Source organism: Castanea sativa, chromosome 8 (assembly GCF_040712315.1).
Source record: "Castanea sativa cultivar Marrone di Chiusa Pesio chromosome 8, ASM4071231v1".
NCBI classification, from domain to species: Eukaryota; Viridiplantae; Streptophyta; class Magnoliopsida; order Fagales; family Fagaceae; genus Castanea; species Castanea sativa.
The window spans coordinates 33,229,439-33,301,527 of record NC_134020.1 but is presented as its reverse complement, the minus strand read 5'-3'; the positions used below and the strand labels follow the sequence as shown (position 1 = coordinate 33,301,527).

General features: G+C 33.1%; 2 protein-coding genes across 2 annotated transcripts; both read left to right on the top strand.

Moving 5' to 3' along the window:
- The first annotated feature begins 42,675 nt into the window (after positions 1 to 42,675).
- On the top strand, positions 42,676 to 45,588 carry LOC142607452 (root phototropism protein 2). Its single transcript, XM_075778957.1, has 5 exons — positions 42,676 to 42,852; positions 42,949 to 43,018; positions 43,107 to 43,484; positions 43,580 to 44,305; positions 44,754 to 45,588. Exons 1-5 carry the CDS (start codon positions 42,791 to 42,793, stop codon positions 45,276 to 45,278), a joined length of 1,761 nt encoding a protein of 586 aa, XP_075635072.1. The 5' UTR covers positions 42,676 to 42,790; the 3' UTR covers positions 45,279 to 45,588.
- A 12,749-nt stretch (positions 45,589 to 58,337) lies between these two features.
- LOC142606601 (26S proteasome regulatory subunit 6B homolog) lies at positions 58,338 to 64,815 on the top strand. Its single transcript, XM_075777918.1, has 6 exons — positions 58,338 to 58,916; positions 60,543 to 60,773; positions 61,134 to 61,292; positions 61,770 to 61,922; positions 62,325 to 62,408; positions 64,398 to 64,815. The coding sequence occupies exons 1-6, from the start codon at positions 58,419 to 58,421 to the stop codon at positions 64,530 to 64,532; spliced, it is 1,260 nt and encodes a 419-aa protein (XP_075634033.1). The 5' UTR covers positions 58,338 to 58,418; the 3' UTR covers positions 64,533 to 64,815.
- Positions 64,816 to 72,089: the final 7,274 nt, after the last annotated feature.

Here is a 72,089-nt window from a genome sequence, read left to right as displayed (position 1 = left end):
TAGCTAGTATTTAGGGGAGTTGTACTTTTCTCCTACCTAACATCACTTATCTAATTTTTATCTCTTGATCTCATCCACCCACGTGGCCGAGGACTTGGCAATTTGAAATGAAAAGGCAGACAAGTGATTAAATTGAGTCAATAGTAATTACATGTATCTAGTGTCTAGTATTATCATTGGACTGATATGTTATGTTAAGGGTTAACGTATTGACTCGTTAAACAAAACAAAGTTGAGATATTGGGCTTATAATTTTAAAATTTTATATGAATTTTAAGAGATATATATATATATATATATATATATATATATATATATATATATATATATAACCTCAAAAATATATTATTAAATAGCAATCTAAACGTATCTTGTGAAATATATTATTAAGATAGATATATTAAGTACATCAAAAAAAAGTTTGATATATTAATTCACAACTTAAAAAAAAGATATATGAATTTTCATTTTTTAAAAGTTCTTAAATAAAAAAAATGTGGGGTTCTAATTTATAATTAAATAATATATATAGTAATAACCACGAAATGGCACACCAGATGACCGGTACTGAATTATATCATTTCTTTGACTAGACTAAAATGAATCCGATGCAAAATAGATACCCTTGCTTCGGCCTTCCCTAAGCTTAAATCCTAGTTTCATCCCTGGTCATAACAAGCCACATAAATTTTGAAACTTGTGCTTATTAATTGACAATTATCGTCATTAAAAATAATCTTGAGGAGTTGTGTGGTCGAGTTATTATACACACAGTCTACAAACTTCAAATTTGGATACAATTTAATTTAAATTACAATTCTTCTTCTTGCTTTTTGAAAAGTGGAATTACTAATAAATATTCAAATTTTGTTAACATTTTCTTTCAAATTGATAGTATGGTTAATCTACTTGAGCTTGGATGAAGTTTTTACTAATCCAGCGAAAGTTGATAAAGAATAGTTGTATCTGAAAAACAATAGATATTTTAAAATTTTTTAAATAATTAAATTAGTAATCCTTTTTTTTTAGAAATAAGTAAATTAGTAATCTTTTTTTTTTTTTTTGAGGAACCAAGTAAATTAGTAATCTAAATGTACAGATTGGTGACATATATCAATTTAATCTTTGGAAAACTTCTTTCTGCTAAAGAAGTTGTAACTGTCTAACCTATTGTTTCATTAAAATTATGAAAGTTTTACACGCATTTAGAAAATAATTTAATTTTTTTATATAATCTATTACATCAATGTGAGTATTTTATTCTACTTGTATTTATTCTTCTAAAACTTATATTTCTAAAAGTAAATTTAAACCATGAAATATCATAATAAAATAAATATTGTCTATAATATAAAATTATAATATGAACTGAACAAAATCAATTAAAAACTAATAATCATAAAACCTAATTTATAAAAGACACTATTGCAAATTCACTTTTTAAAAGACATAGACTATTTTCTTATAGGAAAAAATAATTGCGTGTATGAAATATATTTTATTTTAGGAAAAAGTTAATAGTTGATTTGATTTTTTTTACAACTTTTTATATTTTTCATGAAAATAGTTTCAAAATTTTCTTAAAGTGATTCATTAACAAATTTTATAAGGACATGCATTAGCCAAACCTTTTATTTTACGTTGCTATACAAGTTTAGTATGTATTAGAATATCAAAATTATGGTGCCTTCTAGGTTTAAATCATATTATTTTTTCTCTAAAAAAAATCATATAATTTCTATCATAGTTTGGTAATTCGAGTAACATACACCTATTGTTCACGTATGTAAAATCTTGCATTTGGCTATTGGTTTCCATTTATAAGAAAATAAACGTGTTTCTTTCAAATGAAAAATACAATTATCGTTATATTCAGATAACATAATAATTGCTTATGAATACACTGCATATAAAAAGCAAGAGTCTAAAGATTCTAATTTTTACTAAACAAAAAAAAACCTTAAGAAAGAAAATTCAATTATCATCTATCAATGTTACTATAAGGGGTAAGAACCAAATAACCCTCTCCGGTTAGGTCCTTTACTGAAACAACTAATTTGTAGATATGCACTTAAAAGCTGACAGTAACGCAGTGAAAACAAACTCAGTAAAAAGACTTAAAGGCTAAGAAAAATGATAGGTGGAAAATATTCTTCTATTTATAAACTCTCTTTAGGTTGGCCTAGGAAAGACTATTACACAATGATAGCCACAATTCAAATACTCAAAGGTTCACAATAATTACTCTCTCTCTAGGCATAATCTTTTTATGATCCCTTAACACAAGGGATATTTTCTTATTTATAGTTTAACTGCTCCCATCTCAACCGTCCACTTGTAGGGTGGATGATTCATTGGATAAGATATTTGTCCTATCTTTCCCTTCTTCTTATTTTGAGACTGAGCTATGTAGATAATACTTAATAGGCGGTCAAAACACTGTTCAAGGAATTCAGATCCTCTAGAGTTCCTAGGGTACTCTACCAAGTAGAGTTCATTAAATCATAACCACTCTTTAATTATTTAATGGTCTAGATTCTGCCATGTCAGCATTTCATTAACAATCATCTTAATTGTTTTGTTTACAACATTATTTTATTATTTTAAGAATATTATTAATGAAATGCTGACATGGCAGAATCTAAACCATTAAATCATTAAAGAGTGGTTAGGATTTAATGAACTCTACTTGGTAGAGTACCTAGGAACTCTAGAGGATCTGAATCCCTATTCAAGAGGGTTATTTAACCATAAATGATAAGTGTGATATGGCTGGTTGGTACAATGATTTAATATGGAGGAGATAGTGGCTTTATTATGAAGTTTTCTCCAACCTTCACTTGGGTAAATCACTGTTCTTTCTGCCAGATAGTGTCCTAGGCGTGACCTGATAATCTTCAATCATCTACATTTGCTTCTGAGCTTGCCCTTCTCCTTGGCCCTGGCTTTTGATCCAAACCTTCCTCGGGTCACTCGATTTGGGCCCATTTCTCTTCCATAGCATACCATTGGGCCCTTTTTGGGCTCAATCTAGGCCTACTACTCTTTGATTTAACCTTGGTCCCCACAGTTACCATCCTCCATCGGAGTCCACCTTGGCTTACTATACTTACAGAACTAATTGTTCTTGTGCCTCCCTCTTCCAACTTCCCAGGCAACTATATAAGCACTATCTATAATTTAATATCTTTAATTTCTTTTATTCTTTTATTTTTAATCTCTTCCACCTATATTTGCTATTTGCATTACTCCTCAAACCTGTATGGTTTTTTTCTTCTCCTGAATATACCCAGACATGATTTAATATTATATTCTATTGAATATATAATATATTTATTGTATAATATATATACGTGGACATGATTCTAAAAAGACTTCTGAATAGATTGAGAGGCCGTTTGATATGTGATTTTAAACAACAATTTTCAGTTTTTAAACAACATTATATATATTTTCACACACTTTTTCACCAATACATATTTTTAAAAATTACAAACAATATTACTAGAACAACATTATCAAACACCCCTGAATAGTAAAAAAATCCTTTTGAAAATAGGATTGATAGACTAATGACTAATAAGTGAAGATCATTTATTTTGAATTATTAGTTTTTGGATGAATGTTAGTTTTATTGTTGTTTTATTAATGACTATTAAAATAATTTTGTCGGTTTCAGTTAGCTCAACTGGTAAAATCTCTGATTACCGTAAAAGAAATCTAGGGTTCAATCTCCGCATACACCCAAAACTGATTGGTGTCTTGGTCTGATGATAAAGAGCTATCATCAGGAGCGGACATCATAGGTTAAAACTCTCTAAAAAAAAATCGTTATTAATTAAATTATTTCTTATTAAATTGGTGAGAATAGTCTATATGCCCTTAAGAAATATATTATTGTATTTATCTCAAAAAATATTCATATGACAAATATTTATGTATTTCTAAAAAGTAAATGTATTATACACATACTATGCACGTAATGTTTTTCCTCTGTTTCCATAGTTTTTGCCGATTTTTTGAAATGCAATTTTCTTGAATGATACCGAATTATAGATGTACATACATTTATCATATTATACACATACCACATAACTAACTATGATTTCTATATCATCTTTAAATTCAAAAAAAAAATATATATATATATATATATATATATCGTATCGTATCATATCATTTTTATAGAATAAATAAAGAAGCCTTTAGAAAAAATTAAAAAAGAACCTAATAAGCTAAAGGTTGGAAACTCTAATCCATATATATATATATATATATTATCGTATCATTTTTATAGAATAAATAAAGAAGCCTTTAAAAAAAATTTAAAAAAGAAGAACCTAATAAGCTAAAGGTTGGCAACTCTAATCCATATACTTTTATCCAAGCATGGATAGTTTTTTCTTACAAGTTACAACTAGATCTAGTATTAGTATACATCAATATCATTATCATCCATCAAAAAGTAGCTTTCTTATGAAATTTTTTTTTTTTTTTGTTGAATTATCATCCATCAAAAAGTAGCTTTTCTTATAAAAATTAAACTTTGACAAGAGGGATTGCTCGTTAATGCTCCAATGCTAAGGCCAATCAGTCAATTTTTGCCGGGGAAGATGGGACCTAATCACCTAATCCACCTAAGGACATTTTATATCTTTTTAATTTTTTTGCTAAATTATGCACATTTTATATCATCCACTACACTAAAGTGTGGTCCCCTCGTGTCCGTATTTAGAATTTATTGTAGACGTGTCTATAAAAAAAAAAAGGTTATTGTAGATGTGATATCAATTATCAAGATAGGAAAAAAAAAGAAGAAAAAAAAAAAGAAGCAAACTGTGAATGGGCCTAGTTTGTTTTGTCATACTCTACGAAATCTGTTGGTTAACCCAATCGGTCTTTTTTTTTATTGGGTAGAAATATATATTTTTTTTTTTAGAAACTTATTGGGTAGAAATATGGATATGCGTTGAAACTAAATAGTCATAAATTATGAATCTGTTGCAAGCTCTGCCTGGTCACCCACACTAAATATCTGTTTGCAAATTAAAGGGAAAAACAAAGGAAAAAGAACAAATTGAAGAGTGAATTTGCAAAAAAGTTACATGTAAATCGTTACATGATACGACTAAGACAAAATTCTACATATAGCAAATCTGAAAAAAAAAATGTGAATTATGTGTGCAAAAAGTCAGTAAAAAAGCAAAATATGATTCAATATTTACAAATAAGGACAAGTTACCAATGAAGGTGTAGAACTTAAAAGGTCACTTATGAATAAATATAACATTATGTTTGGACATATATTTCAACCACCTTCCTCTCTATTCTCCTCTTCTCCAATTCCAAACATACCTTGAACTTTAAAACTCTGTTAGGATAGTTATTACTAGCTATTAGGAATAGAAAACATTTAGTTTAGCTTGTTTTTTCAACATAATTTTTTAGATTACAATTAATCTATCTACTATTTCACTCAATTTATTCTTTTAATACACATAAAAAAAAATATCAAAACAGAAAGTTCGCTTGTACTTTTCAACTGTGGTTTTTGTGTGCAATCATTTTACTCAAGCAAAATTCCCAAAATTTGTCTTCTTCAATCGTAATTCTTTTTTCATTCTTTCAGTCCCAAAGTGGGTTCACCTCGTGCACTTTAAACTATATATATATATATATATGTGTGTGTGTGTGTGTGTGTGTGTGTGTGTGTGTGAGAGAGAGATAGAATCACTCTCCTAATGGCCAAGAATCACCCATTCATGGCCAAAATTAACCACCATCATGCCTAATCTCAATAACCCTCTCTCTTTTCTCTCTGAGAGAGAGAAAGAGAGCAACAAAGATGATGACTAAATCGGGCGAATCAAACCCTGTAGTGTGTGCTTGTGCGGGTGGGCACGAGATTAGATTTTTATTTTTCAAATAGAAATTGTTGATGAGATTGTTTTTAGGTTGGGTTTGGGCCAAAACGCAGAGCTTAAAGTTAAAATAGAAATAAACTTCAAGAGAAAAAAGACAAAATGTGAGATGAGTCCTAACATGAAAGCCGACCGGGCCAACCTCCCAAGTCCCACCAAGACAAGGAGACGCTATTAATACCTAACTGGCATTGGACCCTACAGTCTTCGAAATGGACGTGACCTCAATGGCAGAGTTTTGTTACATTTAATTCTAGTCCACAATTTGGTTATAGGAGAGCATGGACGAAGCAAGCGTAGACCAACCTTTCTTCTCATCCCTTAGCATTCCCATCGGCAATTGCAAGTGGGAAATGCAGGAGAAAAGTACAATCAAAACACAAAAAAGTATTAGCAATGGGACTTGTAAAATTTCAGAACTGCAAATTTTTCTGCAATTGTGCTACAGTATCATCCTAAATGTAGGATGGCACTGTAGCACAATTGTAAAAATTATAATATATTTTAATTGATAAAGTGGAAGAGAGATGGGGGAGAAGAGAGAGAGAGAGTTATATAGGAATATATTATATTATTTTAGTGGGTAATATATATTATTTTAATAAGTAGAATAGGAAAATAAAAATTGGGATATTGGGAGTGCTGTAAAATGGTATGATATAATTGATAAAGTAACTTTTTGAGATGGTAAAATAGGATAAGATACAATTTTCCATTGTGAATGCTCTAATGCCAATCGAACATGGCTACTACATGTGCCCAATATCTTTTCTTGTCTGACACCACCACCACCACAACTTGCAATTTGCATGCAATCCCCTCACACAATAGACTTGAAAGTTGAAACCAAACCATGTCCATCACCTCTTAACAATTTGCATTTGTCTCCAAATTCTCATCCTTATGCTGCAGCTTTCATTAAAATCCTGACTGGCCTGATCCTCGGAGTTATTTTCAGGTTTTGGGATAGAGGTACTCCATGTTTGAGAGGATTTTAATATATGACATCTGCTTTTGATGGTAGCTTTTTATTATCAAACTAAGACACCAATTGATTTTTAGTGTAGGCGAGAATTAAACCCAAAATATCTTATTTAATTTTCAGAGATTTTACCATTTGATTTAACTAAAACTATTAGGTAGAATTACGTGCTTATTCATCAAAACCAAAAAATAAAATGAAGAAAGAGATAGAATATTACATGCTTGCGGGCCTATATATTAAGCCTTAGTGACAACACATTAAATCACTCACTTTCATGTCATATCACTCCTTTTCTTTTCAAAGAAAACTGATTTTTTTTTTTTCAAATATGCAATAAATGGAAACTTGATTTGTTGCTGAAAACAATGTGACACCAATCCAACCAAAAATTCTAAATCCTTTTTGTCTTTTTCTCGTTTTCTTAATGAACGATCATGCATTTATTGAACAACCAACTTACAACATAATACAAATACAAGAAACAACTCGATTCAAAGATTGAATAACCTAAGAACAATCTAGCAAGATTCAAAAACTCATACAGGACTCTACCACATTCATCATATATACGAGAGATTCCAGTATTATTGCTCATGTGTTAGTAAAATGGGTCTTTAGTATTGTCATCATATTAAATATTATATAATCAAATTGTATATTATACATTGTGGTTGCAACCATGGTTTTAAAAACCGGATCGGGGTAAAATTAGATTTGCCTCCAATTCTTGATTTTTCTAGGTTTTTGACTAGTTTGGGAATTTTTACTGGACCGGATTGGTACCCAATTTTCGGTTGAACCGGTCGGTCCGATCAAGTTTTTAAAACCATGGTCGCAACAAGTACATGTCCTCTTTTTAATTATAATTTTTTTCAAGTTTTTCTCCTTATGACATGTAGCACACTATATGTAGATTAAAATAGTTAACATAGTTGGTCTAAGTGAAAACTATATTACTAGGTTTGAAAAATATTATTTTTATTACAATATTACTACAAAAAGTTTCTAAAAAATAAAGAAAAAAGGTTTCATTATTTATTTTATGCTATGTTAATAATCTTCCACAATATTTTGTTTTAATGATAAAAGCTGAGTCGCACATGTTGTGTGACTCATTACAAAGTTTAACAACATAATTTCGTCATATGACTTGTTAAAAGTACATTCAAATTATTAAAATAGTTTACTTTATGTGAAAATTAGTTAACATTTTTATAAATGAAAAAACTATTTCTATTAAATCCAATACAAAACTTTAAACGAATTTCATCATTTATATTAAACAATTGCACAATCTATTATAATCTTTGCATCTTTTATTATAAAAACTTGGTCGCAGTCAATGTACATTCGTCATGTAACTTAAAGTAATATTTGTTCTAGTATTTCTATTTTTTTTTTATTTAATTATTTTGTTGAAAAATTTTCTTTAAATTTTATATATAATTCTTCATATTAATCTTTACTTTCGATTATTAAAATTTCATAATTTAGTTCATTTAACTTGATTTTGAATAAGAACTGAGTTTGAGCTCATTACAAATATAGATTACACATTCAAGTTTGTATCATTTTCTTGTCGAATAAGCTTAAACTTCTTTTCAAACTATTTGATTAACTCATTCTTTCCCAATATGAACTACACACTTGAACTTAAGTTTCTCACCCCTCACATGTTAATACTATAATAATTATTAATTAAAAATTATATTTGAGATTATATTATTACAGTTAGCAAGACAAAATACTGCTTTAATTTATGTACTAATAAAAAAGTTAGATTCATTAACCTTATTTTACATATATAAAAACAAATCCTACACAAAATTTTACTTGTAAATCAACTCTTTATATTTGGAAATAAATAAATAATAATTTGATGTCTTATAGAATAATTTGCATATTTAGACAATTCGATATTAGATCTATATAAACAAGAGTTTGCAGTTCAATGGACACTTCATGTATTTTTAACAGAGATGTCTAAGATTGAAATCCATCATCTCTAACTATCGAATTATTATAAAAAATAAAAATATCAAATTTGTATAAATAAATTTTATATTTGTACATATATAAAAATGTAAAATTGTAAATAGTTTTTTGAAAAAAATTATAGGGTAAAATGCAAAACTAACTCTCTAAGTTTCTTTAGATTTCATTTCAGTCCTCTAACTTTGTTTTTGTTTATTTCAGTCCTCTAACTTTCAAGTTTATTGAATTACGGCTTTTTCATCAACTTTTTTTATATGTTGTGGTTAATTTTCAATTTTATAAATTTTTCTTCAAATTTTTTAAATTAAAAAAATTCAATTAATGATTGAAGAATATTATCTAGATTTTTTTTTTCAAAAAATTTTAACAAAAGTTAACGAAAAGGCCTTAATTGAAAAAATTTGAAACTTAGAGGACTGAAATGAGCGAAAGTAAAGTTAGAGGACTAAAATGAAATCTGAAGAAAGTTAGAGGATCAGTTTTTCATTTTAGCCAAAATTAATTTTATATATATATATATATATATATATATATATATATATATATATATATATATATATATATATATATATATCTCAAATCGCATACTTATAAATACATGAAAAATTATGATTAATAGAGTATAAAGTAGAATACCAAAACTTAAAAAGATGATTTATAATATGTTTGTGTGTTTGACATGATTATTAATTAAATAAATGTTAATTTGCAAATTACATTCCTAAAGTTTTGTGATATTTAGATTTTACACCTTTAAATTTCACAATTTGGATTTTACCCCTGAAGTTGTGGTCCATTTGCATCAGCAGCCAGCCCCTTTATTCATAGTTTTTTGTTAAATGCCACGTAAGCTTACCACACATGTTATTATTTCATCCATGTCATGTCATTTTTAATTTTTTAACTACTGGACAAATTAAACAAGCGTGACAAGTTTATGTAATATTTAACGAAAAAGATGAATGGAAAGATTGTTGATGCAAATATAATAGAACTTCAGAGAATAAAATTCTAATTCTAAAATTTCACGGTGTAAAATTCAAATACTTTCCAACTTTAGAGTTTTAGTTTTCAATTCATTCTTAAATAAATATAAACAAGCTATGTATATTTTGCCATACACATGGTGACATGATTTGCGTGTATGAAATATATTTTATTTTAGGAAAAAGTAAATGGAGGACCTGATTTTTTTTACAACTTTTTATATTTTTCATGAAAATGGTTTCAAAACTTTCTCAAAATGATTTATTAATAAATGCTATAAGAGTACCCATTTACCGGACCTTTTATTTTACGTTGCTATACAAGTTTAGTATGTATTAGAATATCAAAATTACAGTACCTTCTAGGTTTAAATCATATTATTTCTTCCTCTTAAAAAAATCATATAATTTCTATCATAGTTAGGTAATACATGTAACATGCGCGTATTGTTCACATATGTAAAATCTCACATTTGGCTATTGGTTTCCATTTATATGAAAATAAACGGCTACTTTCAAATGAAAAATTCAATTATCATTATATCCAGATAACATAATAATCGACTACAAATACATTGCATATAAAAAGCAAGAATCTAAGGGTATGTTTTGTAATTGTTTGGTAACTATTTTTTTCCCTTATTTTCTATTCCAAAAACAATTTTCTATTTTAGACTAAAAAACTTTTTTGGCAACCCAAAATGGATAGAAAAGAAAAACTGTTCTCAAAATTCAATTTGTGAAGAAAACTAAAAACATGCAAAATGTTGTTTTCAGTTTCTAATTTTCAAAATTCAATGAAAACACGTGTTTAATTTAAAGAATCTATCTCATTTAATGAGTTAGCATTAGAGTTCAAATCCTAGTAACAACATATTTTAGTATTTTCTATTTTTTCTTCAAAAAAACTATCTTTTTAATTTCAACTAACCAAATATGTTTTGATTTAAAAATTACAAGAAAATTGTTTTTTCTTTATATTCCCAAAACAAGTTTTTGAAAATAGAAAACAAAAACTGTTACCAAATATAACCTAAAGATTCTAATTTTTATTAAACAAAAAAAACCTTAAGAAATAAAATTCAATTATCATTTATCAATGTTATTGTAAAGGGTAAAAACCGAATAACCCTCTCAGGTTAGGCCCTTAACTGAAACAACTAATTTGTAGATATGGACTTAAAAGCTAACAGTAATGTAGTGAAAAAAAACTCAAAGTAAAAAGACTTCAAGGCTGAGAAAAATGATAAGTGGAAAATATTCTTCTATTTATAAACTCTCCTTGAGTTGGCTGAGGAAGTAGGAATGGCAACGGATCAGGTTTAGGGTTAGTTTCTTTATGCCCAAACCCGCCCCGCAGGCCTATCCCAAAAACCCGAACTTGCTTCGTTTAATAAACGGGTTTTTTTTTAAAGCCCCAAAACTGCCCCATTGGGCCCCTCGGACCCTGCCCAGATTTGCCACTTTAGGGCCCAATCCTAAGTCCCTAAAGGGCCTAAACCTGGGCCCAATAATTTAATCCTAAGTCCCCATCTGACAGTAAAATCACACAAATCTACAATAATTTAATGGCATAAATGCACTTTTAGTCCCTACATTTTGCATATTTTCCATTTTGGTCCCTACATTTTCATTTCGTCACTTTTAGTCCATAAATCAATTAACACGTTCCATTTTGGTCCTTACTGTTACTCACTTAACAGAAATTGCTAATGTGGCAAACGGAGTACATTGTTGGCACATTAAATGCTGATGTGACCAATAAAATAACATTAAAAATGCCACATCAGCATAAAATAATGATTAAAAAAGACACATAAGCATCTACATCAACTTTTGATTTTGAAAATTAATTTATCTATTTTAACAAAATCAAAAATGAAAAAAAAAATTAGAACCTAAAATACACATGAATTTAGATCTGGTCTCATCTTAAACATGAACAAGAAAGAACACAAAACCAAAATATTAAATCACATGAACACAAACCCTGAAAAAACTTCAACCCAAAACTTCCTTATAAAAAACCAGTTCCCCCAACCCTTCTAAAACATTCTCCAAGCTTCCTCTCTCTTCCAAAACTCAAAGCTTCCTCTCTCTCTTCCAAAAAATGGAGATCTCTCTCTTCCAAAACACGTTCATGGCCAAAAGCTTTGAGCTCTACCTCTTTTCTCATTGCCACTGCCACTGCCACTGCCACCACCACAACTAGTTGTGGTGCTTTTTTTTTCTTTCTCTGACTGACCCATTCTCTTTATCTCTTGATTTTGCTCAAACCCAAACCCAAATGCCTCAAGCTCCTCGCTCAGATTGGTGCTTTGCTCTCTCTCTCTCTCTCTCTCTCTCTCTCTGTAGCTTAGATCGATGTCTTTCTCTCTTTGTGGGTCTCTCTATCTCAGACTGGCGTCTCTCCCTCCTCGATTCCCCTTTCTTCTCGCCCCTCCTTGTTTCCTCCCCTCTCCACAACTTTCCATAGTTTTGATATGGGTTTAGAGAGTGGCTGAGATCGATGTGGTGGTAGTAGTTGTGAAAAAAAATCAACGGTGGTGGTCGATTATTGTGAAGCAGTGGTCGGTTGGGTCCGGTGGTGGATCGAAGGGTGGGTTTGTTGTTGGAGTGGGTCGTGGGGTGGGTTTGTTGATTGTTGATTGTTGATTGTTGATTGTTGATTGCTAGGTTTGAGATGTTTTGGCGTTCTTGTTGGAGATTAGTTTGTGTTTGTGTTTGGTTGACAAGAAAGATAAGAAAATCCTAGAAAATCTGAGTTTGTGTTCTTATGTTTAATCTGGGTTTGTGTTCTTATTTTAATTTTAATTTTGCTTTGTGTTGGTATGGTTGAGCTGGGTTTGTGTTGGTATATGTGGATTGATTTTGTTTTGGATAATTTGGTTTATGTATATATACATAAATTGATTGATTTTGTTTGTATAATATTCATTTATGATTTTTCTGGGTTTGATTTTCTTGTGTTCTTATGTTTGATTTTCTGGGTTTGTATGATTTTTTTTGGGTTTGTGCTCTTCTACCTTTTTGATGAAGACGATGGCAGATCTAAATTCATGTATTTTAGGTTCTAATTTTGTTTTTTTTTTTTCATTTTTTTGTTAAAATAGATAAATTAATTTTCAAAATCAAAAGTCGATGTGGATGCTTATGTGTCTTTTTTAATCATTATTTTATACTGGATGTGGCATTTTTAATATTATTTTATTGGTCACGTCAGCATTTAATGTGCCAACAATACACTCTGTTTGCCACATTAGCAATTTCTGTTAAGTGAGTAACAGTAAGGACCAAAATGGAACGCGTTAATTGATTTAGGGACTAAAAGTGGTGAAATGAAAATGTAAGGACCAAAATAGAAGAGATGCAAAATGTAAGGACTAAAAGTGCATTTACGCCTAATTTAATTTCAGATTTCTCATTTTCCCTTTCAAAATCACAAACCCAAATACAGAAATCCTAAATACATAACCTTCAAAACACATTTGACAATGAAATAACACATAAAATCACAAACCCAAATACAGAAATCCTAAATACATAATCTTCAAAGTAAATTTGACAATGAAATAATACATAAAAATTACAAACTGAAATACAGAAATCCTAAATACATAACCCAAATACATAAAAATTCTTCATTTTTTATTTTACACCAACACAAAACAACAATTGATCTGCCATTTACAACTCGAAAGCTATCACTGTTTCAGCCCCTCCAAAACTCCAAAAACAATACCACAACACGCCTAGAAAACCGAACAAAAATCCCTTCTTTTTCCAATCAAAGTGAGGTGAGGAAGGCAGGGAGGAAGGATCGGTGTCTATGGCGAGGTGGAGGAGTGGCAGTGCATTGAGGGAGGGAGCGGTGTGGTGCGGTGAGGTAGGCAACAAGGATGGATTGGTGAGGTGGAGGAGGGACCAGCGACGGCGAGGTGGAGGAGGACAATGGCAACAAGTAACAGTGAGAGTGGGGGAGAGGGAGGCGGTTGAGACTTGAGAGTTAGTGATGAGAATGAAAAATGCAAATTAGTATTAGGATAGTTAGGGTTTTTTAATATAATATATACACGGGTCGGGTATGCATAATACCTACACCCGCCACGAACCCGCTACAGGTTGGATTTCTAAAACCTAAACCTGCCCCATTTGCTTTGCGGTTCGGGTTTTACCCAACCCATTAGGGTCGGGTCGGGTTTTATGTTAGGAACCTAGTGGTTCCTAATGAAGATGGATAGGAATTATAGGGGAATTGATGAGAATTGTAAGGAAATTTACTTAATTCGAGGTAGTCGCCCTCTATAGAAAAAGAGAGAGATTAAGAGAGATAGAGATGCACTAATGCACTAAGAAGTTAGTTTATTCTTCCATTCATATCTAATGTTGAATTACAATAATATATTTATAGGAGACTAGCTCTAATGTTATTGGCCCACTTGGCTCAAGATAATTGACTAGTTAATTCAACATGTGTTCTATGAATCAAGTCATGTGTTAATTGAGTTACATGTGCTCAAATTGTAACTAACTCATCATAATCTTAATCTCAACCAACTAGCTAACTACCTAACTAAAGGGATTACAACAATTATTTCATATTCCTAACATTTCCCTCCCCTTAAAAACACCTTACCCACAAGGTGTTGTTGTGAATTGACACCTTCATTAAAGGAGATCTTTCAATAGACCAATACTTTAGTGACATTTTGATCACCATATTCATGCATTTCTCTTTGACAAGTGGTACCGTGCACATGAAGGTTTCTTATTTGTAGATCTTCAAACTTTTCTCAAATTCTTGAGCCTTTAATAGTTCTTCAATCTTCAAGGTCTCATTGGTTCTTTGAACCTTGGAATGTTCTTGTATCCTCAAGACCTCATTTGATTCTAGAACCATTAAAATTGTTGCCGCTTGCATCTTGGATCACTAACACTTGGATTGCCAATTCTTGAATCATAGACTCTTGAATGGAAGCCTCCATTGGTACATTAAGAGTTGGTTTTTGGAAGATCATCATCACCTTATTTGTTGGTTCTTTGGACTGAATTTCAAGGGCAGCGTCTTTATGTATATCATCATCCACTTTGACACAAAAATCAACATCCCGACTCGCAACAACAGTAGTAGATTCTTGGAACTTGATTTGTTCTTCGAGTTCCATTGAATTAAGAGATTGTAACTCCTCTTCCATCATGTTCTCAAGATCCTCTTGCAATCTTGAGAGCTCTTCTTTCATGGCCTTTTTAGATTCAGCCAAGGCCTTGACCATCTTTGAAATATCCTTGACATCCTTTAAGGCTTTGTTCAACATTTGCTATATTTCTTTCAAAAGTTTTCTTTGGTCACAATTACTCGTCTCAAGATCAACGGTTCTGATACCAATTATTAAGAACCTAGTGGTTCTTAATGGGGATGGATAGGAATTATAAGAGAATTTATGAAAATTGTAAGGAAATTGACTTAATTCGAGGTAGTTACTCTCCATAGAGAAAGAAGGAGATTAAGAGAGATAGAGATGCACTAATGCACTAAGAAGTTAGTTTATTTTTCCATTCATATCTAATGTTGAATTACAATCATGTATTTGTAAGAGACTAGCTCTAATATCATTGGCCCACATGGTTCAATATAATTGGCTAGTTAATTCAACATGTGCTCTATAAATTAAGTCATGTGTTAATTAAGTTACATGTGCTCAAATCCTAACTAACTCATCCTAATCCTAATCTAAATCAACTAGCTAACTACCTAACTAAAGGGATTACAATAATTATTTATATTCCTAACATCGAATACCCACAGGTCGGGCAATTTTTGACATCTCTATGAGGAAGACTATTACACAATGATAGCCACAGTACACATACTCAAAGGTTCACAATTATAATTACTCTCTCTCTAGGCATAATCTTTTTCCGATCCCTTGATACAAGGGATATTTTCTTATTTATAGTTTAGTTGCTTCCATCTCAACTATCCACTTGTAGGGTGGATGATTTACTCGATAAGATACTTGTCCTATCTTTCCATTTCCCTCCTTTTAAGACTGAGTTGTGTAGATAATAAGCTATCAAAGAGGGTTATTCAGCCATAAATGATAAATGTGACATGGCTAGTTAGTGCAATGCATTTAATATGGAGAAGATAATGGCTTTATCATGAAGCTTTCTCCAACCTTCACTTGGGTAAATCATTATTCTTTCTGACAGATAGTGTCCTAGGCGTGGCCTGATAATCTTCAATCATCTTCCTATGCTTCTGAGCTTGCCCTTCTCCTTGGCCCGGGATTTTGATCCACACCTTCCTCGGGTCACTTGGTTTGGGTCCATTCCTCTTCTACTAGCATACCATTGGGTCCTTTTTGGGCTCAATCTAGACCTACTTCTCTTTGATTTAACCTTGGTTCCCACCGTTACCATCCTCCATCGGAGCCTACCTTGCTATACTTACAGAACTAATTGTTCTTGTGCCTCCCTCTTCCAACTTCCCAGGCAACTATATAAGTGCTATCTATAATTTACTATCTTAATCTCCTTCGCATATATTTGTTGTTTGCATTACTCCTCCTCAAACCTGTATGGCTTTTTTCTTCTCCTGAATATACCCGGATATGATTTAATACTATATTCTATTGAATATATTATATATTTATTGTATAATATATATACTTGTAATTGTAAGCTGTTAGTAACTTTTGGACATGATTCTAAAAAGAAAAAACTAGAACAGATTGAATGGTAAAAAAAAATCTTTTTAAAAACCAGGATTGATACGTGACTAATGACTAATGAGTGAAGATAATTTATCTTGAATTATTAGTTTTTGGATGAATGTTAGTTTTATCGTTTTTTTATTAATGACTATTGAAATAATTTTCATTATTACTTAATTTGTTTCATATTAAATTGGTGAGAATAGTCTATATGCCCCATAAGAAATATATTATTGTATTTATCTCAAAAAATATTCATATGACAAATGTTTATCTATTTTTTAAAAGTAAATGTATTATACACATACTATGCACGTAATTTTTTTTCTCTGTTTACATAGTTTTTGCCGATTTGTTGAAATGCAATTTTCTTGAATGATATTGAATTATAGAAATACATACATTTATCATATTATACACATACCATATATTACTAGCTATGATTTCTATATCATCTTTAAATTCAATATATATATATATATATATATATCATATCATTTTTATCGAATAAATAAAGAAAGCCTTTAAAAAAATTAAAAAAAAAGAAGAAGAAGAGCCTAATAAGCTAAAGGTTGGAAAATCTAATCCATATACTTTTATCCAAGCATGGATAGTATTTTCTTACAAGTTACAACTAGACTGGATCTAGTATACATCACTATCATTATCATCGATCAAAAAGTAGCTTTCTTATGAAAATTAAACTTTGACAAGAGCGATTGCTCTGTGAATAGTAATCCAGAAATTATTTTTTTATTGTTTTTAGGAATAAATTTTTAATTTTCAGCAAAATAAGTGGTATCTAAACACACACTTTATATCATCAACTACATTAAAGCGTGGTCCCCTTGTATCCATATTTAGAATTTATTGTAGAGGTGTCTATCAAAAAAAAAAAAACAAAAAAAAGGTTGTTGTAGAATGCAGATGTGATATCATTTAACGAGTTAGGAAAAATAAAAGCAAACTATGAATGGGCCTAGTTTGTTTTGTCATACTCCACAAAGCCTGTTGGTTAACCCAATTAGTCTTTTTTTTGGGGTAGAAATATGGATATGCATTGAAACTAAATAGTTATGACTTCTGAATCTGTTGCAACCCCTGGCCTAGTCACCCACACTAAATATCTGTTGAAAATTAAACGGACAAACAATAGAAAAAGAATAAATTGAAGAGTGAATTTGCTAAAAAGTTACATGTAAATCGTTACATGATACAACTAAGACAAAATTCTACATAGAGCAAATCTATAAATAAATAAAAAAGAAAGAATTATGTGTACAAAAAGTCAGTATAAAACAAAATATGATCCGAAATTTACAAATAAGGACAAGTTACCAATAAAGGTGCACAACCCTAAAAGGTCACTTGTGAATAGATATAATTTTATGTTTGGACATGTATTCTAAGGGTGTGCAGCCAACCCGCCAACCCACCAAAACCAACCTAACCCAACCCAACCTAACCCGTTGGGTTGAGTCGGTTTTTAGGCCTTGATGGGTTGGGTTGGATTACAAAAAAAATTTTGATAGTGAGTCGGGTTGGGTTTGGGTAATAAAATTTCAAACCTGCCAAACCCAACCCAACCCACTCATATATTTAATATACATATATATATATATATATATATATATATATAATATATTATAAAATTAATAAATTTTTTAAAATAACTAGCTCTTCCTATCTTATATAAAAGCCAATTATATCACACAAACCCTAGTAAATTACTATTGTTATTTAGTCATTAGTGTTGTTTGCCTTTAAAGAGTTACAATGATACTAATCTTTAGATTTTTTTAATATATTTATATTTATATTTTTTCTACTCAATTTAATAATAATAAATAAAAAATTTGCCCAACCCATGGGTTCAACCCGACCCATGTGGGTTGGGTTGGGTTGGGTTGGACTTATGTGTTGAGTTGAATTTTTTTTGACCAATCATGGTGGGTTGGGTCAAAAAATCCCCACAACCTGACCCATGCACACTCCTAAATTGTATTCCAACCACCTTCTTCTCTATTCTCTTCACCTTTCCTCTTCTCTAGTTCCAAACATACCTTGAACTTTAAAACTCTGTTAGGATAGTTATTACTAGCTATTAGGAATAGAAAACATTTAGCGTCCATATGGGATGCGTGTTTTGCTTCTAAGCGGTGCATTTTTTTTTTAGTGGATCTCGTGCACAGTTCACGGGACCCATAAACTACTCTCTTTTTTTCAAAAAAAATAACTTTAAAACTGAGACCCATGGTACTATTTACACATTTAAAAATTATTTTACTATAAAGTTTTCAGTTTCCAATTTTCAGCAATAAGCAGTATCCAAACAGACCCTTAGTTTGGCTCGTTTTTTCAGCATAATTTTTTAGATTATAGTTAATCTATCTACTATTTCACTCAATCAATTCTTTTTAGTACATGTAAAAAATATCAAAGTGAAAAGTTCGCTTGTATCTTTCAATTGTGGTTTTTGTATGCGATCATTTTGTTTGAGCAAAATTCTCAAAATTTGTCAATCGTAATTCTTTCTTCATTCTTTCAGTCCCAAAGTGGGTTCACCTCGTACACTACAACCTCTATATATGATAGAATCACCCTCCTAATGGCCAAGATTCACCCATTCATGGCCAAGATTCACCCATTCATGGCCAAGATTGACCACCACCATGCCTAATCTCAACAACAGCCTCTCTTTCTCGCTGAGAGAGAGAGAGAGAGAGAGAGAGCAACGACAACGTTGATGAAATAGGCCAAATCGGCCACTTTGGTGTGTGCTTGAGCAGGTGTGCACGAGATTAGATTTTTATTCTTATTATTTAAAATTGAAATGGAAATTGTTTAACTACAGTCTACAGTGGATAGGCGTGGTGATGCGATTGTTTTGGGTTGGGTTTGGGCCAAAATGTTGAGCTTAAAGTCAAAATAGGAATAAACTTCAAGAGAAAAAAGACAAAATGTGATATGAATCGTAATATGAAAGCCCATCGGGCCAACCTCCCAAGTCCCACCAAGACAAGGAGACGCTATTAATACCTAACTGGCATTGGACCCTACAATCTTCCAAATGGTTGTGACCTCAATGGCAGAGTTTTGTTATGTTTAATTCCGGTCCACAATTTGGTTAGGGTTGTGTTAACGGGCACCGTAAGATGCCCGTTAACAACACATTTTTGGTAACTTTTTAGGTAACTTTTTTAACTTTTGGCAGTTTTTCAGTTTTTGGTAATTTTTTTTATCTCTTTTGGCAATTTTTTTAACAACTTTTTTTCCTTTTTATAAGTGAAACACATAAAAGGAAACCTTAACAAGCACCACCTGGTGCTTGTTAACATTTCCCTTTTGGTTATAGGAGAGCATGGAGGAAGTAGACATAGACCAACCTTTCTTCTCATCACTTACCAATCGAACATGGCTGCTACATGGGCCCAATATCTTTCTTGTTTGACACCACCACCACCACCACCACTACTTGCAATTTGCATGCAATCCCCACGCACAATAGGATTGAAACCATACCATCTCCATCACCTCTTAATAATTTGCATTTGTCTCCAAATTCTCATCCTTATGCTGCAGCTTTCATTGAAATCCTGACTGGCCTGATCCTCGGAGTTATTTTCAGGTTTTGGTGTAGAGGAATATTCCATGTTTAAGAGGGTTTTAATATATGACATCTGTTTTTTATGATAGTTTTTTATCATCAGATCAAGACACCAATCGGTTTTTAATGTAGGTGAGGATTGAAACTAAAATGTCTTATTCAATTTTCAGAGACTTAAGCAGTTGTGTTAACTGAAACTATTAGATAGAATTACATGCTTATTCATCAAAACCAAAAAAAAAAATGAAGAAAGAGATAGAATATTACATGCTTGCCGGTCTATATATTAAGCCTTAGTGACAACTCATTAAATCACTCACTTTCATGTCATATCACTCCTTTTCTTTTCAAAGAAAACTGATATTTTTTTTTCAAATATGCAATAAATGGAAACTTGACTTGTTGCTGAAAACAATGTGACACCAATCCAACCAAAAATTATAAATCCTTTTTTTCTTTTCCTCGTTTCCTTAATGAACGATCATGCATTTATTGAACAACCAACTTACAACATAACACAAATACAAGAAACAACTTGATTCAAAGATTGAATAACCTAAGAAGTAAGAACAATCTAGCCAGATTCAAAAACTCATACAGGACTCTACCACATTCATCATATATACGAGAGATTCCAGTGTTATTGCTCATGTGAAAGTAAAATGGGTCTTTTGTATTGTCAACATATTAAATATTATATAATCAAATTCTAAACTACACATTTTGGTTGCAACCATGATTTTAAAAACCGGACCGGGGTAAAATTATATTTGCCTTCAGTTCTTGGTTTTTCTAGGTTTTTGAATAATTTTGGGCAGTTTATAGGACCAGACTGGTACCCAATTTCCAGTTAAACCGGTCAGTCCGATCCAGTTTATAAAACCATGGTCACAACAAGTACATGTCCTCTTTCTAATTATAATTTTTTCAATTTTTTCTCCTTATGACATGTAGCACACTATATGTAGATTAAAATAGTTAACATAGTTGGTCTAAGTGAAAACTATATTACTAGGTTTGAAAAATATTATTTTTTATTACAATACTGTGGGGGGTAAAAAGATCCTGATGGGAATGTGGGCCTTTTGGGCCGTGCTAAGGAAGGCCAATCTGCTCCTGGGTTTAGAATTTGTTAGTACTATGGGTCGGCCCATACGCTGAGGATCCGAGGATCCAGCCGAGGGTGAATTTATCCTAGGACGGACACCAGAGAACCCGGGACTTCATGGTAAAGGTTAGGGAAGGACACGGTCAAGACCAATGGTTAAAAGGGGTGAACCCTTGAATGTCCTGGAAGCGCCGATATTAGAGAAAAACCAAAGATAAAGGCTGCCACCTCCACATTAAAGACCCTGCACCTACCACCCTGGCCGCATTAATGGGGAAGTGACACCTGAACAGTGGAAGGAAAACTTCTGGTTACTATTCAAAGGCATTGAGAAAAGAAATATCTAGGCTAAGGGGAAGTTGGGGCAACACGTGTACAAAGTATCAAAAAGAAGAGTATTTAAGGGGCAACCTAGAACTAAAAAAAAGAGGGAGGACCTTGTAATCTGAAAGGAAAAGAATAAAGAGAAAGAGATAATATAAGAACAAATCTTGGCTTCGTCCGAGGAGGTTGATTTACAATATCCCCCGTTGTTTTTGAGTATTTGCAATCTTTGGCTTGTCATTTAATCCTCACACACTTCTAACCTGGGTTTCAAGCCCACACTCTACAAATTCATATTGTTTAAGGCTCATTGGGCCTGAGCCCGTCACTGTTCTTGGGGCCAGGTGCAATTGTGCACTTACAAATATTACTACAAAAAGTTTCTAAAAAATAAAGAAAAAAGGTTTCATTATTTATTTTATGCTATGTTAATAATCTTCCACAATATTTTGTTTTAATGATAAAAGCTGAGTCGCACATGTTGTGTGACTCATTACAAAGTTTTACAACATAATTTCGTCATATGACTTGTTACAAGTACATTCAAATTATTAAAATAGTGTACTTTATGTGAAAACTAGTTAACATTTTTATAAATAAAAAAACTATTACTATTAAATCCAATTACAAAACTTTAAAGGAATTTCATTATTTATATTAAACAATTGCACGATCTATTATAATCTTTGCATCTTTTATTATAAAAACTTGGTCGTAGTCAATGTGCATTCGTCATGTAACTTAAAGTAATATTTACTCTTGTATTTCTACTTTTTTTTTTATTTGATTTAATTATTTTGTTGAAAATTTTCATTAAATTTTATATATAATTCTTCATATTAATCATTACTTTCGGTTATTAAAAGTTCATAATTAATTCATTTAACTTGATTTTGAATAAGAACTGAGCTTGAGCTCATTACAAATATAGATTACATATTCAAGCTTGCATCATTTTCTTGTCGAATAAGCTTAAACTTCTTTTCAAACTATTTAATTAACTTATTCTTTCCCAACATAAACTACATACTTGAACTTAAGTTTCTCACCCCTCACATGTTAGTACTATAATAATTATTAATTAAAAATTATATTTGAGATTATATTATTACAGTTAGCAAGATAAAATATTGTTTTAATTTATGTACTAATAAAAAAGTTAGATTCATTAACCTTATTTTGCATATATAAAAACAAATTCTACACAAAATTTTACTTGTAAATCAACTCTTTATATTTGGCAATAAATAAATAATAATTTGATGTCTTATAGAATAATTTGCATATTTAGACAATTCGATATTAGATCCATATAACCAAGAGTTTGCAGTTCAATGGACACTTCATGTATTTTTAACAGAGATGTCTGAGATTGAAATCCATCATTTCTAATTATCAAATTATTATAAAAAAAAATAAAAATATCAAATTTGTATAAATAAATTTTATATTTGTACATATATAAAGATGTAAAATTGTAAATATTTTTTTGAAAAAAATTTTATATATATATCAAATTGCATACTTATAAATACATGAAAAATTATGATTAATAGAGTATAAAGTAGAATACCAAAACTTAAAAAGATGATTTATAATATGTTTGTGTTTGACATAATTATTAATTAAATAAATGTTAAATTGCAAATAACATCCCTAAAGTTTTGTGATATTTAGACTTTACACCTTTAAATTTTGGAATTTGAATTTTACGCTTGAAGTTATGTTCCATTTGTATCAGCAACCGGCCCCTTTATTCATATTTTTTGTTAAGTTCCACATAAGCTTACCACACGTGTTATTATTTCATCCATGTCATGTCATTTTTAATTATTTAACTACTAGACAAACTAAACACGTGTGACAAGTTTATGTAGTACTTAACGAAAAAGATGAATGGAAAGACTGCTGATGCAAATATAATAGAATTTCAGAGAATAAAATCCAAATTCTAAAATTTTATGGTGTAAAATTCAAACACTTTCCAACTTTAGAGCTGTAGTTTTAATTCATTCTTAAATAAATATAAACAAACTATGTATATTTTGCCATATACAAGGTGACAAGATTTGTGTGTATGAAATATATTTTATTTTAGGAAAAAGTAAATGTAGGACCCAATTTTTTTTACAAATAGGAATTTTGATGGCATGAGAAATTTCTTTAGCATTTGTAGTGTTTTTGAGCTTGACTAATCCTCTTTGCAAAAGACAATTGAAAAAAAAATTGATTTTCTTTGTTTTGTTTTGCTTTTAGTATTCATTTTCAGAATTTTGTAGGTATATTCCCTGCAAACCCTCACGAGATTACAACTCGTACACTAGTGTAAGCTAGGGGTTTAAAGGCTTGTTGCATATGCTAAATGCAACTGAAATTTCCAGTGAAAGTGGATTAGTTATGATTTTCTTTTTCTTTGTTTTTTATTTCTTTGTTTTGTTTTACTCTTTATTTGTTTTGCTCGAGGACTAGCAAAATGTAGGTTTGGGGGTATTTTATGTGCATTGATAATAGCTTAATTTTGCATATTTATATCATTGTTAGAAAGCATTATCATAATTATTTTGAGTTAATTCATGCATTTTATATTTGGTTTTGAAATAATGGTGAATAATCAATTTTGTACTTAATTAAATCTTATTGCATGAATTTGTCTTTTGTAGGAGAATGAAATTAAATAAGTGGATTTGTGCAAAGAAGGATGCTAATGGACTTTAAATTTACAAGGGCCATGATGAAGTTAAAGAAGGCCAACCTAATTAAATTTAAGTCCAATTGGAGCAAGAAATCAAAGGAAATTTGCACCAAATCCAAGTCCAATTAGGATTAGGATTCTAGCCTGCACATCAGTTAGTATTTTTGGCATAACTTTCGGCTTAGATGTCCAATCGAGATAATTACTTAAAGGGCTACAACTTTGTAATTTACCAAAAGTCCGAATTATGACGTTAAATAGGCCAAAATCGTCAGTTAAGTAAAGCTTAAAAATTCAGGATTTTCTCCAAACGAGAATTCAACTTATAATAGGATTCCTTGACCTATTTAAAGGCTCTTTAGGGCAAAATTCAGAGAGGTAGACAGCTAGGGCTAGAACTGAAGTGCAGGCAATCGCATGTGGCTTCCTTTGTGACTTTTCTCTAGCACTGTGACTATTTCTTTCTCTATTTTATTTTTCTAGCTGAATGTTTAGTATTTTATTTTTGTGTTTTCTTTCAATCACTATGAGTAGCTAAATTTATAATTAGGGTTGAGGATGAAACCTTGTTAAGGATTATCAGTAATATTTATGTGATTTTATTTTTCCCACAATAGTTGTTCTTTAATGATTTAAATTGTTCTTACTTCATATCAATTGACTTGGATGAGATTCTAGATATGAGTTCAATCATGTTTTTCTCATGATTTAGGATTTATCTTAATTAGTTGAATGCTTGGTTTATTAATTCTTGATTATAAAATTGGATATCGCTTGTGATTTGTCTGTCAATGGATACAATTTATGATTTGATTTTTAGAATTGGATATATCTTGTGATTTTCTTGGTTACAGATACAATTGATGATTTGATTTTATACTTAAGAAGCAAAGAAGAACATGTTTTAGATTTTTAAACAAAAGTTTTAATGATGATATTTTCCATGATAGCAAGATTGATTTCTAGATTATCATGCAGTGGTTGGGAAAAATCAATGATTATAAATATATGCTAATATGAATTAATAAGGTGGATTCCAAAACCTTAATTCATTTCCCTTGATTGCTTACATCTTTTTAGTGCTTTATATCTTTTGCTTAGTGTAACCATTTGCTTAATTTTATTATATGCTTAGTTCATTTAATCTCAGAAAAAACTAATTTTTTATTAAACTAGATTAGGATTGATTTGGCTAAGCTTTAATTAATTTTCTTAGTTCATTCAAGTCCCTGTGAGTTCGACCTCGTTCTTGTCAAACTATATTTCGGTACGGTTCGTACACTTGCGAGTATTTTAAAATTTCACAATAGTGGTGAAAACAAACTCAAAGTAAAAAGACTTAAAGGCTAAGAAAAATGATAAGCGGAAAATATTCTTCTATTTATAAACTCTCCTTGAGTTGGCTGAGGAAGTAGGAATGGTAATGAGTCGGGTTCGGGGTTGGTTTCTTTATGCCTAAACCCGCCCTGCGGGCCAGCCCCAAAAACCCGAACCTGCCTCATTTAATAAACGGGTTTTTTTAAAACCCCTAAACCCGCCATATCGGGCCTCACGGACCTCGCCCAAATTTGCCACTTTATGGCCCAATCCTAAGTCCCTGAAGGGCCTCAATCCTAAGTCCCTAAAGGGCCTGAACCATGGCCCAATATATATATATATATATATATATATATATATATATATATATATATATATATATCAATAGCATTTGACAGCAAAATCATACAAATCTACAATAATTTAATTTCAGATTTCTCATTTTCCCTTTCAAAACCACAAACCCAAGTACAGAAATCCTAAATACATAACCTTCAAAATACATTTGGCAATGAAATAATACATAAAATCATAAACCCAAATACAGAAATCCTAAATACATAATCTTCAAAGTAAATTTGACAATGAAATAATACATAAAAATTACAAACAGAAATACAGAAATCCTAAATACAAAACCCAAATACATAAAAATTCTTCATTTTTTATTTTACACCAACACAAAACAACAATTTATCTGCCCTTTACAACTCGAAAGCTATCACTATTTCAACCCCTCCAAAACTCCATAAACAATACCACAACACTCATGGAAAACCCAACAAAAATCCCTTCTTTTTCCAATCAAAGTGAGGTGAGGGAGGCAGGGAGGAAGGATCAGTGTCTATGGCAAGGTGGACCAGTGGCGGCACGGTGAGTGAGGGAGTGGTGTGGTGAGGCAGGCAACAAGGATGGACTGGTGAGGTGGAGGAGGGACCAACGATGAAAAGGTGGAGGAGGGCGGCAGCAGCAAGTAATAGTGAGAGTGGGGGAGAGGGAGGCGGTTGAGACTTGAGAGTTAGTGATGAGAATGAAAAATGCGGATTAGTATTAAGATAGCTAGTATATATAGTTAGGGTTTTTTAATTTTTTTAATATAATATATACACAGGTCGGGTATGCATAATACCTGCACTCGACCCAAACCCGCTACGAGTTGGATTTCTAAAACCCAAACCTGCCCCATTTGCTTTGCGATTCGGGTTTTACCCAACCCATTAGGGTCAGGTAGGGTTTGATGTTAGGAACCTAGTGGTTTCTAATGGGGATGGATATGAATTATAGGGGAATTGATGGGAATTGTAAGAAAATTTACTTAATTCGAGGTAGTTGCCCTCTATAGAGAAAGAGAGAGAGATTAAGAGAGATAGAGATGCACTAATGCACTAAGAAGTTGGTTTATTCTTTCATTCATATCTAATGTTGAATTACAATCATGTATTTATAGGAAACTAGCTCTAATGTCATTGGCCCACATGGCTCAAGATAATTGGCTAGTTAATTCAACATGTGTTCTATGAATTAAGCTATGTATTAAATGAGTTACATGTGCTCAAATCGTAACTAACTCATCCTAATCCTAATCTCAACCAACTAGCTAACTAACTAACTAACTAAAGGGATTACAACAATTATTTCATATTCCTGACATTTCCATCCCTTTGAAAGCACCTTGCGCACATTGTGTTGTTGTGAATTGACACCTTTATTAAAGGAGATATTCTAATGGACCAATACCTTAGTAACATTTTGATCACCATATTCATGCATTCCTCTTTGACAAGCGATCCCGTGCACATGAAGGTTTCTTCTTTGTAGATCTTTAAACTTTGCTCGAATTCTTGAGCCTTCAATGGTTCTTCAATCTTCAAGGTCTCATTGGTTCTTTGAACCTTGGAATCTTCTTGTATCCTCAAGACCTCATTTGATTCTAGAATCATTAAAATTGTTGGCGCTTGCATCTTGGATTCTTGGATCACCGACACTTGGATTGCCAATTCTTTATTCATAGACTCTTGAATGGAAGCCTCCATTGGTACATCAAGAATTGGTTCTTGGAATATCATCATCACCTTCTTTGTTGGTTCTTTGGACTAGACTTCAATGGCAGCTTCTTCATGTATATCATCATCCACTTTGACACAAAAATCAACATCCCGGCTCGTAACAACAGCAGTAGATTCTTGGAAATTAATTTGTTCTTTGAGTTCCATTGAATCAAAAGATTGTAACTCCTCTTCCATCATGTTCTTAAGATCCTCTTGCAATCTTGAGAGCTCTTCTTTCATAACCTTTTTAGATTCAACCAAGGCCTTAATTATCTTTGAAATATCCTTGACATCCTCTAAGGCTTTGTTCAACATTTTCTATATTTCTTTCAAAAGTTTTCTTTGGTCACAATTGCTTGTCTCAAGATCAACGACTATGATACCAATTGTTAGGAACCTAGTGGTTCTTAATGGGGATGGATAGGAATTATAGGGGAATTATAGGGAAATTGACTTAATTCGAGGTAGTCACCCTCCATAGAGAAAGAAAGAAATTAACAGAGATAAAGATGCAATAATGCACTAAGAAGTTAGTTTATTCTTCCATTCATATCTAATGTTGAATTACAATCATGTTTTTATAGGAGATTAGCTCTAACATCATTGGCCCACATGGCTCAAGATAATTGGCTAGTTAATTCAATATGTGCTCTATAAATTAAGTCATGTGTTAAATAAGTTACATGTACTCAAATCCTAACTAACTCATCGTAATCCTAATCTCAATCAACTAGCAACTACCTAACTAAAGGGATTACAATAATTATTTATATTCCTAACATCGAATACCCACAGGTCGGTCAATTTTTGACCTCTCTATGAGGAAGACTATTACACAATGATAGCAACAATACAAATACTCAAAGGTTCACAATTATAATTACTCTCTCTCTCTCTAGGCGTAATCTTTTTTTGATCCCTTAACACAAGGTATCTTTTCTTAGATATAGTTTAGTTGCTCCCATCTCAATTGTCCACTTGTAGGGTGGATAATTTACTAGGTGAGATACTTGTTATATCTTTCCCTTCCCCTCCTTTTGAGGCTGAGTTGTGTAGATAATAAGCTATCATAGCACTATTTAGGAGGGTTTTTCAGCCATAAATGATAAATGTGACATGGTTGGTTAGTGCAATGCATTTAATATGGAGAAGATAATGGCTTTATCATGAAGCTTTCTTCAACCTTCACTTGGGTAAATCATTATTCTTTCTAACAGATAGTGTCGTAAGCGTGGCCTGATAATCTTCAATCATCTGCCTATGCTTCTGAGCTTGCCCTTCTCCTTGGCCCAGGCTATTGATCCTAACCTTCCTCGGGTCACTCAATTTGGACCCATTCTTCTTCTACTAGCATACCATTGGGCCCTTTTTGGACTCAATCTAGACCTACTTCTCTTTGATTCAACCTTGGTTCCCACAATTACCATCCTCCATCGGAGCCTACCTTGCTATACTTACAGAACTAATTGTTCTTGTGCCTACCTCTTCCAACTTCCTTTTTTTTATGAATAAAAGGGGGGTCGGGGGCTACCATATGTGGCTTACCCCCCAGGGCGTGACCTGATAAGAGCCCCCCCCCCCCCCGGCCGCTAGGGAATGTTGGATTGAGTCATAACTACTGTGACCGGGGTGCCACAGACCTTACCCTAGCACCCCAAGAGAGCCAGCAGAGGAGGCACAAAGCATGCTAGGAACCCACCCCCACATGGTACCCGCCACGACTCAAACGAGGGACCTTATACATGCTTGCGGGATCTCACACCAACTGGGCCACCCCTCCTGGCACCTCTTCCAACTTCCTAGGCAACTATATAAGTGCTATCTATAATTTACTATCTTAATCTCTTTTGTCTATAGTTGTTGTTTGCATTACTCCTCCTCAAACTTGTATGGTTTCTTTCTTCTCCTGAATATACCCAGATATGATTTAATATTATATTCTACTGAATATATAATATATTTATTGTATAATATATATACTTGTAATTGTAAGTTGTTAGTAACTTTTGGACATGATTCTAAAAGAAAAAACTAGAACAGATTGAATGGTAAAAAAAAATCCTTTTAAAAACAAGGATTGATACGTGACTAATGACTAATAAGTGAAGATAATTTATTAGGAATTATTAGTTTTTGGATGAATGTTAGTTTTATCGTTGTTTTATTAATGACTATTGAAATAATTTTCATTATTACTTAAATTATTTCATATTAAATTGGTGAGAATAGTCTTATGCCCCATAAGAAATATATTATTGTATTTATCTCAAAAAATAGGCGAAAATGCACTTTTGTTCTCTACATTTTGGGCCAATTCACATTTTGGTCCCTAAATTAATTTCGTTTCTATTGTCGTCCCTATTTTAAAAAAAATCGTTTCTATTTTAGTCCCTACCGTCATCCAAGTAATGGAACTCTATTACGTGGCAGACGAAGTGACCTGGTTGCTGACATGGTGCTGATGTGGTATTGATGTGGCATTAAAATATTATTAAAAAAAATTATTTTGCATTTACGTCAGCATGATAAAAAAAAAATTCAATCTAAACTGGAAAAAAAAAAAAAAAAACTTTACAATTTTAAAGATTGAGAATAAAAAAAATTAGAGCAATTATTTCAATTTTTCTTGAACTTTTTTAGAAACAAACACTAAATTAACACTATTCACGCTCAATGTTGGCATTTTTGTGTTTGTGTTTGTATCTATTTCATTTTCTTCTTTCTTTTAAGATAAACCAAAAAAAGTAAAATCAAAACAAAAATAAATTAATAAATATCCCAAACGACATCAGCCAGAGATGCGTATTTATAGTGCTAAAAAACCCAAATTAGTTTGTGTGTTTGTGTGGTATTTGTCTCTCTTAGTCTCTATCTCTCTCGATCTGAGACGACTTGCTCTCAAATTGGGTTGGTTGAAAAAATCCCAAACCACGGCTGAGAAAAAAAAAAGAGGGAAGAAGATCGGCCCAGAAGAATTAGATGAGGAGATCGGCCTGAGAAAAAAGAAAAAGAAGAGGCAAAGGAGATCAGCAACATGAGCACGGCATGCAATCTCCGAATTTTGCTTGTTTGTGTTTGTATCGTTCTTTTGCTTCTTTCTTTGTCAATCTCTGACTTCTTTTCTCTCTCTAAACCAGAATCCCTCTTCCTCTCTCTTTTTTGATCAACAATGGTGGTAGTGGGTTTGGTGACTTTGTGGGCGTGGGTTTGTTGACTGATCGGTGGGTTTGACTATTGATTTTTCTAGTTTTGTGTTGTTGATGATTTTTCTGGGTTCATGGGTTTGATTATTTGCTAAGAAAATCAATAAAAAGAAAAGAAAATATTGATTATTTTAATTTTCTGGGCAAGTTTTCATCTTCTTTTCTGTAGAACATGAAGAACAATTCTGGGTTCACCTGCACTGTTCTAGGTTTGCATTTGTTCAGGGTTTGTTCTTGTTCTGGGTTTGCTCTTGATTCTAGGTTTTATTTCTTGTTTTTCTGGATTTGATGGAGATTTGATTTGGTTGCTGGATTTGGATTTGGGTTTGCCAGAGATTGGATTTGTTGTTGGGTTTATTTCTTGAATTTGAGAAGAACATGAAGAACAGGTTTAATGAAAGTAAAAATAATAATATTAGATTTAAGGCCAAAATAATAATAATAATAATAATAATAATAATAATAATATGAAAAAAAATTAAAATGTGATGTGGCTTTGAAAAATGCAAAATAATTTTTTTAATAATATTTTAATGCCACATCAGTGCCACATCAACACCATGTCAGCAACCAGGTTACTCCGTCTGCCACATAATAGGATTCTGTTATTTGGATGACGGCAGAGACTAAAATAGAAATGATTTTTTAAAAATAGGGACGACAATAAGAACGAAATCAATTTATGGACTAAAATGCGAATTGACCCAAAATGTAGGGACCAAAAGTGCACTTTCGCCCAAAAAATATTCATATGACAAATGTTTATGTATTTTTTTAAAGTAAATGTATTATACACTTACTATGCACGTAATGTTTTTTCTCTGTTTACATAGTTTTTGCCAATTTGTTGAAATGCAATTTTCTTGAATGATATTGAATTATAGATATACATACATTTATCGTATTATACACGTACCATATATTACTAACTATGATTTCTATATCATCTTTAAATTCAATATATATATATATATATATATATCATATAATTTTTATAGAATAAATAAGGAAGCCTTATAAAAAATTAAAAAAGAACAACCTAAAGGTTGGAAAATCTAATCCATTTACTTTTATCCAAGCATGGATAGTATTTTCTTACAAGTTGATCTAGTATACATCAATATCATTATCATCTATCAAAAAGTAGATTTCTTATGAAAATTAAACTTTGACGAGAGCGATTGCTCATTCTTGCTCCAACGCTAAAGCCAATTAGTCAATTTTTTCTTGGGAAGATGGGACCTAATCCACCTAAGGACCTTTTATATCTTTTTAATTTTTTTTGCTAAATTATGCACATTTTATATCATCCACTACACTAAAGCGTGGTCCCCTCGTATCCGTATTTAGAATTTACTGTAGACATGTCTATCAAAAAAAAACACAAAAAGTAAAAGGTTGTCCTAGAATGTAGATGACATAGATGTGATATCAATTATCAACTTAGAAAAAATAAATAGATTTCAGTTAGTTCAATTGATAAAATTTCTGTAGTTGAATAAGAGATCTGGGGTTCAATCTCCATCTATACCAAAAATCGATTAGTGTCTTGATCTAATGATAAATAACTATTAACAAAAGCGAATGCCATAGGTTAAAACTATTTATAAAAAATAAAAAAAAAGGTAGAAAAAATAAAAGCAAACTATGAATGGGCCTAGTTTGTTTTCTCATACTCCACAAAGCCTGTTGGTTAACCCAATCAGTCTTTTTTTTGGGTAGAAATATGGATATGCATTGAAACTAAATAGTTATGACTTCTGAATCTGTTGCAACCTCTGGCCTAGTCACCCACACTAAATATCTGTTTGAAAATTAAAGGGAAAAACAATGGAAAAAGAATAAATTGAAGAGTGAATTTGCTAAAAAGTTACATGTAAATCGTTACATGATACAACTGAGACAAAATTCTACATATAGCAAATCTTTAAAAAAAAAATTATGTGTACAAAAAGTCAATTTAAAACAATATATGATTCAAATTTACAAATAAGGACAAGTTACCAATAAAGGTGCACAACTTAAAAGGTCACTTGTGAATAGATATAACTTTATGTTTGGACATATATTCCAACCACCTTCTTCTCTATTCTCCTCTCATTTCCTCTTCTCTAATTCCAAACATACCTTGAACTTAAAAACTCTGTTAGGATAGTCATTACTAGCTATTAGGAATAAAAAACATTTAGCCTCCATTTGAGAAGCGCATTTTGCTTCCCAGTGGTGTTTTTTTTTTTTTTTTGGGGTCTCGTGTATTATTCACAGGACCCATAAACTACTTTTTTTAAATAAATAAAAAACTATAAAACTGGGACTCGCGACACTATTCATACATTTAAAAATTATTTTGCTACAGTGTTTTTAGTTTTTAGTTTTTAGCAATAAGCGGTATCCAAACAGACCCTTAGTTTGGCTCGTTTTTTCAGCATAATTTTTTAGATTACAGTTAATCTATCTACTATTTGACTCAATCGATTCTTTTTAGTACACGTAAAAAATATCAAAGTGAAAAGTTCGCTTGTATTTTTCAATTGTGGTTTTTGTATGCGATCATTTTGTTTTAGCAAAATTCTCAAAATTTGTCAATTGTAATTCTTTCTTCATTCTTTCAATCCCAAAGTGGGTTCACCTTGTACACTACAACCTCTATATATATATGATAGAATCACCCTCCTAATGGCCAAGAATCGCCCATTCATGGCCAAGATTGACCACCACCATGCCTAATCTCAACGACAACCTCTCTTTCTCGCTTAGAGAGAGAGAGAGCAACAACGACGTTGATCAAATAGGCCAAATCGGCCACTTTGGTGTGTGCTTGTGCGGGTGTGCATGAGATTAGTTTTTTATTTTTATTTTTTAAAATTGAAATTGTTTGACTACAGTCTACAGTGGATAGGCGCGGTGATGAGATTGTTTTGGGTTGGGTTTGGGCCAAAATGCCGAGCTTAAAGTCAAAATAGGAATAAACTTCACGAGAAAAAAGACAAAATGTGATATGAATTCTAATATGAAAGCCCACCGGGCCAACCTCCCAAGTCCCACCAAGACAAGGAGACACTATTAATACCTAACTGGCATTGGACCCTACAATCTTCGAAATGGATGTGACCTCAATGGTAGAGTTTTGTTATGTTTAATTCCAGTCCACAATTTTGGTTATAAGAGAGCATGGAGGAAGTAGGCGTAGACCAACCTTTCTCCTCATCACTTTCCAATCGAACATGGCTACTACATGGGCCCAATATCTTTCTTGTTTGACACCACCACCACCACAACTTGCAAATTGCATGCAATCCCCACACACAATAGACTTGAAACCAAACCATCTCCATCACCTCTTAACAATTTGCACTTGTCTCCAAATTCTCATCCTCATGCAGCTGCTTTCAATGAAATCCTAACTGGCCTAATCCTCGGAGTTATTTTCAGGTTTTGGTGTAGAGGAATATTCCATGTTTGTGATAGAATTATATGCTTACCCAGCAAACCCAAAAAAATATAAATAAAAAAGAGATAGTCTGAACGGTTTATCTAGCTTTTGTCAAATTTTTTTTTACTGAAACTATGCTAAAGTATACTTCTACTTAGAAAAGTGAGAAAAAAAAACGAAAAAAAAAATAAAATTTTAAAAAACTATACATAAAAATTAAAAATTAGACGCTGATGCTAAATGCTGATACCAAACTGACCCAGAATATTACATGCTTGTCATTCTATCATTCTATTAATCATTCACTTTCATGTCATATCACTCCGTTTCTTTTCAAAGAAAACTGATTTTTTCTCAAATATGCAATAAATGGAAACTTGATTTGTTGCTGAAAACAATGTGACACCAATCCAACCAAAAATCCTAAATCCTTTTTTTTTCCTCGTTTTCTTATTGAATGATCATACATTTATTGAACAACCAGCTTACAACACAATACAAATACAAGAAACAACATGATTCAAAGATTGAATAACCTAAGAACAATCTAGCAAGATTCAAAAACTCATACAGGAATCTACCACATTCACCATATATACGAGAGATCCCAATGTTATTGCTCATCTGTTAGTATAATGGGTCTTTTTTTGATAACCAGTATAATGGGTCTTTTTTTGATAACCAGTATAATGGGTCTTTTGTATTGTCAACGTATTAAATATTATATAATCAAATTGTATCCTACACATTGTGGTGGCAACAAGTACACGTCCTCTTTTTTATTATTATTTTTTTCAGTTTTTTCCTCCTTATGAATTATGACATGTATCGCACTATATGTAGATTAAAATAGTTAACATAGTTGCTCTAAGTGAAAACTATATATTACTAGGTTTGAAAAATATTATTTTTATTACAATATTACTACTAAGAGTTTGTAAAAATAAAGAAAAAGTTTCATTATTTGTTTTATGCTATATTAATAATCTTCCACAATATTTTGTTTTAATGGTAAAAGTTGAGTCATACATGTCGTGTGACTCATTACAAAGTTGTACGACATAATTTCGTCTTGTGACTCATTACAAGTACATTCAAATTATAAAAATAGTTTACTTTATGTGAAAATTAGATAACATTTTTATAAATAAAAAAAAAACTATTTCTATTAAATTCAATTACATAACTTAAAAGGAAATTCATTATTTATATTAAACTATTTCACAATCTATTATAATCTTAGCATCCTTTATTATAAAAACTTGGTCTTGGTCAATGTGCATTCGTCATGTAGCTTAAAGTAATATTTATTCTCTTATTTCTACTTTTTTTAATTTGATTTAATTATTTTGTTGAAATATTTTCTTTAAATTTTATATATAATTCTTCATATTAATCTTTACTTTTCGATTATTAAAAGAATTAGTTCATTTAACTTGATTTTAAATAAGAATTGAGTTTGAGCTCAGTACAAATATAGATTACACATTCAAGCTTGCATCATTTTCTTGTCGAATAAGCTTAAGTTTCTTTTTGAACTATTTGATTAACTCATTCTTTCCCAATATGAACTACACACCTGAACTTAAGTTTCTCACCCCTCACATGTTAATACTATAATAATCATTAATTAAAAATTATATTTGAAATTATATTATTAGAGTTAGCAAGACAAAATAATGCTTTAATTTATGTACTAATAAAAAAGTTAGATTCATTAACCTTATTTTAAATATATAAAAACAAATCCTACACAAAATTTTACTTGTAAATCAACTCTTTATATTTAGCAATAAATAAATAATAATTTGATGTCTTATAGAATAATTTGCATATTTAGACAATTCGATATTAGATCTATATAACCAAGAGTTTGCAGTTCAATGGACACCATGTATTTTTAACGAAGATGTTGAGATTCAAATCCATTAATTCTAACTATCGAATTATAAAAAAATAAAAAAATATCAAATTCTTATAAATATATTTTATATTTGTACATATATAAAGATGTGAAATTGTAAATATTTTTTTGAAAATAAAATTTATATATATATATATAAATATATAATATCTCAAATCACATACTTATAAATACATGAAAAATTGTGATCAGTAGAGTATAAATTAAAATACCAAACTTAAAAATATGATATATAATATGTTTGTGTTTGACATGTTTATTAATTAAATAAATGCTAAATTACAAACTACATTCTAAAATTTTTGGGATATTTGAATTTTACACCTTTAAATTTCAAAATCTAGATTTTACCTTTGAAGTTATGTTCCATTTGCATCAACAACCAGCCCCTCAATTTATATTTTTTGTTAAGTGCCACATAAGCTTACTACACGCGTTATTAGTTCATCCATGTCACGTCATTTTTAATTATTTAATTATTGAAAAAACTAAACATGCGTGACAAGTTTATATGGTATTTAAGGAAAAAGATGAATGGAAAGACTGATGCAAACATAATAGAATTTCGGAGAATAAAATTCAAGTTATGAAATTTCATGGTGTAAAATTCAAATGCTTTCCAACTTTAGAGTTGTAGTTTGCAATTTATCCTTAAATAAATATAAACAAACTATGTATTTTTGCCTTTTTGGACTGAGTCTGAGTTATCTTTATATATATTAATAGCCAAATCTTAGAGAAAATCCAATTAGATTTTAATTGGATTTTCAAATTTTTGTCACATGTTCTATTTAATTTTTAATTTTGTATTAAGTGAATTATTGAACGTAAAAATCGAAGAATCCAAATCTAAAAATTAAAAACTTAGATGTACACTTGCTAGAAAATTATACTCCAATTGAAATCCAATTTAGATTCTAAATTAGATTTCAATTAGAGTTTAATTTTCCGCCATGTGTACATGAATTTAAATTGGATTTCAATTGGAGTTTAATTTTCTGTCATGTGTATATCTAAGTATTTAATTTGTGTAGTAAATGAATTATTAGGTGTAAAAATCGAAAAATTTAAAACCAATTAAATTATGAATTATATATATAATAATAAATCATTACATATTTTAAAAATGTATGGTTTAAAAAAAATGTAAACTAATACTATATATAAAAAAAAAATTGTATTGTTTAAATTATATAATTATGATTATTATTAAAAATGCACTCCTCACTAGTCAATATAAAATTGGGTTCATTTTCAAGTCTATTTTCCATCCCAAGCCACGAGCACAGTATTAGCTTTTATTGGATTAATTTTGGTGGATATATGTTCCGTCAATAAGAGGAAAAACTCTTATATGTTACGGTGCATGTTACCTCTCTCCCTCTCTCAAGGCTCTCTCTCACAAGGGTGGATGTAACATATAATAACTTCTCCAATAGGAGTGCGTAATGTGAAGGAAGATGACACATGTTGTTATGGAATTCGCTGATTTAGATAGCAAAATGATTCGGGTGGGCCACCTTGTTTATCCAATCTCCGAAACAATTATGCAACGAAAACCAAGTCAGTCGTATGAGAGTGAGGCCCGTTTGCCTGTAAATTTAGAGTACCAGATGACGTGGAGTAATTCCGGCCAAAGGTTTTATGCTTTCGTAGCTGGAAAACCTTTTCCAGGAAAAGTCACAGCCACTTGTTTTTGAGTGGCTGAGAGCCAGAGACATCTCTTTAGACTGGACCCTAACCTGGAAGTCTTCAAGCACAAGTCCTCATCATTGACAATGTTTTCCATGCATGTTACGTTGGTAATCACTAGTAACTACTACATTAACTACCTACTACATTAACTACCGAACTCTCATAAAAAACAAACCGTGTTGGGAAAATCTCTCTTTTATCCTCGGCTAATCACCTTGGGAGTGGCTTAGTTAGTGGGTACAGTTAATAAACAGTTCCTTTATGGTTGCATGCAAACACCCCTTTGTCTATTTATTGATGCGTGATTGAAATTACATTATTGACGCACATTCCATTACTAAAACTTGGTGAAAAGTAATTTAATTAGCATCAAATTTTCAATTTTTTTTTTATTCTTGTAATAAGGATTGAACCATCTAATTTTTTTTATTAAAATCATAATTTGGAAATTAAACTAAAAACAAAATGCATTATATGAATTCAATGCATCAAAAAATTTGAAAATTTGACATTTTTCTAAACAAAATGAAGGCTAAATTTAACCGAAATTGACGGAAAGACCTTAATTAAATAAGCTCGAAACCTATTGGACTAAAATAAATGAAAGTAATGTTAAATAACTTAAATGAAAATTAGTGAAACTTAGAGGGTAAATTTAGCATTTTAGCCAAAAACAAATTACTTATCTTCCCTCAGTCAAATGTTTAATTAAGTGTGATGATGCAAAGAAGATCAGTAGGCTGGATGCTTCGGACTTCAAAGGTCTACTGGTTCTCTCTGCGGCCTGAAAAAGAAAGAAAAGCGAATCAAAGGCGACCGGGGATGCCGGCCAAAAACCCTCCGATGGCAAAGTTAGTTTTTCTCTCTATGTTATCTGAGCTCCAACTTTTTTGAAGTAAAAAATGAGCGTACCTTGGCCTTGTTTGAAATAGCCTTTATATAGTGTTCTTATAGGCGGTTATCAAAATTGGAACTTCTCCTGGATTCAAGGAGGCAAAAGGATTAAATCTAACTGTCATAACCGTTTAGGAGTTACATTTATATTTCACAATGGATATATGACAGTTATGCGTAGAATAAGGGATTATCATATTATATTCGGAGATTTTCCTAAGTATGATATCCTCGTCCTGGAATTCCTTCGTCGAGTGTGCCTGAATTCCAATAGCATCCTCGTCCACCAATCTTTACGTGGACGAGTCCTCTCGGGCTAAACCATGCGCATCCCATGGACGAGGGATGGAGCTTCGCCATCATCCTCAGGACGGCCTTGCCCGTCCCTCTCATTCTGAGGATAGCTCCTGGACGGCTGCCGAGGTGATGACCGCCCAGGGACGGTCAGCGTTTTCGTCCCACATCAAAGTGCATCTCACATCTCCATTCTTTGATGAGCTTTGCCTTAACACCAACCTACCTCACTTTATGAGAAGGATGTGCATGTTGACAAGCTTACTATTTGGAATCAAAACAATATAATATCATAATCGTTGGGGTTATCGACTTTTGATTTCAATAGTTGACATGAGAATTGTGGGTGGGGGAAGTAAAGTTGGACCATAAGTAAAGCCCACGGCACCTAGACTGAAAAGTAGCTAGTAATGAATAAAGTAACCTGGCTCGAGGAACAATGTTACAGTCCATTAGGTTTTCCAAGGGAGAAGCTTGAAAAATACTCATTCTCGGATTCTAGTCTTCATTGCGATTCCCAGTACTCTTATTGATCAATAAGCTTGTACTAATGACAGATGACGTAGGGAATATGGTTAAGGGACCAGCCACCACATAATGAGATGTGTCTGATGAACCAGAGGAGATAACACTGGAATTTGGCAAATGTCACATCCATATTAAATGGATGTTCTCCACCTAACAATGCTGCATTTATTACTAAATGATTGACCTAAACAGTATAAGTCACCCTAGAACCCATTCACCTCCTTTAAAAAGAAGGAGAAGGCACTCGATATGACAAGTATCCATTAATCCCCACCGCTGGAGTTCACTACTAATATGGGAATAAGGGAAGGAGAAAGTAGTGTAAGGCCCTTCCTCCTCCAAAAGGGGGTTCAAAAAAAGCGGAGTTAGAGAGAAAGAGTGATATGTTCTTCTTTTGTTCCCGATTAATAACACGACAATCTCAAACTTTACTTATATTTGGTTCATTCACTCTCAAATCTTCATTTTTCGTTGGTTTTTGGTTCTTTTTTAGTCTTGACATTGTAAACTTCAATCCATACTTAACAAATTAATTGTGCCAATCCAAGCCTTGAGTTCCATCTCAGTTTTGCACCCACACAAGAATCATCTCAAGTTATGAGAGGAGTGGTTCTACCTCATACTAGGAGGTCACTACAAAAACAATTTAAATATTTATTTATTAGGTAATTAAAGTCTATCAATCATATTAATTATTGCATCAATTTTAAAATTTTATGTACTTTTAATATTTTCTAAACATAATCTATAATATCTATAAAAGGATTCTCCTCTTTGAACTAAACTTTTATGTAGTTCAAAAATACTCTCATTAATGAAGGTAACTTCTCTTAGAAATAGGGTCATAATATAAAATAAATTTCATTTTGAATTAAAAAAGAGACCTCCTAAAATTTAGGGTTTTCTTTTTCCTTCAAGTTCATTTTTTTATTCCTTAAAGTTTAGATTTTTTTTTCTTATTCCTTTTCCATCTAATAAAAGTAAAACATCCCTAATTTTTTTAAAATAAAATAAAAAACTAAGAGAACTCCCAAAATTTAGTATTCTTTCCCTTTACGTTTATCTTATTTTTCCTACCCAAACTTTTCTCTATATCACTACACCACTTTAAATACACGTTCAAAAAAGAAATTAGAATTACTGCTTATCTCTAAAGTTTGTCTTTTTATTTGTTTGAAAATAAAAATAAAAATTTTCAAATTATAATAGTTGCAAATTATTAATCTTTACTCAAAAAAATAAAAGAGTTTCTGAGCACGGGCAACACGCGTGCTTATATCTTACTAGTCTCTAAGCATGCGCATTATGCGTGCTCAGAGGTTCTTCTATTTTATTTTATTATTTTGGTAAATATTAATAATTTGCATTTATTATAATTAAGAAATATATATTTTCTATTTTTCAAACAAATAAAAATGATAAACTTTAGAAATAAGCAATAATTTTTTTTTTGAATGTGTTTGAAAGTGGTGTAGTGATATAGAGAAAAGTTTGGGTAGGAAAAATAAGATAAACTTGAGGGGAAATAAGGCTAAATTTAGGAGTTCTCTTAGTTTTTTATTTTTTAAATTGGGGGTGTTTTACTACTTTATTCGAATGAAAAATTAATAAAAAAGACTAAATTTTAGGGAATAAAAAGATGAACACGAAGACAGAAAAATTCTAAATTTTAGGAGTTTTCTTTTTTAATTCAAAATGAAATTTGTTATTTGACATTTATAACCATATTTTTAAGAGAAGCTACTCTTCATTAATGAGGGTATTTTTGAACTATAAAAAAAAGTCCAGTTCAAAGAGGGAATCCTTTTATAGATAGTATAGATAACATCGATGACAAATGTTGTGTTATCATGTAAATGTTGCAGGCAATGATGATAATGGTGGTGACAGCATTTGGTGTTAGTAGTAACTAGTGATAGTAATTTTGACAGTAAAAATGATTATAATGACTATTGAATGGTAGACAATAATTAGGTAGTCCCGAGTACTACTCTGGGCTCTCACAAAGTGGGTGGGTCCCATTGTGAGAGCCCAGAGTAGTACTCGGGACTACCTAAGTTTTTTTTTTCTTTGAATAATGGTGGTGATAACAATGATGATAATAATGACAAAATGATAATAGTACAAATAGTAGTGGTGGATTGAATTTAAATTCAGGGTTTAGATGCTTGAAAATTCTAACTCCAAAAATCCCAAAAATTTTAATATAACATTTTTGTTAATATAAACAAAAGAAATCCCACCTAGATCAAAATCATTCATCCAAACACATTATTGGGGTTACTATAATAATATAGGTCTATACCTAAGGAATTATATTCAAATTTTGGGTGTTGGAGAATTGATTATTAATCTATTATTCCATCCTCTTGTTGAAATTTGAAAAGCAAACTCTATAAAGGGTGTTTGGTTTAAAAATTTTCATCACTCAATTCTCATTTTTCACCACTTAATTCTCAAATTTGTGGGCTCCACCTTAAGGATGCTTTTTTGGTTCAATTTTTTATCTCAATTCTTATGACTCATTACTCAAAAAATGAGTTAGAGTCATTAAAACTTAAAACAACTTTTAAGAATTTTAAAAAATTGAAAATTAAGGTTTTTGTAGTTTGAAATGAAATTTTTGTAATTTTTTGAAATAAGTATGAGTGAAAAAGTGTGTGAAAAAATATGTAACATTGTTTAATATGTTAATGTGAATTTGAACTTAGAAACCGAAGAAGCCTGAGTTATGGAATGGGAGATAAGATATGGGTTGAGGACTTGTGAGTGATGAGTCAGGGGTGATAGGAAGAGCAAACAGGCTCTAAGGGAGCTGACAAGAAAGTAGTGGAGCTGACAGGAGCATAACTTTTTAGCTGTCGTTTGGTTGGTACGACGTGGAATTGATTTGGGGGTAGAATGGTCAATCTAATCAGTAGAAAGTGAAGAAAAGATAAAACTATCCAAAAAGCAAGTTACACGTAAGATAAAAGAGGATTAGAAAGTAACACCAGACTTGGTCAAAAAACCACCTCAAAAAAGACTTGGTTAAAAAAATAAAAATAAAATAAAACTCTCTATGTAACCCAAAAGAGATTCTACTGTTATCTGAATCTCTCTTTCTCTTCAATACCAATCATGGCTGCCTCTGTTACTAGCAACAGCAGGCTGTCAATGGCCATGGAGAGAACCGGCCAATGGTATTCAATCTCTCTATAAATAGATAAACAAAGATTATTATGTACTGATCTCTCTCTCTCTCTCAATTACTAACCAAAACAAGCAAATGTTCGCAGGGTTTTCTCTCAAGAAATTCCTACAGATGTTGTAGTTGAAGTTGGTGAAGCAAAGTTTTCTCTTCATAAGGTCTGAAAACCCTTCTCTCTCTCTCTCTCTCTTTTCTGATAGAGAATTATTGATTTGAGGTTGTTAATTGTGTACGTGGTGGTGGCAGTTTATGCTAGTGGCTAAGAGCAACTACATAAGAAAACTGATAATGGAGTCAAAAGAACCTGAATTAACGAGGATCAATCTCTCAGAAATTCCCGGAGGCCCTGAGATCTTTGAGAAAGCAGCCAAGTTCTGTTACAGTGTCAACTTCGAAATCACAGTCCACAACGTTGCAGCTCTTCGTTGCGCTGCAGAGTACCTACAAATGAACGATAAATACTGCGACAACAACCTCGCTGGCCGCACCGAAGACTTCCTCTCGCAGGTCGCCTTTGCGAGCCTCTCCGGCGCCATTGTTGTCTTCAAATCTTGCGAGGATCTTCTCCCCTTGGCCGAAAACCTCAAAATTGTCCAAAGATGCATCGACTTTATCAGTGCTAAGGTACAAAACTAATCGATCCGTAACGTTTTTTTTTTATTAACGAGATTATCCACAACACTTCGAGCACCTAACTATATATATTTGTGTTAAATTAGGCGTGTAATGAGGCGAACTTTCCTAGTCGATCACCGCCGAATTGGTGGACAGAGGAGCTATCAATCTTAGACATCAAGTTCTTCGGAAACATCATCAACGCAATGAAACAACGTGGAGCGAAATCGTTAACTCTAGCGAGCGCTCTGATAACATACACAGAGAGATCACTACGAGATCTAGTTCGAGACCACTCTGGAAATGGAACGAAGACCTCGGATCCAAGCAACCCTAAGCTCAGAATCCAACAACGTGAGCTTCTGAACTCAATAGTATCTCTCTTACCCTCCGAAAAAGCAGCTTTCCCTATCCACTTCCTCTGCTGCCTCCTCCGATCTGCGATTTTCCTCAGAGCTTCGAGCAGTTGCAAGAGCGAGCTCGAGAAGCGGATCTCAGCGATTCTGGAACATGTGACCGTTGATGACCTTCTGGTTTTGTCGTTTACCTACGACGGAGAGAGACTGTTTGACTTAGATAGCGTTAGGAAAATCGTCTCTGGTTTTGTAGAGAAAGAGAAAACTATGGCAGTGTTTAGCGTCGGCGATTTCAGAGACACGTGTTCGAGTTCGATGCACAGGGTGGCTAAGACCGTCGACGCATATCTAGGCGAAATCGCAACCTACGGTGAACTCAGTATCTCCAAGTTCAACGGCATCGCTAATCTCGTACCCAAAGGAGCTAGAAAAGTCGACGATGATCTTTATCGTGCGGTCGATATTTATCTAAAGGTAATCGCAGTTAATTTATTTAAGTCAATTTAATCCCTATCTATGCTCAAAAAAAAAAAATAATAATAATAATCCCTGTCAAATTAAGTGACTATTTTTTTTAGAATGAGTATTATTAAGAAACAGATGCCAAATTAGCTTGTAAAACAATTGAGTCTTGCCGTGAGACATCTTCCATCCATGTAAGAGAAATTGTGATACGACCTCATGTCTAGCAACCTTATGAGTTTAGAAAATATCCATTTCTACGAATATGAAAAAAACTAATATTATGAAAGTACTCTGCAAAAATTCTTAACATCCCGAATGAAGAGGCGGAAAGAGGCTACTGTGGGAGAGGACTCCTTAGCGCATTTATATTTTACAAACTTCCAAAACGACATCGTTATCTTTGTCGGTGCTTGGGTCTACACTCCATTTATCTAAATTGATGGCTTAACTTTTGCAGGCGCATCCAGACCTGGACGAGATAGAGCGAGAGAAAGTGTGTAGCGTGATGGACCCGCTGAAGCTATCCTACGAAGCCAGAGTCCACGCCTCGCAGAACAAGCGGTTGCCTGTGCAGACAGTTCTCCATGCATTATACTACGATCAGCTGAAGCTCAGGAGTGGCGTGGAGGAAAGTAATAACAGGACGCCAGATAATGCGATAACAACGAGGAACCAATTGCAGGCTGACGTTTCACTGATCAAAGAGAACGAGGCCTTGCGTACAGAGCTGTTGAAGATGAAGATGTACATTTCGGACATGCAGGTGAACAAGAACAATAATAATGTTCAAGTTCAAGGGACATCATCATCTACTTCTGCTACCAAGGTTAATGGGTCCAGTACCAAAAGAACGTTCTTCTCCTCGGTTTCTAAGAAGCTGGGAAAGTTGAATCCATTCAAGAGTGGGTCTAAGGACACGTCTAATATTGAAGATGCAGTGGATATTACTAAGCCTAGGAGGAGAAGATTCTCCATCTCTTAGTTGCATCGTTTTACTTGTAGATGCTCCCTCTGTACTTTGGGGTTGGGGGAGGATCTACTAAACTTGTGTAATATGGTTTCCTTTCTTCCCCTGAACTTTTTGTTTTTTTTTTTTAATTATTTGCACTTATTTTTTTTCTTTTTAATTTTTATTCGTGGCTTGATGTATTTGTGTAGTTAAATAATACAAACAATTGAATTAGTTTGATATGCTTAGAGCATTATCATAAGATGTGTCAAATGCCAAATATTTGGTATTTGACACACCAAACACTAATATTCATATCTCATGAGATGTTCCAAATCTCAAATTTTTTTGCAACATGCATAATTATGTTGCAAAATATTTTATCATTATTTTATTTCTTCTCTCTCTCTCTCTCTCTCTCTCTCTCTTCCCTCTCCTCCAAGCTACCTCACAAGCTGCTTAAGATCACTCTCTAGTCCTCGCCAATCCTCTCCGCTAATCTCACCAAGCCGCCGCCGATCTCACCAAGTAGCAAACCTCACCAAGTTGCCGCCTAGCCATGACCCATGACCCATGACCCACGAACCTGACCACCAACACAGCCACACCAACCCATCCCAACCGCCACAAGCCGACCCACCACATCCACAGCAACCCATGGCCTGATCACCACACCACACCACAGTCGCCACATCGCCGAGCTTGCTGTGCCATCCACCACGTCATCGGAACCTCCCACCATCGGATCTGTCTCAATCGGCTTGCAGTGGTAGGTTTTGCTTTTGGGTTTGTTTGATTTGGGATGAGTTTTGAGGTTTGTGAATGTGATGAGTTGTGGGTTAGTTGTGGTAGTGGTACTGTGGTTATGGCAGCAATTTGGTGGTTGTGGTGGTGATTATTGGGTGATTGTGGTGGTTATTTTTTGGATTGTTGTGGATTTTTTTTCTTGGTTGTGGTTTTTTTTTTTTTTTTTTTTAATTATAAGGTTGTGTTGGTGGATGTGGGTTTGTGCCGGTGGTGGCTGTCGGTGTTGTTGCGGCAGTGGTAGTTGTGCCGTTGTTGTTGATGATGAAGAGGAATTAATATATTATTTTAATGTGTTGTAAATATTATTTTAATGTATAGAATTGAAGAATAAACATGTGATGAATGAGATATTGTAAAATGATGATGTAAAATAATAAAGTAGACTTTTGGTGTGTCAAAATGACGCTTTTTATAGAAGAGTTAATGGTAATGCTCTTACAATTTCTTTGCTGAGCTGAAAATGGATCAAATCAACGTGAGTGGACACTTCTTCTAGTTCAACTCTTAAGAGCATTCACAATAAATTTCTCAAAAATATAGCTTTTAGCAACTTAAAAATTTACTTTATCTATTTTAATAACTTACTTTACAATACACCCAACATCAAAGACTCTATTTTAATATACAACACATTAAAATAATATAAACAATTTCTACCAACAAACACTGTTCCATAACCTCAACACACCCACAAATAGCCACACCCACAGCCTATATATCACTTACCCACAGCCACAGAACATCCATGCCCATAACCAAACAACCATAATCCACAGCAAGCCACCAACCACAGCTCTCTCCTAATAAAATTACTTTAAAAACCCAGAAAAATTCTCAGCAAAATACAATTCCCATACACCTTTCATCTTCAACCTCAAGCTAAAAGCCAAAAATCCTCTGTAAACATGGCAATCAGAATTCACAACCACCACGACAATCGGAACCCACTAGAACAGCAAACACAACCCAAGACCACCAACGTGACCCACCATCCACAACCAAGATCACCATAAGCAAAAGCAAAAGAGAATCTATGGCTTTCTTTGGGAGTGTTGAGCTCCTTGCTATAAGCTCCTACTCCATTTCCCTTTCCGATTTGATTGAACTTGGTGTGCAACGAATGGATTGACATGGTGACAACAACGAAGACAAAAAACCCAATCTAGCCACCATCCATGAGTAACGACTAGCAAGATGAGAGGGAGAAAGAGGCGTTGGGTGAGAGGGTTTAGTTTCAGTTGAGACTTGAGAGGAAGAAGGGGAGGTGTTGGGCCTTGGGTGTGGGTTACCGAGGTAGGAACGAGAAATAATATTTTTTTAATGGAGAAGAGAGAGGTAATGTAATAAATTAATATTATTTATATATAACTCTCAGCTACCGCCAGCTGCCAAAGATTGCAACTCCAGCTTACTATAGTTAAGTGTTAAAAATTAGCATTAGCATCTGAGGATCTATTTTACATCCTCAAAACTTATTATATCTATTTCACCATCTCATTTTACAACTTACCCCACATCTCAGTTTCTATTTTTACATACAACTAATTAAAATAATATAAACTACAACATTAAATAATATAACCAATTCTCTTTCCTCTTTTCCTTTATCTCTCTCCAGTAAACCCACACAACCATCTTCCGCCATCAGCCACAAACACCAATTCTTCATCAGAATCACCACCAAAATTACCAATAAAAAAATTGCCCCAAAAAACACACACAACCACCGAATCACCCACCACCAACGCCCAAACACCAGCCACCAAACCACAAAATCACCACCAAAGAATGACCACCCACAACCTAACCCAAGTACCCAACACCCACCACTGAACCAACACACAACCAAGCAATTGCTTCATCATGACCAATCCACCACAAACCCACATTTTGCCTAACCTACATCAAAACCCAACCCACCATCGTGAACAACCACCAAAACCCATATCAAAATCTACCCCACCATCGTGAACAACAACCAAAACCCACGACTCATGACTGAGAGCAAAACCCACCCCACCATCGTGAACAACCACCAAAACCCACAAGCAAAGAGAGCAAACCAACGATTGAGAGCAAAACCCACGCCTGAGACTGAAAGCAAACCTACGGTGGCAAACCCACAGCGAGCAAAAAACAGGCCCACAACGGCAAACCTAGAAACAATCCGGCCACCACTTTGTCCACCACTTAGACATCGATCGATTTCGTCCAATCCAATTTTGGCTAAGCCTAACTAGCCACCACTCCCAACCCACCTACCCAAAATCAAAACCCACCCACCACCACATATACCCTAACAACAGTAAAAAAAAAAAAAAAAAAAAGCAAGCTAAAGAAGAAAAAGCGCCAATCTTACCTGTAGCCCAATTTGATGCAGGTTGAAAGGTGAAAGAGGCAAGAAATGGAGGTAGAGTGGTGAAGAGGAAAGAAAAGAGAGAGCAGTGAGAGGGACACGAAGTCAGAGATAAGGAGAGAAGACAAAAAAAGTGAGAAAAAAAAATAATAATAATAATAAAATCTAAGCATCTGCTACAGTAAGAGCACTAGCATTGGGGAGTGTAAAAGCTCCCCAGTTGCTATTTTAGCCATTGAACCCATAAAAATGTGCTTTAACTGGGTTGCTATCTCGAAAACAATTTGCAACCCAACTACAGTGAGGTTGTAATTGGTTTAATATTTTTTATTTCTCTCCCAAGCCCACACTCACTTTTCTCCTCCCCCCTCTCTCTCTCTCCCTCTCTTTTTCTCTCATCTCTTCCTCTCTCCCCACTCTTTGTTTTGTTCTCTCCTTTCTCTATCTCAGCCCATCTCTCTTAGATCAGCGTGGAGGGTGTGGGTTTGTGGTGGACATCGGCGTTAGGTTGTGGAATTGAAGAATCGGTGAATCGATGGTTGGGTTATGGGAATCAGTGGCTGGGTTATGGGAATCAGTGACTTGGCAGTGGCTGGTGGCTTTGGATCGGCCTTTGCAGGGTCCGGTTGTGGGTTGTCGGTGGTCGTGGTGGGTGTGGGGGCTTTGGATGTGGGTTTATTTGGGTCTGTGTTTGTGGGATTGGGCTTCGAGTTGGTTTTTTTTTTTTTGGTTTGTGGGTATGGATTTGGCAACAGTTGTGGTGGTGATGTTGTTTGATTTTAGGTGGTGGTGGTGGCTGATGTGCCGTACTGTGGTAGCTTAGTTTTTTTTTTTTTTACTATGAGATTGATTTTTGGACTAATTGTGGTTGTGATTGTGGTGGCAGTGGAGGTTGGTTTCGGTTGTGGTGGAGGGTGGGTGTGGTGGTTGGCTATATTTGTGGTTGGGGTGTGGCGTTTGTAGTTGTGGGTGGAGAAAAAGAGACCAGAGGAAAGAGAGAGAGAGGATTACTTTTTATTTTATTTAATTAAGTAGTTTATATTATTTTATTGGGTTGTATGCAAAAATAAAAATTAAGATGTAAGGTGAGTTGTAAAATAGATTGGTAAAATAGATAAAGTGGTGTTTGGTGATGCAAAATAGACACTTTTTTTGCATCCTTTATTTTGCATTATCGGATGCTAGTGCTCTAAGGTTGGATTTATATAACCTTACTATAAATGGGTTGCAAATTTTTTAGAAAAAACAACCCAGTTAGAGCTTGTTTTTATTTCTTTGGTGAGTAAAATAACAACTTGGGGGGTTAGTGCTCTTAGTATGACAAATTTAATGTTGAGAGTATTTTTAGTGTATTGGTGCTAAACTAGCTTTTTAAATATTTTACCTACTTTAATGTGAATGCTCTAACTAAACTAAGAATTAATAACAAGAATAACATCAAACACTTCCGATGCATCTTCCCAAATCTCGATGAGAACATAAAGAACCTCTCTTTCCTAGCCAGTTTCAATGTCATTCGCACTGCTTGTAAATTTATACATTATTAAATACCATGTCCTTCCTACCTTTCACAACACATCAAACAGTACCTTTCACCGCACATTAATTATTTCATCACAAGTCGATCTACATTTAGATATATTAATTCTCTAACCACCACTCCCCTTTGATGCGGTGATCACTCTATAAGTATAAATATTTGTGTGGTGTGGGGGGCAAGAGCCTGAGTTCAAGTCTATAAGAGGGAGACTCACACACATATACACTTAGATTAGGCTAGAGTAGAAATTCTATCTTGTATTAAAAAAGAAAAAAATTCTCTACCTAAATCCACTTGAATTTGGTCTCATTTAAGCTCCCACATTTAAAAGTATTCGCGGTGCAGTTTTAGACTACATTTAGCACTGCACCGTATTTTAATAAATTGGTTACCGTGCAATGTGGTGTGGTGCGATGCGATGCAATTTGATCAGTTTTCATATATATATATATATATATATATATTAAATATATTACAAATATATACTAAATATATTTAATATATGCTAAATCTATTAAATATATATTTACTACATGTTATACATATATATATTACATCTAAAATAAAAATTATATATTAGTAGGTGTAGTGCAATTTTAATATATAATATATACTTAATTAGTTGAAAATGCATAGTTCAGGTGCAGTATGATTTTGTGCGGTTTTTTAACATTGAATCGCAAAGTTTTTTTTTGTGAGCGATTTTGGTCAGTTTAGGTGCGGTTCGAGTGATTTCATGTACAGTCCTACTCACGTTAAACCAAATCCAACCCTCATGGCCATGGGATATATAAAATAAAATCCATCTCTATTTCCATTCAACACATATCACAGGCTCCATCTTCTAATTTAATATGTTGCAGACTTGCAATTATACTTGTCAGAGGCAACACACCAGAAGCAATTCACTGTAAAAAGCATTTTCAAACCCTCGTGTAGTTTTCTTCTCAGGAAAAGAAAAAAAAAAAAAACTTCTCCATGTAGTTTACATTTCCATAATTTACATTTATTCTTTGATGTTCTACCTAATTTATAGGTCGATTACACTATGAATCAACCTGATATCGCTTTGGGATCCAAGGTATAGGAATTTTTGAGATAGACCTTACTAGCTACTACAATTGGTTGTTCTTCAAACTCTAAGATTTAGGCCTTGGTTTAGAACACTGCATCCATGGGACCCAAGGATCTTGCCACTTATCAATGTATTGGTTATTTGGTAGAATTGTTGTCACACCTTGTGAAAGTGATCAGTGAATAAAATTTGGTGGTTCTATGTGAAAAGTGAAAGTGATTGTATACCGCTAACCTTTTACCATTTTAACAGATTGTGATAAATGTTGCGTTAGTAAAACTGTAACAAATAACATATTGCTTTCTCAATTTCTGCATCTTCTCGTTCCTCTAAATCCAAGACATGGATTTATGCCTATTATAGTATTATCTTTAAATTAACTCTAGCCCAATCATAATTAGCAGATAACACTTTCACACACATTTTATCAGGTCTAATAATCATTAGCTTACCTTAGCAGGAAGAGCATCATTCACATTTTTTTTCAAGTGTTTGAAGCCTAGACCGCCAAGTTTTGGATGGACTGTGTAATGCTTTCCAATTTTTCAATGTCATATACCTTGTTGAACTCATTTGCAAACTTTCTTAGGAACTTCAAAGATAGACATTGACTACACAGGTAGAGCTTGAGCTACATATCTAGTTAGAGGAGTTTTCCTTGCCCATGACAAGCATATTATGTTTTAGGTACTAAGTCTTGCTTCAAGTTTTCCATTTAGAAAAGCAAAGTCGCATGATTTTCACCTAGTGAGAAATAGCAAGTAACACAAGTATTTAGGGGCGTAGCCAGGAATTTTTACAAGGGGGCCGATTTGAAGTATTGATATAAAAAACATAAATCACAAGTCTATTGAATATGAAATTTCAATTTTGATATATCTTAAACATTAATGAACATACAAAAACTGTCTAGTTCACTATAAACATATACAAAAATATCCACACAAAAAAAATATATATATTTCACATCAAAATCATGTCTGACGATGATTTTTCATAGAATAGAATTCATCCATAATCATTTCCATGGTGAAATTTTCGGCAATTTCCTTTTCTATATAAATTATCATATTATCTGTCAAAAGTTCATCCTCCATTCTATTGCGAAGTCTTGTTTTTAATAGTTTCATAGTTGAAAAAGCTCATTCTGTAGTTGCTGTAGAAACTGGAAGAGTCAACACAAGACGAATCAGTCTATCAATTAAATGATAGAATTTAGACTTCCCTGAAATTTCTAATCCCCTACATAGCTCAGATATTGTACCCATATTTTGAAAATCTGGATGCTTTGTCACATCAAGCTCATAATGTTGCAATTGATGCTTCAAATGACAAATTTCCTGCTCAGTGAAATCTTGAGGATAATAATTTTCAGCCAAATTGCAAATATCACTAATTTTGAATGATCTAAAAGCATCCTTAGGATTTAATGCTAAACTAAGAGTGAGAAGATCTGTTGTAAGCTCACAAAATCTACTATTTAATTCTTGCAATTGAAAATCTATTACAACTGTAAATATGTCAATTCTTAAATAATGTTCTATTGTTGTCAAAGCTTCATCTTGATGACGGTATTTACCTCGAGCTTTAGTGTAATGAGCATTTAAATCAGGAATATCAATTTCATGTTGTCCACAAAATGATGTAACACTAGCAAGTAAAGGCTCTCATCCATCATCTCTCAACTTTTGAATACGTGATTTTGTAGTTGAAACTAAATGCATGACATTTAAAAGATCCTGAGAATGCTGTTGCAAAGCTTGACAAAAAACATTAGTAATTTTCATAATCTTTTTCATCATATGCAAAATTAAAAAAAAAATTCAAATGATATTAATACCTGATAAGCTCACTCGGCATCACCATGTTGTTTATAATTAGCCCATTCCTCAGAGATAGTATTGATAACTTTGCAAGTTGCATCAAACATTTTTATCAAACTACAAATAGATTGAAAATGAGATCCCCAACGTGTATCTCCAGCCCATTGCAAAGTACCAATTTGGTTTGCTCCTCTTCTAGTCTTAATTTCATTAGAAGAAATCATATACTCAATTTATTCCCCATGAGCATATTGCAATTCATCAATATGCTTACTAGAACCAACGACAATATTGATAATATTAGTCAAATGATCAAATAATTGATGAACATCTTTTACTTCTCTAGATGCTGTAACTAAAGCCAATTGCAACGTATGAGCCATACAATGTACATAATAAACATATGGACATTCTTTAAGAAATAGAGCTTGTAATCCATTCCATTCACCACACATATTATTAGCTTCATCATACCCTTGACTTCGAATATTCTCAATGTGAAGGTCGTAACGAGAAAAGACAGCACATATTTCCTTCTTTAGGGTTAATGCAGTAGTATCTCTAACATGCACAACATGAAAGAAACGCTCTTTAATGAAACCATTTTTATCAACAAACCTTAAAATAATGGTCATTTGCTCTCTTTTCGACTCATCCCGGGCTTCATCAACGAGAATGCAAAATTTTGCATTCCCAATTTCTTCACGAATAGCCTTTCGCACATTACTAGCAAGAATATGCAAAATCTCCTTTTGAATTATGGGTGATGTATATTTGGCATTTTGTAGGGCATTTTCCAAGACAACACTAGCTACTTTGTCATTGAAAGTTGATGTGAATTTTATCCAATTCAATAAAAAGTACCTCTATTTTTTGAATCAAGGCTTTCGTAATGACCTCTAAAAGCACAAACTTGGAATGCTAGTCATCGAGCACGCTCTATTGAGGTTTTGAGTCACAACCGATTATTCTCTAATTCTTTTGATGTTTGTTTCTCAATTAGCTTGTCAATATGTCGTGAACAATTCTTTAAATGCTCGCAACATTTCATAGCAATTTTATGTGGGAAGTTTGGATCTTTCCCTACATGACGAATTAAAAGACAATTCATTCCATCATTCACTTTTTTCCAATTATTAAAACCTATTGAAATGAATGCATCTGATCCGGGACAACCTATTGGTTTCTTACTAAAAAGGTAGTAAGGTAGACAATATATCACATCCATTGAAGGTGAGTATTCCAACCAATCCCTATGTGAATTTGAATCAAACTATGAAGGTTGAAATCGACGACGAGGAGTATCATTGTTGTATAGATAGTCTATATTTTTAGGTTGATATGGATCTTCTTTGAGATAAGCTCGTTGGATTTCATCTTGTTTGTTGATAGGGAATTCAAATATTTGTTTACGTGATCCTGGATCACGATCTATCTTTTCAGATTGAATTCTTGAACATTGGAGGGGTGTTCATTAGGCATTGAAATATTAACATTTGTTTCTACAGCCACAGGTGTCCTAATTTCTGAATTGCTAACATCTTTATTCTTAAAAAAAACATCAATTGTTTTTCATTTGCTCATAATTCTTTTAGCTTTAAGAATATGACTCAAAAATTAACCTGAAAAAGAACTTTAAAAAATAAAATTTTATTTTGAATTTTTTACTTAGTTATATGGATGTTATTCATACTCAAGATAAAAAAAATTCCACTATAATTTAAACAATCAACCCATTTTTAATACAACTTTAATTAATAATAACCCCTCAAATAAAAACAAAAATTAAACACACAAGTATTGGTACACAACATAAACCAAACAATTTAACAATACCCACAATATCAATTAAAGAGAAGAAAACTCACCACTAGTTACAGCTTATACTAATATAAATTGTAAACAGACTTGCTTTCCTTCAATGAAGTCGAAATCGATGTATCAATCAACTCATGTGCATCTTCCAAATTATTCACCATAGCCTACATCAACAAAATTAAGCAAAAAAATCACAACTTTAACCAAATTTCCATATGAAAATCACATTTTTTTCACAGTAAAAACTAAAAAAGCCAATTGGGTCTCAATCATTTTTTTTTGCCTGATAGCAACTGATGTGCATTTTCCAATTATTCACCACATCCTACAATAACAAAATTAAGCAAAAAAATCACAACTTTAACCAAATTTCCATATGAAAATCACATTTTTTTCACAGTAAAAACTAAAAAACCCAATGGGTCTCAATCATTTTTTTTTTACCTGATAGCAAGTGACAGTCTGAAAACACCGAACTCACCAGGCAGTCACCGAACTCACTAAGATTTTTTATTTTTATTTTTTTCGAACTGTGAGGACAAAGGATTAATGCTGAGTTTTGGGGGCTGGTAGGCAGCGGAGTGGGAAGAGATCAAGTGAAAGTCAGAAAGTGTATCAAAGAAGGCAAAAAAAAAAAAAAAAAAAAAATAAGAAGTCAAGGGAATAAAGGGATTCTGTGGGTCAGTGGGTGGGTTTTTTGAGATGGAGAGAAAGTGAAATTTTGTTGTTAGTGTTTGGACAATTGGACTTGAGTATTTAAATGTAAGTGAGCCAGCTTTTATTTTATTTTATTTGGAGTACACATAAGGCCTAAAACTCCAGATGGGGCCTGGGAGAACAGTGGATATATGGGTTATAGGGGGGCTGGATGTCCAACATTGGGGGGGCCCAATTATTTTTTATACATACTCTAATGGATTTTATTTATTTATTTATTTATTTGCAAGGGCCACGCCCCCCCCCCCAAGCCATTACGCGGCTTCGCCCCTGAAGTACTTTGATTCCAAGGATGTTTTCCTACAGCTCCATTTAGCATGTATATTGTTTACAATTAGACTAACATTCTTTGATACAAAAATACTCAACTAAGATTGATTCACTTCCTGCCCACACCAAGAATAACGCTTATTCATAGACTTAGCCACACACTCAATCTCCTTGTATAACTACAAGACAACATGAAGCCATTAGATGATTTATTGTTAGGACAGTTCTTGACATCATAACACCTTTCCACTATGTATGGAGGAGAGGGAGTAGATAGAGGGTAAGGGTAAGGATATCTATTCCCCTTCCCTCTACTCAATTTTTAATTAAAATTTCAATTTAGATGTGATTCTTGATTAAGCAATCGCATGGTCAAATTTTAGAAAATAAAATTTTAAAAAATTATATGTAAATTAGGTTTGCATATAAACTATCCCATTCTTTTACATTATGGGCCCTATTTTGTAATTGCCTTGGGAGCTCTCTCCACTCACCCAGCCCATGTCCTTAAGGCAAAGAGGTACCAGAGGGTAGATGGTTTGGGCCTTGGGCCTTCATCTTCTTCTCAATAATTAAAAAAAAAAAAAGTACATAGAAGGAAAGTGTAGGGATTAGGGGTGTGCACGATTCTGTCGATATGGTTATTGCTTAAATTTGTAATTGCACCATAGGGATCGGTTACCTCGTCTCCATCTTTGATCATCATTGTTAGAGTTCGGTTCTTCAACCTTCATTCGTACAATTTTTGGGCATTAGGGCAGCTCAAGTGGTTGGTTTTTCTAACCCAAATACTCAAAGATTGAAACCTACACATTCACAGCCATAGATTGAAACCCACATACCCACAAATCAAAACCCACATGTTCACAACCATAGATTGAAAACTCACATCCACAAATCTCAAAGAGAAAATCAAAAGTTCAAAAGAGCTAGCTAGTACATTGACAATTTGATCAATACCTAGGTAAAAAGAGCTGATTCAAGGAGATTGGAGAGACAACCAGATTTCAATAGAGAAATGGCAGCAGGTGGCGACTAGTATTAGGGTTTGTGAGAGAGAGAGAGAGAGAGAGATAAATAGTTTGGTCAACACCTAAATGACCAAGTCGATTACTATATTTAAAAAAATATGGACCCTAAGGGCCAAAGCCGAAGCCCAAGCCCAAGCCTAAGCCCAACCCAAATCTCAAGTAGAGAAAAATGGTGCAATTTGATTTCAACGGTCAAACCCAAGCCTAACCCAAACTAAGTAGAGAAAATTAAGCTTATAGTCCAAAAAACAAAACCCAAACAAGCCCATGAATATTAAAACCCTAGCCTCAGTCCACACCCCTCTCTTATATTCCATTCTTATCTCACCACTTAGCTCTAAGTTACAAAACTCGGTATGTCTCATTCTTTCTAACTCTTTGTACATGTTTTTCCAACTCTCTCTCTCTCTCTCTCTCTCTCTCTCTCTCTCTCTCTCTCTCTCTCTCTATATATATATATATATATATATACACACACACACATACATACATACATACAATTATATCTCGGTGCAGATTTGGTTAGCATCGGAATACACCATCCAGCTCCAATGGGAGTACCACACTGGCATCGAAATCATCTATCTTCTCTGATTGCCGACTTTAGTTCAGTCAGTCGGCTTGTGGAGTGATGCAACTTAGTCAGTTTCAGGGTAGAGGATCAGTGCAGTTCGGTGCTTGCTCACCCCTAGTTGGGATATGTATTCCCCTTGTCATTAAAATGTCAATTTAGATGTGATTCTTGATTAAGTGATCACATGATCAAAATATTAGAAGATTAATTTTAAAAATTATAAGTAAATTAGGTTTGCAAATAGACTAGCTCATGCTTTTACATTATGGGCCATATTTTGTAATTTCTTGGGTACGTATCTCCAATCTCCTAGCCCATGTCCATAAGGCATAGAGGGTAGATGGTTCAGACCTTGGACCTTCCTCTTCTTCTTAAATTGGGAAAAATGTTAGTCAAAATATACTCTCAGTTTCGGCCTTTTGTTATGCAATGTTCAACAATAAAATTTGGCCCTTAATGACACATCAATCCTCCACTTACACTTCACTGCTCTATCACATTTCTCAAACCCAACTGACTTGCTAAGGCTATATATATGAAAGCCTTGTTGTAAAGGGATATATAACTATTCAATAGAAAAACTATTATTTGCATCTTTTGGCAATAGCAAAAAGTGGATCACCACTTGAAATATATATTAGATGCATACTCTCAGTTTTCCTAGGAAAAAAAAATAGGAATTTTCTTTTATAATATAATAATAAAAATAAATTCCATTAATATACCCTGAGTTTTGGGCTAATGCCAACCAAGTTCAAAATTTTTAAAAACTGGCCAATTTGATCCCTAACTGTTTATGGACTAAGTTAGCTTTAAGACCCAAATTGACCAATTTTAAAAAGTCTTAAACTCGATTAGTATTAACTCAAACTTCAGGCATGTTAGTGAAATTCACCCAAATAGTAATAATATTACTAATAATAATAGTAATAGAATTTAATACGGTTCTCCCATCCAAAAAAAAAAAAAAAAACCTTAAGATGGTGCCTTTAGAAAATTAAAAAGCTTTCGCCTTAAACGACACCGCATGGAACACATCTTTAACCAATATAATATATATACTCCTTCAGCTTCATGATTTCTTGCCTCTCACTCCATTCTCTTTTCTTCTTTTCTTTCTCTTCTCTTCTCTCTCGAAAACTACCAGACTCCCCTACCAGTAATGGCTGCTTCAGCCCTAGTAATGGACCCAAAGCCAACCCCAGAGCTACCACCATCGGTTCCTTCCACAAGATCCGACCTGCAAAGCAACTTCGCCGACCAAACCTCCGACGACGACGACCTCTACGGCCGACTCAAAGCGCTGCAGAGACAAATCGAATTCATCGACATACAGGAGGAGTACGTGAAGGACGAGCAGAAGAATCTGAAGCGAGAGTTGCTGCGAGCTCAGGAAGAGGTGAAGCGGATCCAATCGGTGCCGCTCGTGATTGGACAGTTCATGGAGATGGTCGATCAGAACAACGGCATCGTCGGGTCAACCACCGGGTCCAATTACTACGTTCGGATCCTTAGCACCATCAACCGCGAGCTGTTGAAGCCTTCGGCTTCGGTTGCTTTGCACCGTCACTCTAATGCCCTCGTCGATGTGTTGCCGCCCGAAGCCGATTCCAGTATCTCGCTCCTCAGCCAGTCTGAGAAGCCTGATGTTACCTATAATGTATGATACTTCTCCAATTGATTCTAAATTTTTGTGCTTTTTTTTTTTGTTTTTTTAGTTTTTTACTCTGCGCGATTTGGTTTTAGGGTTTGTTATTTTTCGACATTCAATAGAATTTAGGGTTTGTTAATTTGATGCTTCTAATAGGGACATTGAATGCATTTTAGTGTCGGTGTGGTGCTGCTAGAATTTAGGGTTTTGTTGAAGAATCAATTTTGCTTAGGGATGCTACAAAATTTACTACATAATAGAATTTAGGGTTAATTTGATTTAGGGGGTTTGTTAATTTGATGCTTCTAATAGGGACAATGAATGCATTATAGTGTGGGTGTGGTCCTGTTGGGATTTAGGGTTTTGATGAAGAAGCGATTTTGAAGTTTAATTTTTTTTGTTTATGAGTGATGTGAAGGATACTACTACATACGACTTATAAACTGACTTGTCATCCATTACAAAAAAAGTAATTCAAACGTGCATTTATTATGTCGTTTAAGTGTTTACGTGGCGCCAATCATATTCTTGCCTGTCACATAAATTTGTAAGTTTTTTGTAGTGTAGTAAAATTTATAGTAGCTTTAGCATTTTTCTTTTGTTATTTTTTAGTTTGGTAACTAGCTGTGAAAGGACTAAGTGATATAATTTGGCAATCCAGCCATGTAATGTCCTTTTCCAAGGAATTTGATATGCTTATATCAATCCTTGTATGAAGGAAGAGTTATTCCAAAGTAAAGATAAGTTAAAAATAGTAGTGTGTTCAGCATGTGTTAAAACTTGAAAATAGAAGTCCATACAACAAAAATTGCCCTCATCCATCCTCCCTCCCCCAAAGCCAAAAAAAAAAAAAACTCTCTTAAGCATTATGATTGAAATTTAAAGGCTATTATGGCATTACTTTGTTGCAATTTATTATGTAGTGTTGGATAAGCTAATTTTGCAGTTTGTTTCGCTTATTTAACTGGGTACAACTTTTTAAATCCCAAATTTGTTAGATTGCCATCTTTTTTTTGATGAATAATAAAGATATATATCGAAGAACACTACCTTATGCACAAAAACATAGGGCAGAGAGAAAAATACAAAGGGAAAAGAAAGAGAAAAAAGAAAAAAGAAAGGAAAAGATACTAAATACATAGGAGAGAGCTAAGGAACATAGGGAGAGAATCACTAGAGGTGAGTCCCCAAGCCCTAGACCAGTCAAACAGAGAACCACTGAAAGAAGCCAAAAGCTGGTCATCTAAACTTTCCATGTCCTCAAAAGTCCTCCTTCGCTCCCTCCAAAGACACCACATCAAGCATAAAGGAGCTAAATTCCAAATGCTAGACAAATGTTTTCCAGGCCAATTCCACCAACCAAATAGAATATCCGCAACTGATCTTGGCAAGACCCAAGAAAACCCAAAAGATCTAAACACTAAACTCCACAACCGAAAAGTCTTACCACAATGTAGTAACAAATGATCCACCGTCTCCCCATTACTACGGCACATGATACACCAGTCTACAATATGATCCGCAACCGATCTTGCCATCTTATCTCTACATCACCATACCATTACATATATGTTTGTTTTTATAGGAATTTAACATTGGCGTGCTTGTCCACTCCTAATTTAATGTTTGTATCAGGATATTGGAGGGTGTGACATTCAGAAGCAGGAAATTCGTGAGGCTGTAGAGCTGCCCCTGACTCACCATGAGCTATACAAACAAATTGGTATAGATCCTCCTCGTGGTGTTTTGCTTTATGGTCCCCCTGGAACTGGCAAAACTATGCTTGCCAAGGCTGTTGCTAATCATACAACTGCTGCCTTCATTAGAGTTGTGGGCTCTGAATTTGTTCAGAAGTATCTTGGAGAGGTATGCGTTGACATTGTTTGCCATACAAATTAGTTTGTGTGCCCTAATTTCGTAGACATATTTCACTGCATTAAATTTTGACGTCTCATTCATGATATATATATCTTATCATGTGAAGTAGCTTGCATGATCAAATATCTCACTTCATCATTTCTTGTAGCACATGTTTTGTAAATGTGCTGATATCTTTTTTTGGGCCTGTGCGATGGTGTTTTCTAAATTCTGATGTCCTGAATAGTGAATACTTTGGGAAAAGCAAGTGGTTTTAGTGATATAAAAGGTTCATCTGTTGAGTGTTTTGTTGTTGCAATAACTTGGCCTTTGAGTGATACCATTGTTTCTTTTTTCTCCTCATTTTAGGGCCCACGTATGGTACGTGACGTTTTTCGCCTGGCTAAAGAGAATGCTCCTGCAATCATCTTCATCGATGAGGTTGATGCTATTGCTACAGCTAGGTTTGATGCTCAAACTGGAGCTGATAGAGAAGTTCAGCGTATTCTCATGGAGCTCCTGAATCAGGTATGAATTTGAGAGAGAGATTGGTTGAATTGACGCTTACATAAGTTCTGCAGGGAATTCATGTGCATATCATTGACTTGGGTTTGGAGAGGACTTGCCTTTAGATGGCTTAAATTTATGCTAATGTGCTCTAGCTCAAATGGCTTGTCCTCCACCTATAATTAAGGGATGGAGGTTGCCCCCACCAGGGGTGCCTTAGCAGTAAGGGAGAGTGCTTGGACTAACTGTAAACCCAAAAGTCTCTGGCCCATACCTTGAGGGTTCCTCATCATAAAATAATAATAATAATAATAATAATAATAATAATAATAATAACACTGGGATGAAGGTTGAGGTCATTGTTTCAAGACCTAGTGCATGTATGAGTTACCAATAATAATAGAAAAAAAAAAAGACTTAACATTATGTTCTCATACTTGCGTTTCCCAATCTTGTTTGCTTCTCTTATGTTTTAATTTTATGAATTTTTGGCTGTAGATGGATGGGTTTGATCAGACAGTGAATGTTAAGGTTATCATGGCAACTAATCGAGCAGATACATTGGATCCTGCACTTCTTCGTCCTGGGAGGCTTGACCGAAAAATCGAGTTCCCTTTGCCTGATAGACGACAAAAGAGGCTTGTTTTCCAGGTAAGCCTTGTGCACATGCATTGGTGTAGTGTTTCTGAAGTCTTTTGCCATGCATAGTGCATGCTTGTTATGACTTGGTTACCATCTTATTTAGGCATAGCTTTTTAAATCCTCTTTTTTTAGGGCTCAATTTATAAAAATAAGCTATCCCAAATGATAATATAGTAATTCTTTGTTTTGCTTTGTTTTATTTTCAATTTTAGATCTTTCTCATCCCAAAAATAAAAGGCACACAGAGACATTAAAAGACCCCAAAAAAAACCCACCCTAATCTTTAATAGCAATCTGGCACCACAATTATCATTAATCAATACCGATTCTCCTATTTGTTATTCTTGGTTTTGTTGATTTTCGGCATTCTAAGCTAGTTAAAAATGTTTGAGCCGCCTTATGTTTTTGCAGGTGTGCACTGCTAAAATGAACCTCGGTGATGAGGTGGACCTGGAGGACTATGTTTCTCGGCCAGACAAAATTAGTGCTGCTGAGGTTTGTTTGTTCTCCCTTTTTCCGATTTTGCCTCAAATGTAGTGTGAATGGCTTTTATATCACTTTATGAGAACCAATTGAATTTTTTTACAAAATGAAAAGGCAATTAGATTCCAATTAGGTTTTTTTTTTTTTTTTAATGGATGATAGAAGTTTCCTTTAAGGGGAAACCAGATCATATAAGTTGCTTATGCAAGCAAGACTCAAGAAAACCAAATAAAACTACCAACCAGCGAACAGGATTTACTACTCACACATAAAACCACTAAGCCCACACATCTAGCAGTACTACCGCCACCAGATTAAAAAGCAAATCTGGATCTTAGATCAAAAAAGGATATCAGGAAGCCTCCATATGCGACACTGAGCCTTGTTCTGATTGGTGTTTTTAATATTTCTGCACCAAAACATTTTTCCCAAACAGCAAACATGACTGCTTGGATCACCTTCTCTTTAGTTGACACTGTTAAATTACCAATTGTTCCAAAAGCTTAAGCTATTGGAATATGGTAAATTTAATCATTTAACCATACAATTCTAACACTCTCTCACGTGTGGGCCGAAACTTCCTTTTCATAGGTGAGGCTCAACATGTGGGAATTTAAATGGGAGGTAGAGTGGAGGAGACAAGGATCGAACTTAGGATTTGATACTTTGATACCATATTAAATTTCCGATTTTCTCAAAAGCTTAAAATATTGAGATATGATAAATTTAATCATTTAACCACATAATTTTAACAGACACCGTACCTCCATGAACTCTCTAATTTCTCTCAATCCATCTTTGATATGTAACACCAGACCCGGCAAGCTTGCATAGGATCCGTTGCAGACTTTTCTCTTTTTGCTTTCTTTATCACCCAAGCCAATTCAAAGTTGTATCCCCAATTGTTCTCTACATCAGACATTTTCTCTGCAAGGCATCCTACATCAGATTCTAAATGAATGCTTGGTTCAATCTTGCCCCTACACGGGGAATATAGCAGATCACCCTGATAACCCCAAGCTGCAAGTATGTATCTGGCTGGATAATCTGCTTTGGATAGTAAACCAATGCACAAAGCCTGATTAGTAATTGTTCTAGGAAACCACACTACTCAAAAGATTTACTTGCTAAATAATGTATGATTCAGTAACTAGAATTGTCCAGCAATGGACCATCTGTATGCCATTGGTCATGCCACAGGCATCCCCTATGTTAGCAAATAGAGAATCTTGATGTAGTGGCATCGGTACTTTCCTCAAATGGAGTCTCTTCCTTCAGCCCCAAGAGCTGTCAGATGGACAGAGATCTTCCAAAAGGATTTTCCCTTCAGTAGATAAGAGCAAACCCATATGAACCCTGATCTAGCATAAAGTTTCAATTTAAATCTCATCATAGCGACCCTTTTCCACTCCCCTGCTTTGCATAAACCTAATCCACCCACTTTTTAGGCTCAATGACCTCAATCCAAGTTATGTTAGTAGTATTAGACATCCCATCAGCACCACAGCATAAGAGAGAATTAATTTACTGCTCCACAGCCTTGAGCACTTTCTTAGGGAGGATAAAAACATACCCTTTGGGGCATAGTTAGATGCTCAAAGAGTTTTGGGCACCCATGTTAGCCAAAAATAATAATATGATAATAACTGCTCCAATAAACCTGCAAACTAAAAGGCACATATTTTATTAGCAACCCTTTCATCAAAAGACAATTGCTTAACACACCAGGAGATGATTTTCCTAGTGATTTTCTCAACCAATGATCTGCAATCACTCACAGAAAGTTGCCCCAATACCTCTTCAAAATCTAGGATGCTAAGGAAATGAGCTTAAGTATCAGGATATAACCCCAATTTTGTAGCCAGACCAGAAAGATTTTAAACTCCTCAAGGACATAATTCACAGCTTCAATTATGAAAATTCTGTGGGGTTGCTGTTTCCTGACACAACAATAACAAGTTGTCTTGTGATGTTTTCCTAATGCGTGCTGGATGTTCACAGATTGCGGCTATTTGTCAAGAAGCAGGAATGCATGCAGTTCGCAAGAATAGGTATGTCATTCTGCCAAAGGATTTTGAGAAGGGATACAGAACGAATGTGAAGAAGCCAGATACAGACTTTGAATTTTACAAATGAGGACGAGAGATGGAAGCAAATTTGAGAGTTCAGTTGTTAAATGTTTATGACCTTGATGTGTCCCATCTTGACAGAATTCTAATTATCATCCACAACTAGTTATATGTTTTTCTGATGAACTTTGTTGAACGGTTATAGCCATGTGTTGCTAAATTGTTTGTACTTAATCGATGGCTTTCTAAAAGGCATTTTAGAGCAGTCTGTGGGGGAGGAACCAGGGTTACTCAACAATTATGCTATTGAGGCCACTCTAAAATTGAATGTATTATATCTATTTATTTTATAGTATTGCAAAATAATAATAATTAGGCTATTTAGGCAATGATTTATGCCTCCAAATCGAAAAAAAGACTCTAAAATTGAATGTATTATATCTATTTATTTTACAGTATTGCAAAATAATAATAATAATAATAATAATAATAATAATAATAATAATAATAATAATAAAAGTAAGGCCCCTCACCTAGTAAAAAAAAGAAAAAGAAAGAACTCTTCTACGGGCTAAGACATTAATAGAATGTATTGTCTATTTGTTTAATAGTGTAATTTTTTTAAAAAATTTTAGGTATAATAATTTAATGAATAAAACTATTTTTTAAAAAATTATACTCTTTTTGAATCTTGTGCATTCTATTTATGGTAGTTAAAACTGCAATTTGGATCATACGGTTTTACAAACATTTAGGATTGTAAATTTTGTAGGATTGTATTGAAGTCCCAAATTTACCATATATCAAATGAAAATTTTATATTAAAAAAAACCCACATTTAAACCTAAAAAATACCGAATATTCAAAAACTCTAAGGGTTTGTTTGGTTGGAGGAATGGAAAAGTGGGAAGGATGAAAAATTATGGGAGGATAGAAAATATTTAGTTTTCCTTCTTGTGTGTTTGGTTGAAGGGTACAAAATTCTTTTGTTTGGTTTGAGAGAAAAAAGAAGAAGATGAAAAATGTAATTTATATAAATTAATTATTATACCCTTATTACATAATATGTAAGAAATAGATTTATTTATACTTATTAAATAATATAAAATTTATCACATCATACATATAAATTTATATTATTATTTACATTATTATAAATTACCATTCAACCAATAATCAAACTTTCTTCACCTGCATGAGACATGCATGAGACGTTTCTGTGCTGATTAAACAAGGCAAAAAAATAAAAACAAAAAAGAGAAGAAAAGAAAAGAAAAGAGAACCTGACGTTGTTGATAGCTGCTGTGCTGTGAGAAGAAAGTGATAAATGAGAAGAGGCAAAAGTCATCAGGTAAAGTGAGGGTAGGTGAGAGTATTCGTGTAAATTAATAATAAGTATTTGTGTAAAATAGATTTGTGAGTACTATCTCCTTTTCATTTTCCTCTCAATTTGGGAGAATAAAAAAAGTGGGCCTAGGAGGGAAAATTTTCTCTCCTATTTTCTGTCTCTCTTATTTTCTTTTCTCAACCAGACAGTGAAAAACATCATTGTTCACCCTATTTTCCTCTTCCTATTTTCCACCCTCTCTCCCTTTTTTCCCTCCAACCAAACGGACCCTAAAGCTCAAACCTCTAATATAACACTTTCAAGAGATTCGAGGCCAAAAGCCATTTTTCGATAGTTTAGTGAGCCCCCCCTTGGCTCATCATTATATCATTTTATTTTACTTAGCTCTAAAGAACATATACATGAAGCTATGTTGACTTATGTACGTCTCATTGGCCTAACAATCAGGTATGTCACGCTATGTATCATCCCCTCTTTCTATTGAGGAGAGATAAAAAAAAAGAAAAAAATATATATATAGTGATTGTGCCATAAGAACTTATTCATTTTTACTTAATGTTATTTTCCTTTTATTTTTTTACAATTAAATTGTCACTTCACCGTAATATTTATCTTGCTTTTCGAATTCATATTGTAGTTAGCTATTTTTTATTTACTAAATTATTTTGGATTTTGAACTTGGAAAATCTTTTTCATGTATTAATAAATATTTTGGTACTTAGTTATTAATTAACCATTTATTGAACTTTTTGAATACTTCATATTAAAATTTAAATATATTTGTTGTGTTAGTAAAGATGTAGTGATGTATGCATACAAATTACATCATATTGATGCAAATCTTTGTTCCTTTTATGGATAAATTCATAATTTATGTGATTATCCAATATACAAAATTATTACTAATGTGTTTTTTGCTTTAAATATGAAAATAGGTAGTGACTAGTACTAAAAATGTGGGGTTGTCCATAGATTGGACAACTATATAGCATTAATTACACGACAATAAATGGCTTCGTAACCAATGAGCTTCAACGGTTAGAAAAGGCAATCATGAGCTAATTAAGTCTCCATATAAGCTCAAATGTATGTTACTCAAACAGCCAGGAGAGCCATAATGAGGCCCCCAATGGTCACACTCATAATAAGGCTCCTAATAGCTGCACTAAAGCTATAAATAAGCCATCAAGCACTAGAAGAAAGGTACACACACCAAAATGCACAGAATTACATTCTAATTCTCTAAGAGATATTGAGAAGCTTACTGACTTATTCATTGGAGAACCATTGACTAACATCACTATTGGAGAACCATTGACTAACATCACTTCGGTGCTTTTCTCTCTCATATTTGTAAGGAACATCACCTTGTCCAGAGCCTAGACAAGGTTTATGACTGACGACCATTTATAGCATCATCAGATAGGATTTTACGCTCTATGATCCCAATTACCTCTTATGATTTTATGTAGGATCTTGATCTTAATAACCATGATTTTATTAATACGTTTTACTATGTTTACAGTAATTTAAGAGTAAAAAATTTCAATCTTTTAAAAAGTTTACTCTTCCTTTCTCTCACTACAAAAAAATAAAATTAGAATTAATAATTTTCTGGACAAATTCACTACTTAAATATATTGGTTCAATAACTAAAATCCAACATTGTTAAGAGAGATAGTGATAATCTCAAACATAATATTTATCTTGATATATATTGTTTAGATTTATTTTTAGAATTTAAAGTTTTAAAATATGTTTATAAATAAATAAAAATAGTCTAATTAATGTATTCAATTATATAAAAATGCTAGACTTATCAAATTAATGTATTAAATTATATAAAAATGTTTAGATTTATTTTTACTCTTCCTTTTTCTAATGCATGCAATTGCTTATAAAATATTAACTAATAATACATTTTACATTTGTGTCTGCAACAAGAAGTTATCCAAAATTAAAATTGATAAAATCCTATTTAAGATCGATTATGTTACAAGAAATATTAAGTGGATTAGCAAGATTACCAATTGAAAAGGGAATTAAGGGTGCTCGAGGAACAAGGACAAAGTTAAGGAGTTTCAATACTGGAGTGGGGATATCATGGACCCGAGAAGAAAAGTCGCCCAAGGAGAGAAAGGGATGAGACAAAGGACTCTGAGGCATTCCAGGTGGAAGAGGGGTTTGATGAGAGAGAATCAGTGATAGTAGGGGAAGTTTCCATTTTGGAGTAGCTTGTTGCCTTCGCATTAAATGGTGGACAATAGCTTTATTGGCTGCATTGATGAGGAAGTGACTTGAATAGTGTAAGTCACAGCTAAGTAGATTACTTCTACCACATTCTTTAGATACAAAAAGGGACAAGTGTCATGAAGAGAGGTTTGTGAGGTAAAGATGGGAGGTTAGGATGCAAAGGGTGAAGGAGTATATAAGAAAGAGGAGGGTTTCCAGAGAAAGGGAGAAGGACCAAGAGATAAAGAAGAAACAAGAAGAGCACTGAGAAAAAGGGAGTGAATAGTAACACTTCTTATGTAAATGTGGCCTCCTCGGGCTAGCTTGTATGGAATAAGTGGTTCATCCCATTAATGATATTTGCCTTTCCTCACTTATTTTCCTCTTTGGGCGGAGTCCTCCTTTTGTTGTTTGTTTCCCTCTCTTATAAATTCATTATTTTGGGCCATTGTTAAACGGATCTAGCCACTATTTAAGTGGGCCTAGGTGACCAGTTTTTTTAGGTCCCTACAGGAATCTTAGCGGAACTTAAATTTTTAATTAGCTTAAATTAAAAAAAAAAAAGTAGTAGTAATCTTGCATCTCAAAAGGCAAGTAAAATATATTTTTAAATGAAAAAAAACTACCAAAACATAAATATTATTCAATTAATGTTTGAAAATAAGAGAAGATCCAAAATGTGTTAAGTTGGCCTTAGACTAGGCCCTATTATTGCGGATTGCAAAGTTGAGTAGGGTTTGATTTGAATCTGTTTGAAACTAAATTGAGGTACTCGACAAAAACAACTCCATTTATAATTTATAAGTTTTTAAAACTTTTTATTTTATATTTGAAATACTCTATACATATGAAAAATCTTCATGATTATATGGCCATATTTTGCATGAAAGGCATAAAATATGCCAATAACATGGTTAATATTTCATGACTTTGGGATGATCATTGTGGTATTAGTACAAAGAAATCAATTCAATTGAGGCTAAATTTGTTAAAAATACACAAATTTCAAATTGATGACTTTGCAAATAATTGAGGCTAAATTTGCTAAAAACACACAAATATCAAATTGATGGCTTTGCAAAGAATTGTTATGCAACGACCACTATTGAGATATTGGAAGAAACTAATTTTTTCAGTACAAAAAAGTAAATTATCATAAAATGACACATTTTAGATTGTATCTTTAAACAACAAAATGTGTTAAACCAATTCTAAGAAAACCTTTGACAACCTTTGATGCCAACCAAATTAGACATGTGCCAGTTAATAGATGGGTTCTAATCTGGCCAAAATTTATGTAATTTGATTTAACTGACTCATCTTGCTCTCTAAAGCTTTACTTTCAAAATTCAAGGATTTAGGAAGGCGGAAGATTTGAAATTCATGCCACCTGTGCTTGCATTTAGCATCTAACCCCATTTTCATGGCTCTTGCCCAAGTCGGATAGTTGTTTTCAGTCAGACTCTGTGAAACTAATATTGGTTTAGGTGTCTCACCATGATGAAGGAAGAAATTACTATTATGATCTTCTATTGGGGTAAGAAGACAATAATAGAAAGTTGAATTAGAATTAGTATTAGCAAACTAAATTAGAATTTGACACCATTGGAGTTGTCAGAGCTCGAGCTCTGATACCATAACAAAATTGTAACATAATTGAAAGAAATTGAGAGAGTTTGGAAAATATTTGAAAATTGTATTCAATTAATTGTATAAAGTATACACTATTAAAATTAGGGATAATGTATTTAACTAAAATTTTGAAAAAGATGTAGCTTGCAACATTGATAAAAAGATTATCATGTAACTATTTCAAAATAAGAATTTTATAAAAAGAAATTGTAAGACTTTATGTATTTGAGTTTTTTTTTTTCCCCCTCAATATATGAAGTTAAATTTTTACTAGATTTTGTATAATTTAAGTTTCTTAACGACTATCCTGGAAAAAAATCTTAAAGCCATCATTGTTGTGTACGCAGAAAACATATTATATGCGGTAAAATGATTAATAGAAAGTGGTAATAAAAAATATGTGTAAGGACACAATTCGAGCCCGAACCTACAGTTTGAAGGAGATGGGCTTGAAATGCCTTTTTACAATAGAATTTGTAGAGAATGGGCTTGTAATATAGGTTTTATGATGTTTAGATAACATAAAAATGATGGGCTTAGACCACAATGGTATCAATAAGGAACTGTTTATATGAATATGAAAGAAATATTCTCCTCGGACACAAGCCGATGATGACTTATATTACTTCCTCCCGAGATATATTACAATTATGGATGGTGAGGTCTACAGTCTATTCTTTCTCTCACTTTTTTGATCCCTTTTGCTTAAAGTCCCTTCTCTCTTTTATACTCCCCACTTCCTTTCCTCTTCATCCTCCATGTCAGGGTTAGATTGCTGATTTAGATACTTGTCCAATCCACTTCCCCTGAAATCTTTGGAGATAGAAGCAAAATTCCACCCTGATGTTCAGGTCTCACTTCCCCATTAATGCGGCCAGAATGGTTGTTGTAGAGTATTCAATGCGGGGGCGGTGGTAACAGCTATATTTTAGATATTCCATTGTCCATCTTCTTATCCTCTACATTTACTGTATCTACCCTTATTTGTTAGATTTTCTAGAACATAGCTTGTGGATGTTAACCAACCCTTCTCTTACCTCAGTTTCACATAGTCGAGGACATAATCTTCCTCGGACTAACCTTTTGGGCATATTTTATTCAGACATTATTTCTTCTTTATTTAATATTTCTTATGAGTTAACATTCATACATCCTCGGACTATTCTGTGTCCTCGGACAGGGCTTCTAGCTCAAAGAATACTCTTGGGCCACCTCACATATATTCCTGGGCCCAATGACCCTACAATATGGTTTTTTGATAATTAATTAATTGATTATATCATAAAATTAGATGATTAATAAAATTTAAAAATCTTAATTATTTCTTAGAATAATTTGATCATGAGTGAAAATCATTTCTATAACTCATAATTATCAGAAAACCAAGCAAAGTTGGAAAAAACCAAAAGTGTGTGCCCTTAGATTGGCATTTTTGTGTTCATGACTCTATTTTTCAGTTTCTAACTTGGATTTTTGGCCATTCATTCTTATCCTATCAACTAAAGAGAATTATATGAGTTAGGATAGACTTGAAAATAAAGAGTTTATTTTATTTTATTTTAAATACAAGATATAATTTATACTCTAGCTTAATCTAAATGTATATGTGTGTGAAGCTCTCTTGTGAAAACTTGAACACCGACCATTGTCCTGAACACCCTACAAGCATTTATACTTGTAGAGTGACTATTGCACCAAGGGTAAACGGTGGTGAAAATAAAGAGTTCTAAATTCTAATTGAACTCCATGCTTTGAGCTCTCATCTTTATAAATAGGGGGATACATAACATAAAGTCATAAACTCGCCCTCATAAAGATATATAACAAAGTAGGGCAGTAAATGCAATTGCAAGTGTGCATTCCTATTTTTGAATAGCTATCACAATTCACAAACCCTCGGAATTCTAAGGTCTAGAAACCCTTACCGGCCTTACCATTGATTCTTAAAAAACAAAAAAACAAAAAAAGCACTTACCAAACAATCCCACACCCTTAAATCCTCAACCACAAAATCCCTAGTTTAGGAACTTCAAACCAACACCAATCCCCATCTTGGGAAGCAAAGAGGAAATCTAGTACAGAATCCAAGGAGTGGAGTTGCTATACCTAAGGAACAAAAGCTTAAATCTAAAGAACCTCCACAAGTTCATCATTGCAAGAGGCGTGCATGCAGGAATAATTCTATACCTAACCTACTTTAAATTTTCTTCTTTTTTCTATGTTCTCTCCCTCAATTTGAGGGGGGAAAGTTCAATTCAATTTTTTTTTTAAATTTTCCAAAAAAAAATTTTCATTAATTTTTAATTTATATAAGAAATAAAAAATACTAAATTTGTCAACAAATGAAAAGACAAACTATATATTTTTATATACTAAAGCAGATGCAAGGACACTATAATAGAAAGTTGTCAA

Coding starts and splice junctions, on each gene's coding strand:
- LOC142607452 (XM_075778957.1), top strand. CDS start 42,791: ATGGCTGCCTCTGTTACTAGCAACAGCAGGCTGTCAATGGCCATGGAG. Junction 42,853..42,948: donor ATGGAGAGAACCGGCCAATG/GTATTCAATCTC, acceptor AAATGTTCGCAG/GGTTTTCTCTCAAGAAATTC. Junction 43,485..43,579: donor TCGACTTTATCAGTGCTAAG/GTACAAAACTAA, acceptor GTGTTAAATTAG/GCGTGTAATGAGGCGAACTT.
- LOC142606601 (XM_075777918.1), top strand. CDS start 58,419: ATGGCTGCTTCAGCCCTAGTAATGGACCCAAAGCCAACCCCAGAGCTA. Junction 61,293..61,769: donor TCATGGAGCTCCTGAATCAG/GTATGAATTTGA, acceptor TTTTGGCTGTAG/ATGGATGGGTTTGATCAGAC. Junction 61,923..62,324: donor AAAAGAGGCTTGTTTTCCAG/GTAAGCCTTGTG, acceptor ATGTTTTTGCAG/GTGTGCACTGCTAAAATGAA.